The 68,310-nt window shown below is 37.2% G+C and overlaps 1 non-coding gene across 1 annotated transcript; it reads left to right on the top strand.

The window, feature by feature from the left end:
* The first annotated feature begins 29,566 nt into the window (after window positions 1–29,566).
* On the top strand, window positions 29,567–29,672 carry LOC118993258 (U6 spliceosomal RNA). The gene has a single exon (XR_005067814.1). It is a non-coding gene; the product is annotated as a U6 spliceosomal RNA (small nuclear RNA).
* The last annotated feature ends 38,638 nt before the right edge of the window (window positions 29,673–68,310 follow it).

Below are 68,310 nucleotides of genomic sequence, written 5' to 3'. Positions count from 1 at the left end.
AATTATTTTCAAAAAGGTTTGTCCTGATGGATTTTTTAGAACATTTGACCATTCATTGTAGTTAAAGTTAGATGGTAGAAACTCCATATATGTTTAATTAGAAATACGGCATTAATTTTAATGCCCTGAAAAGAAAACTATGCCACCACCCACCCTCTCATTAAGAAATTTAGACTTTTATCTCAGGATAACTCCCAACACAGTACATGACACACCAAATGAAACCACCAGTTTCGATACGAATATAAAATGTTAAAGTGATTTTTCATTTTCTCTTGTTTTTTTATTTTTCTAACATGAAAAAATGTGATAAATAGAACTTCTACTTCTAGTCATAATAGAGTTAACAGGAACTAGATTTCCTCTCCTGCCCGGAATAATAACAAAACTCGATAAACTACATGAAAACAACTTCAGACTTCAGAAAGAAGCTAGCATGAGACAATGGCTCCTGAGAGCAGAGAACTGCAAGATGAGCCCCCCAACTGCCTCAGCTTAGGGTCTGGATGGAGCACAGGGAGAAGAGGGGGTGCTTGAACCCACGGCAGAGCCTACTGAGGAACCTGCAAATTTACCAGAGAGGGCAGCACCTGGAGTTGGGGTGGGGAGGGTGGGAAGTTCATGCTGCTTAATCGTCACCCTGTATTCAAACACAGTGAAGGCCTGTTCTTTAATGCCCCATCTTTGGCCCAGTAATAATTCTATCTTGAAAATTTCCTTCCCTAGAGTTGTACAATCCTGCCTCTGACTTTTTCTGAATGGTGCCCTTTTTTTGTATCTGCTTTTAACATTTTTGTGAAAGTTTGTATGAAGAAAAATACAGAAACGCCTTTTAAAGCTCTCATAAAAACCTGTTATTTAGACCAAAATATGTCTTCAGATAGTTTCTGGGCTAGAGTGTCTATTAACTATTTGGTTGATTCTATGTGATGGTCTAAATATAAAAAAGCAAATAATAGTGAGTCATAATGTAATTTGATTTCATGTTCACCAAAAATGTCAATCTTGTATAAGATTATACATTTATATGTTCCCTTCCTGTTATCATCAAGAAAAAGCAATTGGTGATCCAGAGAACTGATTTGTGAAAAACAAATTGATCCAAAGAAATAGAACAATCTGGATTTACTCCTTCATACTTTTATTAAAATGGACATTTGCAGTATAATTTTACTTTCTATTATTTCATCAATTGAGTAACCATATTTTTAGCTTTAAGAAAATAGTTTGATAAGAATAAATGAGAAAATCTAAGTAAATAGATCTATTTCTCACATTAAATAATGCAAGATTTTCTGTTTATAGAATGCTATAGGTAATGCAACATTAAATCAAAATGAGGAAATATTTTAGATTATATGAATGAGAAGAAATAGGAAAATAAGCTTCGTTGAATTCTATAGAAGAAATGGCAGCATTTGAAATAAAGTCTACTGTTCAAGGATAATTTAAAAACTTAGTTTGTTATTTTAGTAATTCTCGCTGAGGACTTTGACCTCAGTGCCCCGACAGGGCAGGAAAAAAGCCCAGGTTTCCATCAGTCTATGGGAGTTCATGTTGTGGTGTGAGCCAGGCTATGGAACTGACAAATGAAACTGAACAAAAGATCAAGGTGATAGTAGGGAAGTCTGGTTTTCCCAGTCAATGGCTTTGTCCCTGTGGAACTCGTAGATAAGTAAAGTAGAATCATAGTTTGGTACCTTATTCAGTGGCACTTTCTGGTGGGTACCACACAGCCATATCTAACAGAAGCCATGATCCTCATGGTCAAAATGTCCCTGAATTTGGGCAGATGATTCTCCTTACTGGTGGGTATGGACTTGGAGCAGGAAATACGGTAGTTCCAAAGTTATCTCTAACTTATTAAAACCTAGAATTCGGATTGAAGCAACAAAATAAGTGGCACTGATGTTCACTAAGATTCTTACTCTACCTTTCTGAGAGAAGAGATCATGGCTAAGATTCTTTAGAAAATTTAAAAGATACGCATCTGGGAGTTCGGAACAGAAAAGGAAGCTCAGCGTTGCCTCCAAAGGAGGACCTGTGGGATCTGTTGTTCTCTTAAAATTCCAATTTTAACCTATACTAAATACCAATTTATGTCCTGCCATTTTTTGACCTAACCTTTCAGAAACAATATTTTTATATGTTATTGCATTCTGCATTTGTTTCAACAAAAAACGTGAAGGGACGGTTGATGGTTCAGTGGTTGGCATCTCCCTAAAAGAGAGACAGATTAAAACAGTGCTATGATTTGACTGAGCGTCAATCAGGGAAAGTAAGTGGCCAGATAACAAAGGTGAACTGCAAAACTATGGTAGTCAAAAGGACAGAATTGTTTTCACAAACATATAAACCTTGACATATTTATTGAACTACTGTGTCTTAGAAACTGTGTTGGGCTCTGCAGATGGAAAAAGCGAGGCATAATCCTGATTTCAGGAGCTTACATTTTGGGGGGTAAAATACACATTAGGAAATATTTATCCCCATCAGGAAAAAAAAGATTAAAATCTATCATGAAACATTCTCAAGCACAGGAGTGCAGAGTTTGTCACTGGGAGATGTAACAGGGGCACTGAGCTCACACTCTATGGGAAGAGGAGAGTCCCAATTAGCAAGCAGAACTGAATTGAAGAAGATTATGGGGTAGAAAAGGGTTTTCTGTGTGGACAGAAAGACAAAATCAAAATATGATAGTGACAGAAACTATAAAATGTTTAAGAAATTGCAAATAACTGTATGGAAGAAACGAGGATGACAGGAGAAAATAGGTACACGAATATTTTTTATAATTTTGCCTTGAGAAAAACTTTCCAATTCTGATATCAGAATAGCATCTTACACAATAAAAATGGATGGGAAGTACATAGATGTTTGGGCCCAACTGCATTGGTTCATATCTTAACTAACAGAAGTGACCTGAGAGAAATAACTCTCCAGGCCGATATCACTTCAGTTTCCTCATGTGGAAATTGGGAATACAACATGTTATTTTCCCCTTCAGGCAATGTTGTTTTGAATGTCAAATGAATGTCTTTTAAAGCATCGGTTGTAAAAAAGGGCCTGATACATAATAAGCATTCAGTAAATATGAGCTATTACTAATATTAACAAAATCAGAAAACAGATGTTGATAGTGTAATTGTATATAGTACAAAAATATACTGTGTCGGGACAGTTGTGCTAAAGTGTGTCAATTATTGGGTAGGAGAATTAAAAGGACTCACAGACTTCCCAGGGTGCGCTGAGTCGTGTAAGGCTGTTATCAAAGGCAAAGGACGGGCTGAGGAGGAGAAAAAGAGTGAAGGCAGCACCAGTAGGTGAGGGACTTTCGGGTGTGGCCCTTTCTGGGGCACAGAGGACTCGATTCACCATCGGAGTATGAAACACTGGACACGCCTTAGGAATCTTAGCCTCAGGAGAGCCTGGACAAAAAAATCCCCCTGGTCACACAGCCAGGCCAGGCTGCAAAACTGGTAAAACCAGGTGTAAGTCATCATTTCATATATCTTAACACAGTGCCAAAAGGCTAGTCCCTGGTGCCCCAAGGGTTGTGTTGAATAGCACATCATTGAGTTGAAACAACACATCACCAATCACCAGTTAGAGCATCTTGTCCTAACCTTGCCCTGGGCTTAGCACCAGGACTATAGGTTTCTCTAAAAATAAGCACCGTAGCTGTCCCAATACAGCATTAGGACAATGTATCCACTCCCCACTTCTGATCATGTTCAAACTTTTAAAATTACAAACTCTTGGTTAGCATACTTTCTATATATTTTCCCCCTTTCCTCAAATAGAAAAGGCAAAGAACAAGCAAAACATTAATTACTTGTATTATTCACTGAAGTGTGGTGTTGCTTCAGAGAAACATTTCCATTTCCAATATTTCAACCCAAACTTGTCTGTAACCTTCCAAAATTTGACAATGTTTTACCTCCTCTCACCATCAAAATTTGAACTTTGGCAATGGTACCAACAGATTGAATAAGTAATAATTATTTAAGCATTCACTAAACCCACCTGCTCCTTTAGTGAACTAGCGTCCAACAGAACATCCTGCAGAGGGTTCATTTCAATTTTCCATGACATCTTATCACTGATATCAACATTATCAATCCAATTTCATTGTACTGACTACATCAGTATTATGGTAAAAAAGCAGTTGCATTATGATTTAGAGTAATATTATCAGAAAATCCGTTTTAAACATAATATCATTTAATCAGCCTTTCCAACAAAAGCAGCCCTTGTCCATATTAGAAATGTCATGGATTAGGATATAAATCAAAAAACGAAATTTCAGCTAATTCTGAATTCCAAATCCCTGTACGGACATAACCATATATCTTTTTTCCATGCTATAAAGTTGCTAATATCAGTTCCAAATGAGGCTTAACTTTAAGTAATGCCCATTTTTCTTTACTGGTAAAATCCTAGACAAGTCTGATAGATTTCCAGTTCCAATGAACTGCACTATTGACTATAAATGTATAATACCTGGACCTCGGCAGTTGGAGAGCACCTATGCAAATCACATTGTCCAGTGATGAATTCTTACAGGTTAGAGGACCGTAAGTCTCTCATAAAATTATTCTGTGTGCGCTTGCTGCTATACCCTCAGGCCATTGACCTTGGGGGGATGAGGCAACATTACAATTCTTTCGAGTGTTCCTTCACGAGGTGTTGTTGAGTGTTACTGGCAGATGAAGATAGATGACTCCAGGCTGAATGACTCTTAAATCATCTGGGGCCCACACTGGATCTTCAGCCCAGAACAAATCAGGTGGTTTTGTAGGCAATTAGCTTCATCTCAGTGGGCATCAGGAAGTATAGCTAAGAGATCGTATCATTCTCTATTTTTCAGCCTCTCTCAAGACACCAAGTTAATGTAGGTATCTCCTTTTTGAATGATCATGAATTGGTTTCCTTTCCAAGTGCAGTCACTTTCTGCTTATCATTACTTTTTCCCCTGAGGAATACAGGGAAGAAATAAAATTAGCAACTACAATCAAGCTGCTGATTTACTAAAATCAAGCAGTTTGAGGAATGAGAAAGCTATTGTAATCTTGTTTTAATTAGCCTGTTTTAAGTTGAACCTTTCAACTTTCCAGTCCTGTGTGAACGCCTAGATGTATGTCAAACCTCTGGATAACCCCCGATCACCCCATGAAGGGCCAGGGAGCGAATGTTTACTTATCCAGCTCCTCTGACCTCTACTGTTTAGACTACAGTAGAGTCTAAACAATAGACTGGAGGATGACCATCACTGTCATGGACCAATCCAGAGGCTAAAAATGCAAGACTGAGTGTTCTCAGGAACGTACCTTTTACTATGAGAGCTCTTAGCTTTTCTTTCCTCTTTGGAACACTGGGTATTGCCTAGTGTTTCTGATTTGCAATCCATAAGTCCCATGAATAATTCTTCATTATTTATTTTTAACCAAAGCCTCCTGGCTCTTTTTCAGGGTGTTCAACAACCCAGAGCCTCTGGGCAAGGCCATCAAGTTCCATCAGAGGGCTGACCTACAGAGTCGGCAGCAATGTGAGTCTGGTTAACCTGGACTAAGTACAGCTTTATAGCACTATCCCATCTCCTGCAGAGGACAGAGGCAGAAAGCGTTGATCTTCGTTCCATCCAAGTTTGGGCAATTATAAATAATAAGTTATTAAACATATTAAATAATTTATTACAATTATATAAACTCTAGTCACTAGACACATTATTGCATATTTGTTATATATTTCATAAGCTATCCATAAGTATATGTGTGTGTATATATATATATGTATTTGGCAATTGTTAAAGTAAAAATACACATACATATCTACATGTGTATATATATATCTATATGTTTGTATGTGCATATACATTTATCAACATGCAACCTTTTTATGCCATATTGTTAAGGGGAAAAAAGCCTAGTTATAAAAGTGTATTCTCAGCCATTATGATTTTGTAGCTATATAGCTAGACAGAGAGAGAGAGCGTAGTTAGATAAGTAGATGTTATCTCAAATTATGTTCATCTAAATGTTAATAGTATTTGCCTCTTGGTGGTAGATTTAGAATGATTTTTAACTTTCTTCCTTTATTTGTGGCATGAACTTTCAGCACCAATATTACCCTTTACATTTTGAAACAAAATATGCCACCTTTATTTTAAACATTAAAACATAAAACATAAATTAAAGAAAGAGAGCCGGGATGATTCTTAAGTGGACAGAAAATAAAGACCAAAATAATATCCTTAAACTATAAATTGATTGTGAAATGTGGAAAGAGAATACAACTCCTAGACAACACAAATTTTATACAGAACATATAATAATATATGAAAGTAATAGAAACTCTAATATGAAATTAAATTTCTTGCAGTAGGTCTTTCTGCGAAAGAGGGAAAATCTGAAGGCGATGCGAGCTGACTCGAGGGGGATCCCAACTGCCAGATCCAAAGTTGCTGGCCCTGCCAACCCCTACACTGAACATTTTCAATATGTGATTAAAAAACAAAACCAAACGAAACCCTGAGAATCAATGTTAGTGGACTCTGAGGCCAAAGCTTCATGCACCTCCTCTGTCACCGATAAGAGAAGTTTGACAAGTTTTAGTTAGCAAATGAATCTTCATAATTCATGGAGATAAGGAAGGCAGTATGTTAAAATAGACATAACCGCAAGACCAGATAGAGGGTGATGGAGTGAAATAACGTGAACGGTAGAAGCTGAACTTCTCACAGAGTAAACTGTTCACATCCCAATTCTATTCCAACAAAGGTTCTTTCCATATGGAACCACTGAGAAATCACTGGGTTAGCAGGAATTTGTTTCTATTTTTCTATTGAGAAAATACAATGGAAAGGAATGTGCAATATATGTAAAAACAGCACAATCTATTACTAATTTAAGAAAAATCAGCCCTGGCTGGTGTGGCTCAGTGGATTGAGTGTGGGCCTGCGAACCACGCGATCGCGGTTTGATTCCCAGTCAGGGCACATGCCTGGGTTGCAGGCCAGTTCCCAGCAGGGGACTCTTGAGAAGCAATCATACATTGATGTTTCTCTCCTTCTCTCCTTCCCTTCCTCTCTAAAGATAAATGAATTTAAAAAAAAAAGAAAAATCAGTTGATGTTAAAATTAGAACTTTGTGAAAAGCTCAAGTTATGGGTTGAGTTGTGCACTCCCCCCAATTCACGTGACTAACTCTTGAGTAACCCAGTAGTAACCCAGCATGTGACCTGACTTAGCAGTGGGATATTTACAGAGGTTAATCAAGCTAGAACATCACTAGGGTGGGCTCTGATCAAGTATGCCTGGCGATCATACTAAAGGGGACATTTGGAGATAGAAATGGGAAGACAGTGTGACAAGACACAGGCAGCAGGCAGCCGTGCACAAGCCAAGGACCTGAAGCAGATTCCCCCTCACAGCCCTCAGACGGAACCAACCCTGTGCACGCCCCGACTGCAGACTTCTAACCTCTAGCACTTGAGACAATAAATTCTGTTGTTTAAGCCACCCAGTCTGTGGTCCATTGTCACTTCAAGCCTGGTAAACTAAAACAGCCAATATAAACCTTCCCTGAAGGTTTTATGTGATCCATTGTTTTTATTAAGGAACTTTTCACCGGTTTTCAGACATAAACACTTTTCAAAATGAAGCTACTAAATATTTGAATACCTTCGAAATATATTATTTTACTACTTATGTCTTTAAAATATAAGGCCAGTATTCAAAAACACATTTGGAAACATGGTCACCCAGGGAGATACAGAGCACCCTTGACTAACTTCTTATAAATACATAAGTAAGCAAATCATTTTGAGGGGAAAAAAATACCATAGCATTTCATAAGGTAAAGATTACACAGAGGAAAAAAAAAAAACATAACCAAGGGCAACTAAATTCAAAATGTAACATTCTCCTGAGGAAACCAGGAACACTACTTTCATTTTATAATCTTAGCACATTATGTGCTACTGAGTATTTCGTCCGCTCGCCCTCGGGATGTAGCTCTTCAATCAACCGTCGCAGAGAACAGTAGAGGTGCACTAGCGGTCTTCGGCAGGCTGCTTTGCATTTCGAAAGTTAGGGAATGACATTTCAAATATACCTGAGTTGCAGCCTAAATGTTTTTTTTAAATATTTACATAAATGTATATATAAATAACAAACACTACCTCGAGTGATATCTAAAAAAGCATTTAACACCTGAAGACAAAGACCAAACAAAACAAAAGAAACTACAAGGGAAAGAAAAAAAAACAAAACAGATCCCCATATTCAGAGTAACATGAGAAAAGCAGAGCTGAAATCATTTAACGGAGCGAAATGTCATTACCTGAAATTGTGGAAGTCACAGCATACATTCGTAAAAGGCCTCCTTCATCTTGCCCCACTGTGGCAACGTCAACGCTACCTTATTTATTCAGCAAGTGCAATGGCTGAGTCCATTGCACAGGTTCTTTTCTCTGAAATTAGAAAAAGGTAGGTGTAGAAGAAACCACAATGAATTTACGTACAATTATTGTAAATCAGTCATATACTGATACGTATGTATAATCACTATGCAGAACATAGGATATGCTACTGAGAGAACAAGGGTGCTAAGGTGAGGCTGGAGAGCCACCTGTGAAAGATGTGCATTATGTCTCTGAGGAGGTGGCTTTATGGCTGAGACCTGGGGCTGTGTGACAGTTTGGGAGAAAAGCCCTCCAGCCAGGAAGCCTCACATGCAGAGGTCCTGGGGGGAAGAACAGGCTTGATGTAGGAAAGGGGAGGAAGACCAGGGTGTCTGGGGAATGGTGAAAAAATGGTAACACGTGCAGCAGAGATTGAAAAAAAAAACGGAAATCAGGAAGGGCCTAGATAACTTAGGCCAAGAGCCAGGAATAGCACAGTAGAAAACCAGTGGAGGGCCTAAATACAGGAACGGCTTTTCCTGCTTTATGTTTTATTTATTTCACTTATCTATTTTAGAGAGAGGAAGGGAAAAGGAGAGGGACGGAGACATCGATGTGAGAGAGAAACACAGATCGATTGCCTCTTGTATGCACCCCGACGGGGACTGAACCCACAACCCTGGCATGTGTCCTGACCAGGAATCAAACCAGTGACCTTTTGCTTTGCAGGGCGATGACCAACCAACTGAGCCACACCAGTCAGGGCCCCAATTTATGTTTTTAAAATCTCATCGTGGCTGTTCTGAAAGAATGGATTGTAAGGAGGAAGAATGTGATGACAGAAATCACTAGAAAACTGCCCAGCTCACTGCTGTTTTCTCAGTATCTTTCCAGCACATGATAGGTGCTCAGTGTCTGTTGAAGGAAGAAATGAGTGAATTCCTAGGTTACAAAGGACAGGCAACAGGAGTCTGTGGGATTGTGTTTCAAAATGCACAGTTTTTAAAGGTATGTACCTTTAAAATGTATAGCTTCAAGTACCTCTGTGGGTTGCATGAGTGGTGAACATTTCTGGAGACATGAAATTGTGCTTTGAGCAACCTCACTTAACTCATATTGATAAAATACCCAAAAGGAAAGAAACATGAAAAAAAGTGAGAAAATGACCCAACTATACCATTAATTTCCAAGTCGTGTGAATCAGCAGTAGCAGCATATGAATTTTTAATTGACTATTACACTTCTCTGAAATTATACATCTGGTACGGATGTGTCCCTGAGGATAACGCAGCTTCTCCGTTAATGATGATTAAAATAGAAAACATATTTTACCTCATTAAAATTCACTTAACAAACAATCGTTCAGCCCCTAACTTTTCCGGGGACTGGGAAAAGCTGAATCAAGCCCAGTCCTTGTGCCGCCTAGCTGAGAGCAGCGCCCCCGTCAGGCATCTCGTGAATACGCCCACCCTGTACCTCTCACTTTAGAGCCGCATCTTCTATACTGAAACCCAGGACATTCTTCCCACTGGATTTGGCCTCATGAGAAAGTGACATGAGAGTTCAGCAACCTATTGTGCCAGGAGAATATGCAGTGAGCCAAAGTGTACTGCTCCGCACCCCCCTCCCCCAAAAGAGGTGGAGCACTGAGTACAGGGAAATGAGGATATACAATACCTGGTGGGGGGCGGGGCATGGTGTTGCGCTTGGCTCAGAAAAAGACTGTTCTTACAGATGGCCCCCCCAAAATCACCCAAAGCAATGTCCAAGCAGACCAGATCAGTTCTGCAAATTACCATGCTCCTCCGTCCTCTCCACCCAAGGGGAGGCATTTAGCTTTGCCTGGAAGAATGCTCACTTGTTCAAAAAGGGGGATTTCTGGGAGGGAAAATGACCCACCATCCCCTGGCCCACCACGCCGTTCAAGCAGATCAGGTCCTGGGTGCCTGCCCCAGCCCTGCCCCAGCACATGGTGGGTAACCCTGGGCTCACAGGTGGCAGGGCTGCCGGGAAGGGTGGAACTCACCTCCTTGAGCTTTAGCTTGGAGGTGACGAGGGTGATGCTGGCTAAGCTGAGTGCAGGGCTCTGAGCTGAAACCTAGGCTGGACGTTGGGGATCATTTAGAGCTTTAAACAAATACGCAGGCCTCTTTGCCCTCACTCATGTTAAGTGAGCCTACTGAGGGGAGCAGAAAGACAAGCACAATGAAACAGGAGAGGGAAGAACTGCAGGATGGAGGCTGAGGGGAGTGTGGTGTCAGTCACTGCTGGTGGGGAGCCAGGGCTCCTCCCCCACAGAGCTCTGTTCGGGATATAAGCATTCCTTGCCCTGGTGAGTCTGGATGGCTTGCACGGTGAGATGGTAGACACTATCTTCTCCACACGGTGTGGGCTGAGCATCGATGCCAGCACGAAGCTGGCGCCAGCCCTCCTGGCATGGTGCTCTAGGCAGATGATGCCATTACCCTAGGTTTGGGTGCTAGAGAAACGGGAGGGGAGAGATTCTCCATGTCCCAGGGGCTCTCGGATTTGGAAGGCCTCGAAGATGGGGGCCTTTATATGGTCTGAAAAATACAGGCTCATGAGAGAAATAAAATGAGCTACAATGTGATGCATGCAAAGTGTAAGTGAGTGAATTTAGAGTTGACTGTGGGAATAGTGGTGGAGGACAGACAACTATTCTGTGAAATGGCATTTTTATGATATACAATGTATTGAACATTAAGCAGTTTTCCCTAGTGGTAACTGGATATTATTAATTTGCTTAAATGTTAGCAATGCCTTGATTGGAAAAAATGTTTTAGAAAGATAATTCCCACTTCAGGTGACTTCTCCTAAAATAATCACTTCCAGTCAGTCATTTCTTAATGGTAAAGCCATCACGGAACAGTCCTGAAGAGGTGCATTCCCAGGAGCAAAGGGGAGATGCCAATGGTCCCAAGTGGGACTAGAACAATGATTTCCAAGTAAAATCCAAGGGTGCTTGTAGGGTGTGGAGGCTGAGTGTGATGTTCACGGTTTCCCTTCTGTTTACGGTGATGTTCACAATGTATTTCCACACAACTGTGTTGTAGTCCCTGCATCAATGTTTACAACAATACAAATAAAATAGTAAAAACACAGAAAAGTTCTGTTACCCTACCTGCCCGGATATGTAAATAGCTGAACATCTGAAGTTGCCGAAAGCAAGTAGGTGGCGTGGTTCCTGGAAAATTTCAGTTGGATTGTACTTCTGAGGTTTTCAAACGCTCTCGGTTTTAATGCCTAGAGTTTTGTTCTCTTTCACTGCTCTGGTGGAAGCAAGCTGCTAAAGGCTCCATTTGCTCTTCCTTCTCGGATTCCACTTTAAACAGTTACCGCCCTAGTGACCAGGAATGAAGGAAAGCAGGAGGAGCAGAGCAGAGAAGAAAGAATACTTCGTACTTCAGTGCTTCGATGTTCACGACCCAGCAGTTTTGAGTAAGTTATTGTCTATAAAATAGGCCCCCTCGTCTGTTTCTGAGCAGCGGCTGTCAGACAGCAAATATGAATAACAAATTTCTAGTCAATTTCATCACAACTTTATTGCCTTGTGTGGCACTTTTCTGGGCATCTTATTGCTTTTTCACTTTTTTCCTGAGCTAATAAAAGAGTCTGATATCTCTTTCCTATCTAAACAATTCAGCGGCAACTGTGAGGGTAATAAAAAGATGATTTATAATTCGTCTGAATAATTTCTGGAAGCAGGTTTAGCGCTGTCTCATAAGTCTCAACCTAATATGAAGGAATACAATTCATAAAATCCTAACACTGGAGAAGCATGGAGAAGGAGGCCTAGTACAAAGTATCGTGTTACCTCCAGGGGAGGTGACGCCTAAACTCGCCTCATCGAGAGTATTCTCTATCTTCTGCAAAACAGAATGAAGTGAAAATACACTGGTGTTGCAATGTTCTCAGAAAGATTTCAGAAAGTCTTGCCCATATGGAAACTGATCAAAGAAAGGCCAGAGAATTTATTACCCAACGTGAGAAATCTGAATAATTTTTCTGGGACACCACGGATAAAAGCAGAATGATCCCTAACAAACCAGGACTTATTGTCACCATGATAACTCTTTCCCAGACACGTGACTATAGTACTCTTTTCCTCGTCTGTGCCTTTGGAGTCCCTTCTGCACATGTCCTCTCCCTCCTTAACATTCTTTTTCTTAAATATTTTATTTATTTATTTTTAGAGAGAGAGGAAGGGAAGGAGAAAGAGTGGGAGAGAAACATCAATGTGTGGTTGCCTCTCACGTGTCCCCTACTGGGGACCTGGCCCGCAACCCAGGCATGTGCCCTGACTGGGAATCTAACCAGCAACCCTTTGCTTCACAGGCCCATGCTCAATCCACTGAGCTACACCAGCCAGGGCAACATTCTTCAGTAGTATCTCACCGCAATGAGAACACGTTCCTAATTTTTTGAGAGGTCTGTAAAACCTACAAATCCATTCTGTCTGTGCCTCTTACCTTGACTGTCATCATTAAGACTGCTCTGGCCAGGCGGCCTTTTACCAGTCTTTGAACCGGTTCAGCTAATTCTGGCCACATCTCTTTATATTCCTTCTATCTCACTTGTTGTTCTCACCCATCTTTGCTTCACTGATTCCTTTTCCTCACTCAAGTCCACCTTGAGTGGGGAATCTTTGACAACACAGCCAGAAGAGGCCTCCTCTCCTTTGTTTAAAATGCTATATAAAATTTTACTTTACATTTCCCCAGTCACTACTCTTCCCAAATAGTACAGTGACATCCAAGTCACTGAAGCCAGTATCATTTTGCTGTTTCTGTCACATTTAATACAACAGTTGATATAATTGATCTTTCTACACTTTTTGACACAATCCCCACATAGGGTATCATATCACCTGGATATTCTCCTACCTTTTTGGTTATTCCTCTTCAGACCCCTTTGCTACCTGATTCTCAAGTGTTAACCTCACAACTCAGTGTAACCCCGGTGGTCTCATGTACTGACCTTCTTTCTTTTTTATCTAAACTCGCTCTACAGGTGATCTCATCCACTCTCACTGCTTCAGGTACCACACAGAACCTGATCACGCCTCCACGTATATCTCCAACCATTATGCCTTCCCTGAACTCCAGGCCCATGTATCCAATAATAGTCTAATGGATGTCCAAGGAGCACCTTCAATTTAACAAAGTTTCCTCTCCCGATATATCCTATTCATTTCCAGACTGCTCTTCTCTCAACCACCCACACCTTACTTAATGGCCACAATTCTTCTCATTTCTGATGCTAAAAACCTTTTGTTTACCTCGACTTTCCCCCACTCAAACGCTTCCCAGTTTCATCAGCAAACCCTGTCAGCTGTACCTTAAAAATAGAGAATTTCATCCTTTCTTACTAACCAGCAGGCACTGTTCTGCCCCGAGCACCATGTTCTCTCCTCCGTTATTGAAACAGGTTCCTGGCTGATCGCCCCACTTCTGTCCTCGCCTCTGGAGAAGAGTCCCAACACCACGGTCACGGTGACCCTGTTAAAATGTAAGGCTTGGCGAGTCACTCCTCCAGTGTCTTCCTACTTTGTAGTTAAAGACAAACGCTGCCCTGTGACTCACTGGAATGCTGAAATGTGCATACTCTGTGTCTTGTTGTCTCTTTAATCTTCCCTTTTCTCCTCCCTGTCAGCCTCTTTTCTGTGGGTGGAACACATCAGACACTCTCCCTCCCTAATGACTTTGTACTTGAATTTCCTTCTGACTATGGTGCTCTTCTCCTACATTCACAGGTAGCTAGCTAGCTCCCTTACTTCCTCCAGGTCTTCGCTGCAAAGCCACATTCTCGGTGGGGCATTTCTCCATCTCAGCTGTCATTTCACTTTGCCCTTGTCTGATTCTGTCCTTCCTTTTTCTCATTGGTACCTATCACTGGGTAACGCGTTACATGTTTCACTCAACTACCTAGTTTATTTTCTGTCTCCCACCACCTGAACAGAAGCTCCATAAGAAGACAGGCTTTCTCTGTCTTATATTCCCATTACCTACCTAGAAAGGGGACTGAAACACAGAAGACAGCTAATTAATATTCGTTGACCATATTGATGAAAGGAAAAGCTCTTCTTAACTCTGTATTGTTCGCTGTCACACGCCTATTTTTGTCCTTTCACTAAGATCCAGATCCCTTGGCAGAGTTGGAGATACAGGCACGTTTTCTACTTTCCTACCCTCGTTTCACTCTGCCGCCAACTCCTATCCAGCATTCACCCTCCACATTCACCGAAATATCCCCTAATGTCCACATGCCCCACATCCAGCCACTCTCTCTCTAGTCAAACACTCCAGTCATGACTCTGTTTGTAATTTTAGAATATGTCACACACTTTACTACTTCTAACCCTTTTGTTGACTTCTGTGACCCTATATTCTCATCAGCAATTTTGCCACAATTTTACCAGTCTCCTTTGTCAATTCACCCGTTACCTCCTGCCTCATTATCAAGTTCCCCGATGCATGTGACTTATCACCTATTTTCACGGCACTAAGTTCCATCCATACGATAAAACATGCACTTAACATCTGCAGGCGATGAGCTCCTCGGGGGTGAAAGAGGAAAGTGTACTTTGGCCTTCCCAGCACCATACTTGTTTTGGTCTCCCCATGGCCATCATCACCATTTTGTAACAAACAAGCAATTGGAAGAAATATGAATTTGGTGGCAGGTACCACCTTTTCCAAGGAAAGAAATGAACCTGTATTATATGCCCAGCTGTCTTTAAACTGTACAGTTTAAATACTGGAAAACTTTTGAGACAGGAATGCTTATATACTTCCTGTGTGGTAGATGTTGTCTTAAAAGAACACACATTTATTCAAAGCAGGTTCTCTACTTTTCATTAATACAACACTATGTTATGAATTGCTACCAAAATGCATAATTTTTATTTCCTTCATGTTCTGAGAGGTATTTAATTATTTATTTTATCCTTAGATAGATTTAACTAATGTCCCATTCATTATCATTTCTCAGAGAAATATGACATGTATCTATTTATTTTACCAAGATATGATGCATGTTGCAAAACGAATGTCCTCAGAACTTTGAAAAATTAAAAAGGAGAAGGAGGATTCTGAAAATCTCAACAGAGGATTATAAATAATTGCTTTTTCTCTTAGGTAATTGTCAGGGAGGCTGATTTTTTCATTGTATTAGTTGTCTTTTTTTCTGCCACAGGGTCACAAATAAATAGAAAAATAGAAAAAATAACATCAGTATGTGTGTAATTGAACATAAAATAAATATGACATTCTTATTAAATGTAACTTTAATTTTCTCAACTAGGTACATGAGAAATCTAGAGACATCCCTTCATCCTTGCCTTAATGGGCTATTCCTTCTATCCTGATTGGATCGGGGCATAATCCAAACAAAGGTTCCAGTATTTCTCCACTCCAACAATAAATAGATAGCCCGTACTTTCTTGGGAAGGTAAAGTACTTCGTGTGAACGACCAGGTGATATTGTGATATTATGCCAATGTCAGCACATCCAGATTCTGCCACAGCCCTTTTGGAAACTTAATTCCAAGGTGGACTAGTGGAACTGTGCCAAATAGAAATATCAATTTAACATGATTATTGCAAGAACTAATCTCTACTAATCTACAATCTGTTGTCATGACTTGCACAGTCTCCACTACAAGGAAACCTAGGTGGGTGGAGCAAAGAGAAAGAGGGAACCAGGACAGAAAAGGCATGAAGAAGTGGGTCCCGCTTTTTCAGTGACTTCACGGAGGGTCAGTGTCCAGTGGCTGAGAGGGGACATGGAGATTTAAGTCCAATGTGTGTGTTATTACAGAAGGATTTTGCTATCAAGTAGAGAACCAAATTGGTAAGAAAAATCTCCAAAGACCTCCTCTGAAGATAAATAAAATAGGAAACAAACGGTGCGCCCAAATTGGATTGCTAGTGGTCACTAACAGAGAAGCTAGAGAACTCAGATAGCCTGATGACAAATGCTACTGACAATGCCCCACCCCAAACACTGAGCCTTGTGCAGTAGTCAGAAGTGGGAACTTGGTCTAAAAGCCCACACTATGCAGAGGTGCTTGAAGAAAATAAGGTGCTACCATTATCCTCCTGAAAAAGTCTGACTTGAAGTACCCAACTTCTAGAGAAAGTTGGACATAAAATTTCTCTGGAAGAGAGTATTTCCAATACAGCTACTTTCCTCATCATTCACACAGACTGAGTACAAGCAAATAAGAGTTCAAAAGTATCACCAAGAACACAGGGAGGCAAGTCACCAAGAGCCAGCATCAGCACAGACATTAAACAACTAATTAGGCCCACAAAGGAATTTTGAGAATGAAAGTGTCAGAGAATGCAGAACGGCTAAGGAGAAAATGACTAAAGAGATGTGAGGTGGCATATATGAAAAGAATCAGATAAAGCTTCTAGAAATAAAAAAACCGTAATTGTTGAAATTAAAAATGAAGCCTCAATAAATGAGTTAAACAGAAGATAATACACAGTTGAACAAAAAAATATTGAACAGAAAGATTTATGGAACAGAAAGATTTATCTGAAGTATTTAAGGAGAATTCAGTATAGGGATGGATCGGAAAGGCAGTGAAACTTACCCAGAGGTACTGAGAATAAAACATCTAACAACCATTTTACTGGAGTTCAGAAGAAAGAGACAACATTGGAAAAAAAATGGGTGAGAGTTTTCCCTTGAATTTCCCCCAAATTACTCTTGATCATATTGTTTGAACTAATTTCATTTCAAAATCTGAAACATAAATCTATTGGACCAAAGACATGAAAAAAAATTTTTAAATTATTTATCAATAATTATCAATCTAAGCATGGGATTATTCTTGTTATCTCAATTATTTACCCAAAGTATAAAGACTAATATATAGGTCAATAAACAAATGATGGTAGCAAGGAAGATTAGTGTGTTTCAAATAATATTTGCATGTTAATCTTAACAAACATGATTCTGCAGAAATTAATATCTAGCATTTCATTTTTATTATAATGAAGAAAAGGTATGTATTACAGTAAGATTGTTAGAATGATTTTTTTTGTCCACAAGAAAGCATTTATCTTTACTCATTAAAAATGTTCTCTATATTTTATAATTTCTGTGTTGTTGTACTCTTTGCTTCCACATCACTATCCACATTTGATTCAATATGAATGACCAAAACCTTTGATACAGTCAGGAGAGCTGGGATTTGTAAACAAATTTGAAAGCTCCACTATATTCTGGTGTATTGTAAAGCTACCCTCCATTCAAATTCATTCACATCTGGTACATTCTTTGCTTCCAACCAAATAAATCAGAATAATGTAAGCTTAGAATATTTTTATCCATGTGCTTTGTCAAAACAATAATACTTTAATTGAGAAGTAATTTGATTTAAAGGCTGCTGATGTCTTTGATGATCACACACATTTTCAACAATCCTTTAACTTCTTCTAAAGATAACAATTGTTGCTGATGTGATCAGTGTAACATTTATTTAAAGAGGCGTTATCAAGATTATAGACCACTGTATAGCTACAGTTGAGCAGATGACAGTAAAAATACATCTGACCGTAAAGATATGCAGAGAGCTAATACAATTTGAAGAAAAATCTGTATCTAAACTTTAATTCATCATGGCACTCAAACATGGCTACTGAATAAATGCACGAATGAAAAGTAATTAATTAAACTTAAAATGTATTAGTTAGAAAAAAATCATGGTGACTTGTGTTCTCCTTTAGACATTTGAAAGATAATGACATCATTATAAAATGCCAAACCATTAAAATAGCTATTTATTCCACGTGCCAGAAATGTCATAAGCACATTAAACATATTAACTTATTTGAATCTTAAATCTCAGAAGAAAATATTACTATTACATACATTTTAAAGAAGAGAAAACTTAGGTATAGAAAAATGAAACACGTGGTTTCCATTAATAATTTTATTTGTATTTTTAACAACACAAAGGGGACTTAGCACTCTGTACATAGGTTGGTGCCACATGCTTACCAATTTTTATGACTCCTGGGAGGGTACTTACATGTTCTAATCGTGAATTTTTTTCATCATTCCTCTCTCACCTTTTCTTTTTTTTTTTAGGAAATAGAAAATTTCATGAGGTGATTCTGGTAAAGCCCTCAGCGTCTTAGCTCGGTGTCTGCCAAAACCAAAAAGTGACTGCGCTATTATGTCTATGATGTTGCTCTTGATGCAAAAATTAGGATAACGCAGAAGTCCTCTGTAAGTTCTAAGCAAAGTTCTCATAATTTTAAGTCTTGGGTAGGTTCCTTCCAAATGTATTCCTGGAATACAGCCTTTCTATTAGCAGTAAAGTCACTTTTTATTCCTTTGAAATATAGAACTGCACTAAATGTGGGGAGGATGGAGGACCAACGGATGCACAGGCAGCTGCTCTCCTGCAGGTAAAATGAAATTACTCTAGACGGGGTGGGTGTGAGTAGCCTCAGAAGGCTGTAAGGCAAGATACAGAGTCAGCTTTCATAAGAAGCCATGTTTAATGGATGCAAAGAAGCTGGGGCAGAATAGTAGCAGACAGAGAAGCACATAACTCTCAGAGAACTTGGCAGCTTGCAAGGGGTAAAGCTTGGAGAGGAAGAAAACAAAAGGAAACTCTAAGTACTTGTTTGATAACCGAACAAAATCAGTCTTCATTTGTCTGCCACGGCAAACAACTGCAGGTCATCCTCAGCAGGCCTTTTTACGCAGACCTGCACATATCGATAGTGATGTTTTCTGTAGCATGCTACCTGTTAACAAAGGACGATGCTAAACAGGTATTAATCCTTCTACCTTTAGCCCATTGCCTTGGACTTTTTTCCAAAAGAATTCTTTTTTTTAAAACTATTTTGCTATAACCAGGCCTGGTTCTTTTTTTCCCTTTTTTAAAATACTTTATTTATTTATCTTTAGAGGGGAAGGGAAGGAGAGAGGAAGAGAAACATCAATGTATGGTTGCTTCTCGTGCATCCCCTACTGGGAACTGGCCTGCAGGGAACTGGCCTGCAACCCAGGCATGTGCCCTGACTGGGAATCGAACCGCGATTGTCTGGTTCGCAGGCCCAAGCTCAATCCACTGAGCTACACCAGCTAGGGCCAAAAGAATTCTTAAATTGAAAAATATTCTTCAGGTGCCCAAGAGATAAGTGAAGTCACTACAGCTTTCATGACCCTGGAAAGATACATACTTATCCTGATTATATGAGAACAGAGTTCAATGGTAGACAAGACACTTGCCGTTTAAGGCATAGACGAATTATATTTGGATTGTGCCTATGTTCATCCCATAATATAACATGCTGTCTCAGTTTACTCAAAGTTTTTGTTGTGCTTGTAAACAACTGTTAAAATCAACTCACTTCTATGCAAATGTAAAAAATCACATCCTGACAGAGACTGTTTCTCCTTGAACTTGGAAACAATATTCCTACTAAACCCTTGTGAGGAAAGAAGACTACATAATGCAAATGACTATGACTCAGGGGAGGTGATAGAATCTACTTCAACGTTTTAAGCATCAAAGGAAAAGACACACCCTTCCATAGAAGAATCTCTAAGTCATGCTGAGCATTAAGTTACTGGCAGGCTGCACATCCATCCAACATCATCTACTTGCTTTGTGATAAATTTTATGAGGGAGGAGAAAACAAAATTGAATGATCTGGGTAATACAACAATTACACTTATTTGTTTTCTGACTTTTTTTCTCTTCAAGGAGAAATGTCTTCATTTATATGATAGAGTAGGTCTCTTTTCTCTGCCTGGAGGGCTTGACCAATTCTCTCCTCAAGTGCTTTTAACTCCTGATTAATTGGCAATTGGGTAAAATTATATTGTCAATTGAACTTGAGGCTCTATATATTCAATTTAGGATGAACTGCCTTCAAAACAAATAAAACATTAGTTGAAAGTAAAAAAAAAGTGCTTTATGTGATCTAACAGGTCTTTTTCTCAGTAAATGTAACAATTGCATTAACCATAAAACGAAAACACAAAAGCAGAATAATTTGTCTTGTGGAGGTCTGTTGAAAATACTGTGGAGAAGCCAGAAGAAAAAACTGTCTGCAGCGCAAGGTCCTGGGAGGCACCGGCGTGTTTCACTATGACACTCGCTGGCAGCTCCTCGGCTGTGCTGAGGAGCGATGGTGTCCCAGCAAGCCAAGCAAATTTGTTGCCTTTTCCGGCTTTTTGGTTCTGTCCCCTCTGGCCATGCATCTCTCTTTCCCTAAATTTAATGTAAGTAGTAATTCTTCACATTTTTGTAACAGCCTCAGACTAACAAAAACTAAAAATAAGTACCTTAAGATTTTTCTTGATTATCAATGATTGCTTTAAATATTTTTAAACAAAATATATAGAAGTAAATGTTTATGATCTATTGGTAGTTGGCAGTGACCTGTATGGGACTATGGGCCAAAGACTTTCTAGGATTCAATTCTTTACAGGTAGAACTGGAGGGAGGTATTATGATAATACAGCTAAATATAACCCTGTCTGTAAAAAAGAGCCCTGCGCTATCGTTCTCTTAATTTTTTTACGATATAGGCAAATATATTTTCTATAGTGATACGTTAGAAATGTTGAAGCAAATGATTCCATTCACAATAGCAATGACAATAAAACACTGTTTTTAAAAACTGATAAAATTGCAAGAAATATTCTAGAAAAGATTTTGAAAACTCACAAAACTTATTCAAAGAGGCATTGAATTATTAGACAAGTATTCCACATACTCAGATGAAAAGATTAAATAGCACAAGGTATTTCTATTCCAAATATACCAGCCACATAGAGACCATCTATCTTATAAACTTGTTTTTTTTAATTCTGTTTTGCTTTTTTGCAAAACTTTTCATATTCTGTTGTCTTCATTTAGACTATTTTTTAAATATATCATGGAATGAATTTCTCAATATTTTAATATTTTCAGAAAAAACTTTATAGTGAGATGAGGTAAATGTGCTTCAGACATTTTGTTTAGTTACTGTTTTGTTTTGTTTGATCATATATCATAGACTGTGTTCCCTCCAAGTGATATTTGGTTTGAATTAATTCATACCTGTTTATTAGGTTCAAGCAGCCCTGGTTGATATCTGTATTTTGTCACAGAAGTGAATTTTTCAGTTATATATATGTGTGTGTGTGTATGTATATATATATATATATATATATATATACATACACACACACACATTACTAATTTTCTACAAAGCCTTCTTAAAAACCAGTCTAGTCTAATCCCAACCATGCAAACTAAATCCTGCCAAGTTTACCTTTAAATTTAAGTAAGGGTCCTAGGGTGCATTACCAAGTTGCCTTGTAGGGTTCCAATTCCATTTCAAGTCTCAGTTTTGGTAACGGAGATGCTGAAATATCTTCCTATTTTAGTCGTTGAAAATTTCAACTTTTTGTGTGGGGATTTTGGTTTGATTTTGCAAATTTGAGTCCACCCGATGGACTCCACTCCTTTTCTTTCTGCTATCAACTAAAATTTGTCTTGCCCCGGATTTTCTACTTGTCACAGATATATTCCCACCGAGCTCTTGGTGGCCTACTAGATTCCTGTTAGGGTACCCATCATTCATTCTGAACCTACTCCCTGAAACTTTTCCTCGGGCTTTGTAGCATGCACCTTTGGCCAGCAGGTACACTTTTAGCATTCTTATCAAAAATGAGAATGAGGATTTCAGACTGAATCATTTCAGAGATTTCACTAGTTATGAACTAGAGATTTCACTAGTTATGAACATCTCTCATAGATTGGTTATCGACTCATGTGCCTATGGCATCATGTCCTAAGTATCACAGGAACTTTTTTCCCCGAAACTAACACTACATCCAGTTCCACTCAGTGCCTATGCATCTCAAATGGACCATCCGAATTTGGGTTATACCTTCTCCTACTCTCACCTGTCCTGTTGCATTTAAAAACATCATGACTGATAACTCTCAACCATGACAGCAAAAGTACAAATCCAAGTCAATCTGTTACTTTAATAAGAATATGTGTCCTACAATTTAAAATGTGGAGCCATTTTACATCAAATTCTGCCATTAAGGTATAATAGTTATGGTTGGTTAAAAGATTAAGAATAATAAATAAATACTGCATCTCAATCTTCAGAAGTACACCTACATGAGCACCAAAGACAAACACTGGGAACACATCTCCTACAGGAGAAGATACCTTCGCAGTAAGAATCTGGGTATTTATGGGCTGAACTGCAAGGCTGTCTTCAGTATAGCAATGAATACGGATATAATCCCTTTCAACTGTATCCTGGCCTGTTAGAAATATCATTCCCACTGTTGAACAGGGGATCTGATTACCTTAGATAGCATTCATCATTTGATCCATCTAACTTGTTTTGTTCTACATCTGTGCTCCTCCAGGGATTTATCTAACCTACTGGTACAGATCAAATGTGCTGATCATGCTGATTCAATCGTTTTAATCTCTGTGACAATTGCATTTTTCATTACGAATTAGTGAAGTGTTTTTTATTGTTAAACAAATAAAACTGTCAGCGTAAATATCGCAAATTGTGTCAACACTCTGTGTCTAATTGTTATCTTCCCTTAAAACCAATGACTAATAATGTGTTTGTACAAACGTTTTAAAGATTTAATGAAATCATTTGCTGTCAATAAGGTTTCAAAACATTTTGCATTCCAAAGCAGAAATAAGATAAATAAGTACTTAAATAAGATAAATGAGTAATGCTTAAACCCTCTGGGTGTAGGATTCTTAGCTGCAATAGTTAGGTATGATTCACCATGTACATTGGTGGATAATAGTACAGAATAGTAACATTTCAAAGCTTTACAATGGTAATAATAAGAGAATCAAGCCTACTGAATATGTAGCTTTGCTACAGAACACAATGATATAGTCTGCAGTAATGGCAGTTTTACTTCTTTCTTTCCTATCTTTATATCACATTTTTTTCCTGCTTCACTGCATTTCTGAAGATTTCTGATACAATAAAGAATAGAAGCGGTGAGAACCTGCAGCATTATTGTTTTGTTCACGGGCTCAGAGGTGAGCTTTCGGTATTTCACCATTAAACGTGGCATTTGTTGCAGAGGTTTTCATTCATACTACTTACTGTTTTAATAATGTCCCATTTTTATTTCTATTTTGCTAAGAGGTATTGTTAAAAGCATTGCTATGAATGGATGTTAAATTTTATCAGATGTTTTTCTCCATTTCAGAGATGATCCTATGGGTTTTCTCCTTCACTCTTTAATATGGCAAATTATACTGATTGGTTTTCAAATGTTATACCAACCTTATAGTCCTGCAATAAACCGTAGTTGGTATTGGCATGTTACTATTTTTAATAAATTGCTGGATTGAATAAGCCAATAGTTTGCAAAGGAATTTTGCATCTGCATTCATGGATATGACCAATTTTCCAATTTTCTTGTGGTAGCTTTGTCATTTTTAGTTTCAAATTTCTGCTTGCCTCACAAATGAGTCATGGAATAGTGGCTACTTTCTGTTCTCTGAAAGAGTTTATGTGGAGTTATGTATCTCTAATGTGACTAGAATTCATAAGTGAATTATCTAGAACCGAAGTGTTTTGCATGTGTATGAGAAGATTCTAAGCTCAGATTCATTCTTTAATAGCTATGAAATTATTCACTTAATCAATTTTGGGTTTTGTCAGCATGAAGAACTTATTTTTTTAAAAGAATTTCTCTATTTTATTCAACTTTTCTTAATGACACACCAATACACATGTGAGAAGTGATGGGAAACAATATAATTTTTTATACACTCAGAGGGCCACTTTGGATTGGTACAAGCACTTTGGAAAACAGTTTAATATTTTCCATTACAATTGAACAAGTTTATGACCTTTGGCCCAGTAACTTTACTTCTTGGATTACACCTAACAGCAATGCATGGATATGCGAACCAAGAGAGATGCACCCAAATGCTCAGAGCAGCAGCATTTACAATAGTTCCCAGACTGGACACAACCCACATCTGCATTAGCACTGGCAGGAAAAGGAACAAATTGTGATATAACCATGGGACACTATATAACAACAAAAAGAATGGCCCACACCTGTCAAGGACATGAATGAATCTCAGTAATTTAATTCACAAGCTTCTAAGAACATCTGCAATTATTGTTAGTTCGTTTGGTTAATTGTAGTTTTATTACCTGCATAACTAATGATGACAGGTGTCTCAACTCCTTACCCTTGTCTATCATTTGCTACTCTCAACTGGGCAATGTGGATACTCCCTTTACAGCTGGCTACTGGGTCTCTTAGCAGCATATTCTTTCAAACCTAGAGTTATGCCAGCATTTTACATGTCTCATCTTCACTTTTAGAAATGTCGTACCATCTTTAGCGCTCTCCCCCTTCCCCCAGTGCAGAGTTGGTCTGTGGTTTGGAGTGGAAAGACGGCCATAGTCTCAGCAGGCACTTCTCTACCTTTGCTGCTCTGAGGGACTTGGTCTGCAGAAAGCCAGTAAGAGGGAACATGCCTCTAGCCAGAACACGCTTGCCCTCACCAGCGAGTTCTGCTTGGCTGCAGCTGGGGCGGCTAGCAGGCAACAATTTCGCCTGCACTTTTTGGGCCAAGCACATAAGCAGCCAGAAGGAACAACACTCAGTTACGGATAGGTGGTTAATTTAGGGACTCAGAGGTGGCATACTTGTGACTTGGTCTTTTTATCCCTTTTTTATCTGGAAGGAAAAGTTTTGTCTGTTCTCATTTATATTGCATTTAGTTTACCATTACCATATCTTACCAGCCACTAAATGACTTCTTATACATAACATCTACCATGAATCTTGTCTATGTTCACATGCTAGGCATTTACTTACCTAATTAGAATTCAGTTACTATTTTTAACATTTTATATCTATCTCAGTTTGTTTTCAAGTTGTTTTTTTTTTCTAACAGAATTGCAATTGCTTAAATAACACAAAAATTCACACTGGTCTGTGAGACAAAAAAAAAAAAAAAGAAGAGCATGGATCCAATTTATAATTCAATATTATTGTGTCCAATTACAGTATTAGACAGTACTTTTGAAGCTCAATTCTTTCCTACCAGGAAGGCAGAAGGGAGATAGGGGTTTTCTATTGTAATGAAGTACAACGTTCAGAGAAGGCAGTTCATTCATTCAGTGTCAGGTGGCTGTCATATTCTGGAGCCCGGATATGATCAAAATCTCTCTGGCATCAAAACCCATACAAGCCTGCCTGAAGCACTAGTCATTAAGTGGAGATTTTTGTTTGTATTTATTTATTTACTTATTTTTGCCTAAAATAAAACACGATGTTGCTTCAGGTGCTGCATAGGACATTTAATATATTTATAATTGGTGCATTATATTTCATGGCCTTTTATAAAGTTATATATATTTTAGCCCTTGGTTTCTGGTCCATGCCATTTTGGATATATTGATCTCTAATAACTTTTGCTATCTTCTGAGAAATTCTCACATGAAATATATTTTGAAATTGAAATATCTTAATAAGTTGCAAACAGTAAGCTGATTCAAGGGGTAAACACTTCATTTGCTTCGGAATATTATGTTCTATTACATACCCTGAGCTAATTACTATACATTTAAAATAGGGTGGAATTTAACTTGAATCTTTTGCGTTAAGGCAACATTTGGTTAAATGTTTCTCCAATCAATTTAATTACCATCATGAAAATATAATGGCAGTTGACAACTATATCTTTGGAAATACAACTTTAGCTACAATTTACTGTGGTGCCTCTTTACAAAGAAACCAGAAATAAAATTATTTTACACACTGTTTTCACTATTGTATCAGGCATTATATAAATTCTGAACAAAATGGATATTCCTATACACTTCAATGACAAAGCTCAATCAAATTTATAAGAATGATAAAATTTGATTTTATTATACTGGAAATGGAAGTGGGTTAATAAATATTCTTACTTATTTATAAAAAAGCAACTTTTGATTTATTGATAGTTTTCTCCTAGTTTTCTTTCAATATAGCCATGCTGGGAAAAGAGGGAACTTAATGGCCCATCACTGGCTCTGGCAATTCGTAACTTAGTCTTTTGGGTACAGCATGATCCAGATTTTTCCTGAGGCATAAGCTATAACTGGGGAGTAAATGAGTCAGTTTTAGAAGCTATTTTAACTCTTTCAAAGGCTAGAGCATCATGAGTGCGCTGGTGCAGAGTTTACGAACTGACAATGATATGCTTGAAAAATCAAGCTCAATGATTAATTTGGAAAACATTCTGAAGCAATGTTCTAGGCCTGTACCTATCACTTGGTGAAAACTATTTTTGTAACTTCCAAATATTTCCTGTCTTTTCTTTAAGACAGATGCTAACCTATCTATAGTAAACTAACTTATGAAATCTTACATAATATAAAAATGAATGCTCACACTTCATTTTCATGCACTATGTCTGATACAGTACAGACTAGAACATCCTAAATACACGTTTTACTTGGAGAACTATTGGTAGAATTCAATGTGTTTTCTAGCATAATGGTTTAAAGTAAAATGAGAACAGCACTTGATTAAACTGAACGTCAACCTAACAGTGAAGGGTATGTATAATTTTGTAACATTGAGAACTCTTCACATAGTTCATGAGGACTAGAAATTTTATCCTGTGAAATAATTTGCATATCTACTTCATAGTAGGTTGCCCCGCTTCACAGCTGATAGAGACAAAGCAAGAAATCTGAAGGGACATGGAATCACTTACATTCAAGGTCCCAATTTCATAGAAAATCTCTAGTGTCTAGGAAATCACAAAGCAGAAATCACGGAAAATTATTTTGTATAATTTCATATGGTCCATTTTTCCCAATTCTGACTTACAATATGCTTAAATAAATTATAGTTAAATCATTTTCAAATAGTTATAAGTGATTTTTTAAATAAAATTAAACATTTGTGCTTTTGACAAGTAAAGAAAAGAGATTCCAGTTACATAAAATGATTGCTTTGGTGGATTTAACTAAGAACTATGATTTGTCAAACTGGGTTTCAAAACATTTCAATTGTATGTAAATAGCATGTAAATAGAACNTCTTCACATAGTTCATGAGGACTAGAAATTTTATCCTGTGAAATAATTTGCATATCTACTTCATAGTAGGTTGCCCCACTTCACAGTTGATAGAGACAAAGCAAGAAATCTGAAGGGACATGGAATCACTTACATTCAAGGTCCCAATTTCATAGAAAATCACGTCTAGGAAATCACAAAGCAGAAATCACGGAAAATTATTTTGTACAATTTCATATGGTCCATTTTTCCCAATTCTGACTTACAATATGCTTAAATAAATTATAGTTAAATCATTTTCAAATAGTTATAAGTGATTTTTTAAATAAAATTAAACATTTGTGCTTTTGACAAGTAAAGAAAAGAGATTCCAGTTACATAAAATGATTGCTTTGGTGGATTTAACTAAGAACTATGATTTGTCAAACTGGGTTTCAAAACATTTCAATTGTATGTAAATAGCATGTAAATAGAATCATTTAATAGTCTCACAGTGAACAGATGAAACTGGCTTTTCTAAATAAATTTAGTTTTATTGTAAATTCACCCAGAAGACAAGACACCCAGTACATCTCTCTGTTCTCTTTCTCTACTTTTCACAGTTTTCAAACATATTTTTTATGTTACTGTTAAGCGTGGGGGCACTTTTCCAGTAAATATGCAACTGTTGGTGGTTAGAATTTAATTCCTACTCTTCCTTCCACATTTATATTCTCTTGTCAATGTAATGACTGTGACATATGTGCTATTCCTTGGTTTCTCTTTGGCTTAGGCTTTTGTGACTTAATTAATGTAGTATTCTTGGAAGTTAAAGTCTTGTAATTTCAAGATTATTTTCTTTGCTTTGAATTTCAAGAATTTGTTTTGGTACTCAAAGACAAGAAGAATATTATTTATCATCAGACTGTTTCAATTTCAAGGTCTATTTCAGTGGAAGGGGCAGGAACACAAAAATGAAAAATCAGGGATTACAATTAATCCATTAATATATCAATGTTACAATATTAAAAATTTACTGAAAAAAGTGAAAGTACTTATGTATGGGGTAAGAAAAAGATGAAAAATTAAAAGTGAAATTGTTATTGGGAAAATATGTCTGTACTCTTTCTGTGAGTTTCAACTACTTGACTGATCTAACTAATCAATTAAAAGACAATTTTAAAAAATTGCCATTGGCATTGCCTCACAGATTTATAAAGTAAATAGACTCACCTATAACTTATTTTATGAACTATCATTGTTGATGAGGGAAAATATAAATTCTCCAGCCTATGAAGGAAACTTATTCAAGTTTCATCATTTCTCTTGTCAGCGTAAGAGGCGTCCAAACCTAGAAGAATTTTTATGAGTTTATCTGAGCCAAGCTAACGACAATTGCCGGAAAGCAAAGCCCTGAAGAGTAGAGAAAATGCTCTGGGGAATGGTAGTTCTGTACCTTATTTTACACATTACAATCAAAAGAGGAGGTGTAAGGGGTTTACATGAAATCTACTGGTGACAGATTAGGGAGGTGGGAGAATGCAAAAGTTGGGGGAACCCTTGGGGTTGGATAAAAAAGTAAAATGATAGACAATTTTACACAGGTTGGTTGAGGATCATTAACTGCCAACAATTAACATGATAACAATAGCAAAATCAATGAGGAGATTTGTGGTCCCCCCCTGGTGCACAGCCTGGGCTTTGAGGGATCCTGGAGAAGGAAATCTGGCATTCCAAAGGCACGTTATCTTAGATGCAAAAAGACCACAGACAGTTCAGTAAAGGGAAAGATCGGCCTTCGTTAGGGAAAAACACTGGCCTAAGACACGACGACCAGCCACAACCTGCTCTTAGTTAGAAAGTTCTAATTTCAGCCCTGGCTGGTGTGGCTCAGTGGATTGAGTGCCAGCCTGTGAACTAAAGGGTCGCCAGTTCAATTCCCAGTCAGGGCACATGCCTGGGTTGTGGACCGGGTCGCTAGGATGGAGGATGGGAAAGGCAACCACACATTGCTGTTTCTCTTCCTCTCTTTCTCCTTCCTTTTCCCTCTCTCTAAAAATAAATCAATAAAATCTTTTAAAAAAGAAAGAAAGAGTGCTCACTTCAGCAGCACATACACTAAAATTGGAACGATACAGAGAAGATTAGCATGGACTCCGTGCAAGGATGACACGCAAATCGTGCAGTGTTCTGTATTAAAAAAAAAAAAAAGGAAAGAAAGTTCTTAATTTCAGACCATCCTAGGTGGTTTCTTTAGGTCTCTTGAGGCCACCACACAGGTCTCCCCTGAGCTTGTCAGGTTTAGTGTGGGGTCCCTTTCCTTCCAGACACGTACATTTGTTATTGTAAATAATTTGCCTTGTAAGTTTTCCAAATGATATCAAACTGAGAGAAAATTCTTTTGATGAATTGAAGAAATAGCGTGACCTTCCCTGAGATATCGCTTTTGTCTGCCTTTTTTTTTTTTCATTTTAGATTGACGCTGTTGAGGCACCTGAGTTACCAACTGGAGTTCACATTTCTCAGGTGTATCTTTGATCAGCCATTTAGTTACTCTTAAACTTCTTAAGCGGAAGTAACTTCATGCAAGAAATCCTTTTACCAAATATTTTCTGTTCTCAAAAAAACAGCATCGATTTTCAAAATCTCTATTTCTAGTTTTTTCTTTTCATTAAAACCAAGAAAATTAGAAACATGCTTTAATAAAAGTTGAAAGTTGAGTACTGAATTGCTGCCAGAGAATTCATAATACATGTCTTTCAAGTGTCTCAATAATCCATCCTCTGAAACAGAAAGAGATGAGCAGTAAGTGGATGTGAGTATCTATTCCACATTCATTTATGTTTGGGAGGAAGTATGAGAAGTATTATTTGATAAGTTTACTGTTTGGGAGAAAGGGGTGGAGGAGCACATTGCTTTGAGAACATATGGGGGGATGGTGGAGCTTGGGTAGACTGTTTATAACATTGATATTTCAGTGAACATTATGTAAGGCACTTGTTTAAAATAAAAACGTAAATAGTCACAGCTACTTCCTACGTATTGAAACATTCATAAACTTTTGCATATTTTATTACAAAAGGGAAATTACACAATATAATAAACCATATAGAAAAATATCTATATCTATATTATAGGTAAGCATATCTCTATATCTATATATCTATATAAATGTACATATATCATGATCCCAATCTCCTTTAGAAATAATGTTAGAAAAATGGATTCCACTACACACAAATCAAACACAACATAATGTTTAAAATGTTTTTAACACTATAAAAGCATTTAATATATTATACATAGAATTTGACAAATGAATTCGTAGAAAAGTGTCTGGCAATTTATGAACCGAAACATTAAAAACATTAAAAGTTATTTTCAGGGCAGAAGCAGTGCTTATGATTTTTTTTATGTATCTAATAATTCTATAATAAAAGAACATTCAAATTGACTACCTGCAAGACTGGGTGGCTGAAAGATAATCTGTGTTTCAAAGGACAAAGAGGTTGCCATTATATGTCCACAAAGAAGTGAGTCTGGCCATAGAAATAAATAATAGAGCTAGACCAAGAAAAAACTAATAAAAAATATGAATGACACCCGGCTGGCGTGGCTCAGTAGATTGAGTGCTGGCCTTGTGAACCAGAGGGTCGTTGCTTTGATTCCCAGTCAGGGCACACGCCTGGGTTGTGGGCCAGGTCCCCAGTAGGGGATACATAAGAGGTAACTGCACATTAATGTTTCTTTCTCTCTCTTTCTCCCTCCCTTCTCCTCTGTCTAAAAATAAATAAATAAAATCTTTTAAAGATACATGAATGAGACTCCAATGGATGGTCAAGGAGGAAAGAGTCATAGTCAGGCCTTTGTTCCTGACGTGAGTAGTAGAAAATGTCCAGAGTGGTTAAATGGGATCAAGGTGGGTAAACGGCAATGGATGGAAAATAATCCAAATTAAAAATAAGCATCCACAGTTACACCACATAGGAGTAAGACAAAAAACAGATCTCAGATAATCACAATATTTTTGCATTTATGACATGTCATCTTTTTCATGAAAAATGTGAAACTATTGTATATCCTGACTATTTAAGAAAACACTTCCCCTGAGAACTTTTAATTAGTTGTGAGAGCACATGGTTTGTTCCTTGGCTTTAAAAAATGGCTTGCTGATCTTCCTTTTAGTCTCAAATCCTGTACATAATATCTTGCTGTTGTTCATGATTTATTAATTCTGTTGTTTTCCTTGTTGTTCATGCTCATCACTTTGCTCATTTGAAATTAGAACGGGTTAGAAAGGTTGAAAACTTTTTTTTCAATGTGTGTCCTGAAAACAAACAGCCAAGGAGATAAAGCTCAACACCTGAGCATTTGATGTATTACATCTCAGCGGTACCTGACAACTCTTCCTCCCTGGAGATGCAATTTTTTTCTAATAATTTAGTCTCAGTCTATTAAAAGACAATTACAGATAATGCACACAGCAAGTGGTGAAGAATGCCCAGAACAGCTTTTGTAGAGAGGTTATCAAAACACAATTCACCAAAAGGATTTTGCATTGATTTAAAACACATTGCCAAAACAGACAGTTACACAGGTTTTTAAAGGATGAAATATAACAAAAAAAGATGCAAAAGGTTTTCTTTTTACTACTTCATATGCTTTTAAAGCCATAAGATAAACGTTTTAATAGCTATTCGCTGCCTTGTTTGTTATAACTAAATACTTATTTTTATTGTTGGATGCAGTTTTGAAAAATGACTACACCAGTGTGATTTGACCCCTGTCCTGCCATCCCCTTATTTGGATCAGATCCCCCTTGACCGCTGAAGTAGGGGGCGCTGTTGGCCATGGCAGGAATCTCTACCAGTGGTTTGCACTGCTGTGTCACAACATTGTACAGCAAGATAAGCCTCTTGGGACATTCGGAGTATATCTAGCTGAAACTATTGTATTCATTCAGCAGCCTACTTTTCAGCCCACTAAAAGACTTCAAATATACTAATATTCATGATAAACAGCAGTGATCATATAGAATATATGAGAAATACACTCATTCTTGAAATCTCGTTTGGCATCTACTTTGTACATGAGATGTAGGTGCTCTCTTTGCTGTACTGACTGGAGAGCTGTAGTACATGGAATCACCACACAAAAGTCTGTCCAGAAGGTCTCCAGCTATGTAATGTGAAAAATAGAGACATTTACTGAAGAGGATACAAGATACAAGAAACACTGTACATAAGACAGTGATGCCTCAGTCCCCTCCAAAGTGGGCACCTTGCAACCTCACACAGTTCCCCCAACAGCCATCAGCTGCCTCATCATATTTTCCTAAATCTCATCTACAATCTGAAATCTTTTCACTTTCAAAGGTGATTCTGGTTTGAGGAAAACCCAGAAGTCACAGGGCGTCAATTCTGGGCTATAGAGGGGCTGGGTCATCTGGGTGATTTAATATTTCACCAACAATCTCTGCACAAAATGTGGTATATTAGCAGGCATTGCCTTGATGAAGCTGCCAATTACTAGTTGCCCATAGCTGTGGCCTTCTGAATCCTCAGAACAGTTTCCGTGGAAGAATATTCAAACAACACAAAATTGGATGCAGATTCATTGCTCTGCTCACTCAGTCATTTTGAATGTGATGGCCACATGGTACACAAGCTCACTCAACAGTGTCTACCACCCCCACTAACTAGTACAGTGTGAAGTTGTCTTTGTTCACACATGTGCATTCCAGTCCACTCTTCTCGGCTGCCATGTTACACTGACGTCATGCAAACCGTCCTCATTATTTTAACAATGGCTGGACCTTTTCTGGACAGATCTCATATAACATGTCCAGATTTATATAAAATAGATTTACCTCTTATTACCTCACAGCCTACACTCCCCCACAAGGGGCTGCTTACCTCGTAATGTTCTTCCAAGTTGCATTTGACTGTTTTTAGAGAAAAGGACTGGGCATGGTAGGACCGGGCCAGACTTACTTTTCTGATTTCAGAAAAATCATAAGCCCCTTTTCCTGACTTACTGTAGATCAAATTTGCATTACAGCCCATTAAAGCAAACTTACTGGAGTAGCTGGGGCATGCGGTATTTTAAGGACACTGTCTAGGTGATAAGAACAGGTGATACTGTTGCAGATCTCGATGGGATTCAGACACCCTGGCCTCCTGCGTCCTCTGCCAGCCATGTGGTCTCTCTAAACACCTTCTCGCCCCCTTTTTACCATGAAGAGGACAGAGAGAGGGTCTCTAAGGGACACTGTCTACACTCCAAACAAGACAGCCATCAAACAACCATCCTGTCTGTACGTGCAGCAATAGGAAGAATAGCAACCACTGCATCTTTAGTCTGGGCAGCGACATAAATTCTGCGCATCTCAGTCTGCTCATCTGTGAACTAAAGGGATGGAACAAAAATGGTAATTTTCAAATGTTTTTTTAGCAAAAGCCTTTTTGCTCACAAGAAAATCATTATAGAGAAACCTGGGATGTAAACTCTAACAGGGAAGCCGAGTGGGAGGAAGGTGGTTTGGCACTGGCAGAGCTGGACCTGTGTCTGCCTCCAGCTTGTTCCTGCCTCAAACCCGCGAATGCGCGTGGAAAAGCAGGTGTTCGGATACTCTTCACAAAATTTCAAGATGGTCAAATAGTTTGCAGCATTTTTGGACTTATTTGGGCGAGGGCAAAGAGTTCAAGAAGGTTAAAGAAGTCCTCAACTTGCCTTCGATGAGGACAGTGTTAGAGTCATAGGTCAGCTTCTTCAACTCACCTAGTGGTGCAGGGCTGTAGGGACATTTCCATGTTCGCGTGAATAAAACATGAATATGTAAATTTGGAATGACATAAAAGTGCCTTTCCATTCCCCTTCCCACTATGCTGTAGTAAGTCTGGCCCAGTCCTACCATGCCCAGTCCTTTTTTCATATCACAGATTGTACAGCCTAATACTCTGGCCATCCTTCCAAATGAGGGAAAGACTGTCCTTGCAGACTACATAATAAAATGGGGTTCGTAGCAGCATGAAAACTTTTACCCATAACACAGATTATACTCAGGGGCCAATCTGAATATAGGAGCGTCAACAAAAATTTCAAATGGCGTTGTAGAAATTCAAAGTAATGTGGTTGGGAGTATAAGAGATTTCGGAAATCCTCATTTGAAGTTCATTTAACCTATAATTACCCTAAATAGAAGGTCATATAATATCAACACAAAGAAGAGACTCTCTCCCTTGAGCAACTTGATAAAACTGAATAATTAGTTCTTTTAACTCGCCTTAGCTGAAGTGTCCCAACATATTGCTTATTGTTTTATTGCAATAAAATGTTACTTATATTAGATTTGTGTGTCAGAGTACTCATGTTGACAAACCTCAAATATAATAATTTAGGGATATAGTTTAGCAAAGGATTCCATCTCAAGAGGGAATTCAGCTATCGTTGGCAACTGGAGGGCGTGGGTGGAGCACTGCTTCATACACTGGCGGGCCCAGGCCTGCTGAGGCTTCTCCAGGCAAAGTGCACTCGCTCTTTTTCCTTTGCAGAAATGAGAGCATGCCTTGTATACTCTCACATAACCTTTTCTCAAAAAAAACCCACAAAAACCCTTAGGTTTTAGATCTTCCTACAGCTGAGCTTACATATCTATTAAATGGATTTTGTGGCTGCAGTGTAGGGGAGTGATTTTTTTCAACAAATGATGCTAAAATGAGCTGTGTTAGCAAATACTTCTGGTACACACTTAAAACAATTGTCTAAGTTAACCTCTTTGAATTGGAGTGTTAGCCTGAAAGATATGCTCAGCTTTGTTTTAAGCAGGCTGCCCTTGACCGAGGGGTCTCCAACTCACAGTCTTCCCAACTAGATTACCATCTCCAATTAGCTGCTCTGACAGGCAAAACATACATCATTGCAGTTCTAATTTGTATTTTCCCGAGTCAAAGTGAAGGTAATAACTTTTTTATGTGTTTAATGAGCATTTTTTCTCATTTGCCAAATTTCCTATTGGATCATTTGCCCTTTTATTTTTCTTTTTGCCTTGTTAGAGAGTCTTTGTGTCCATTCAATGTTCTGCAAATATACTCTTCCTGTATTACTCATTTATTAACTTCATGGTGCTTTTTACCATTATGAAAGTCTTCTTTCAAAATATATTTTATCTAGTCAAATGTATCAGTCTTTTCCTGCATGGCATCAAAATTTGTTGGCTGTCTTAAGAAAACTTTCCCGCACTTAAATGTATTTAAAAAGTTATTTCCAATTACCTCTAACACTTTAACATTATTTGGGGGGAACGCTCACCCCCTACTTGAGACTTCTCCTTTCGAGTAGAGGGCTCTCATTTAGCACAACACACCTGCCACCCCCCTGCCCCTCACTCTCTCGTTACCAGGGGAGGAAAGGAAATTATCTTCCCAGTGAGTTTGGGAGAAACACTGAACCTGTGTAGAGTCACACAGCAAACCCTCACTCTGATCTTCTCCTCCTGACTCTAAGTTTCCCAGTGACTGCCTCTGACCAGCCAGGGGTAGGTTCGCTTTAATCAAATACTATTACCTAGAGCACAGGGCCAAGTGCTTTGAGACACAGATAGGAAAGAGCTTTTTAAAAAGCAAAAATTTTGAGGCAGGTGTAAGTTGAAAAGGGTGTTTTATTTTTAGATTTTTAATAGAAGTATTTCGGGCATTGGTGGGTATTTGTTAGTTTTAAACTGCAGTTTTACTTTAATGGCCAATGGCAGACCGAGGTAAGCAGGACTACATTGGATAGTGGAGAACCCAGTCTGCATTCTCCAGGGAAGAACTGTGGAGGAGATGATAAAATTTATTTCACTTTTCAAAAGCTCAAGAACTGGAAATGGAAATAACCTCAAGAACTTTTTGGTTACTTTCAGGATGCTATAGTTATTATAGGCACTTGAGAAAGATAATTTGTGGAATCAGGACTCTAAGGGAAGGTGGGTCAATAGAAAGCATGTTCAAAAAGAGTCAGAAATCACAAAGTATATTTACATAAGATCTGATTTCAGTGGCAGTCTGGTGGGAAGATATCCCTGGGGGTAGGATTATGATTCAAACAGATAAAGAAAAAAGAAGACTTCTTTGAATGGTATTTAATGCTTTGGGAGACTCAAAACTAATAAACTGGGAGACAATTATAAGTTGGGAGGAAAAAGAAAGAATGTCTACAACAGAGAGCAAAGAGGAAGCAAAAAGAGAGAAAGTAAACAGATTCAGTACATTCTCTTTATCAAGAGGGAGTGTCAGCTGACTGATAAGATCATGGCTTTTGTTGAAAGACGGCAAACTGCCACAGCAAAAAATATGTTCTTTTTACCATTCTTGATAAACACCAGGATCCCAGAAATACTGGGCTTAAGAAGGACAATGAAATTAAGTGGTTTACATTATTTGAGTAGGAAAGAATTTTATCTCACATAAGACCAGTGGAACATAGCTGTCACCAATGAAAATTTAAAGTTTGGCCATGGGACAGCAATGTCGGCAAAAGATGACATTTTACATAGGAAAATGTTTACCTCATACATATTATAAAACTGTACTCTAATTAAATTTTGTAAATATTTTTTATGTATTTCTAGAGAGGGGAAGAGAGGAAGAAAGGGAGAGAAACATCGATGTGTTTTTGCCTCTCACACACCCCCTGCTGGGGACCTGGCCTGCAGCCCAGGCATGTGCCCTGACTGGAAACTGAATCAGCTACCCTTTGATCCCATGACCAGCGCTCAATCCACTGAACCAACACCAGCCAGGGCTAAAATTAAATTTTTGAAGGAGTACTTTCCCAAATTAGTTACATAAATGTGAGTATTGGACAGTTGGTATAATTGAACAGCATCCATACAAGTCTACAAACAGGCACATTTTAGCTGCTGATTTAGAAATTACTAAGTCTCAGCTATGCTGTTTGGAAACAATATGTTTATTAGGTTAAGTACTGAATTGTGGGAACAAACACTTTCCTGCAATAACTCATCGAGGTCCTAAATTTTGGTGAGTGCATTGGTCAGCTATCACCACAATAAAGCAGAATAACTAACAATATCCTAATCTCTGGTGCAAAGCACAGACGTTTGTTTTTCCTTCCCAAGTTTATGGGTCAGCTACAGATTCAGCTACAGATTCAACTTGGCTCAGCTCAGATTCAGGCCCGAGTCAGGTGGCACTTGGGTTCAAGTCCGCTCCAAGATTCTCATGGCTCAGGATCCAGCCTAAGGGAGCAAGAGCTACCTGGGGAATGTTCTTTGTAAGACAGTGGGCAAAAGTCCCAAAAGGGCAACCAAGAACATGTAATACATTCTAAAGTCTTCTCATCCTGGTACATTGCTGCTTCCACGAGCTTTGCTGAGAATAAAGCAATTCATTTGGTGAACCCAGAGTCAATGAAATTGGGAGATATAATCTCCACAAGGACCTGCCAGGGGCAGAGAGAGATAAAATAGTCCACAAATAATAATCTATCATCCAAGATGGGTGTCAGCACTGTGATAACTTTGTGTTTCCCGTATTTTTCAATTCTTTAAAAGATAAGGAAATCAGAGCCCTAACATTGAACTAATAAAAACTTTCATGCCCATTCTAATGAGGGACAGTTCAATGAAATCTACAGCAACAACAAAATAACACAAAAGCAAAACCCAAAACCTAAACTAAATCCATCCAGATATTGTGAACTCTACCTTAGAATGAGCCAAATAATAAATTGGAGAAAATAAAATCTCAAACCTCAGTTTCTTAGAAGTTTAACTCATTAGGGCTAACAGAATTAAATTTGAGGGTAGTATTTAATACATTTGAATTTTGATTTTTTTTTTATTTTAAATGTTGGGATAATGCAGATCTTTTGCCAGAAATTTCTGATGCATGTATTTTTTATTTCATATTGTTTCTACTAAATATATCATGAATCTAGGTGTTTAAAAGCAACATGAGAGTTTATAATGGAATAGTGTTATTTCAATATACATATAATCATAGGTGATTATATGAGACTGGATACAACAATATATGTTTTACTAATATCATTGGAGCTAACCTTTCACTTGTGTTAGTCCTTTTTAAGTCGTTCTTGGATTATTGATTTTCCTTTTTTTAAATCTTTTTTTAATCCTCTGGCGACTTGATAATTCATTATTTTTGCTCATTCTGAAACCAGAAAATCGATGCTCATGCTGCCTGTGACTACCAGAACTAATAAGTAGAGACAGAGATTGAATCTTTACGGACACTTTATAGAGATATTGGGAATCTAAGAAGATGGTGGGTTATGTACTACCCTAAAAACCATCTGAATATCTTATTTTCAGTTAACCTTTTTATAAGGAGAAGAAAATGGTAGGTAAGGAGTTTGGAAAACAGGTCAATCAGGGAAGAGTTGCGGTCTGGCAGTCATTTTACTGGTGTTTCTTTATCTCCCAGTCAACGATTTTTATCTGTATCAAGGACTCCCTCCCGGAAACTCCAGGGCCCCTGGCAGACCCTCTGGGGCACAAAGGCTGGGTTGCTTGCCCACCCCCTGGAGGTGCCTAGGTCCTGTATTCCAGTTCCTGTGATCAATGCAGTTTTTCACAGGCATTAATCATGGAAGCCTATCAACTATAACTAAAGCTAAAATCTTTAACTCTCTAGCTTACCTCTCAATTCTACAATGTTGGTTTGGCAGGAGATAAGATGCCATAACTTTTTTAAAAAGATTTTATTTATCTATTTTTAGAGAGAAGGGAAAGGAGAGAAAGAGAGGAAGAGAAACATCAACATGTGGCTGCCTCTCATGTACCCCCAACCGAAGACCCAGCCTGCAACCCAGGCATGTGTCCTGACTGGGAACCAAACCGGTGACCCTTTGCTTGGTAGCCCAGCACTCAATCCATTGAACCACACCAACTAGGGCAGATGCCATAACTTTTGAATATTTTCTTTCCCAACCTTAAAAGCACTGCTTCATGCTTAGTGATCTCCATGCATGGGCTAAAAAGGGGGACTGTATGGAAAGTAAGCCCACAGGGTGATCTGATCACGAAGTCCTAACTGGGGGAGGTCTTGGTGGGTCACCATGCCCCGGGCACACAACTTCTTTAGTACACGGCTTATCTTAACCAAGCCCTGTCCATTGTTTCTGTGAGTCTAGGCTAATAAACCTTTAAAATCCCTCTCAGACCCTCCCTTCTAAAGCATGACCACCCTTAAAAGAATGCATCATTTTGTTAACTATCCTGGGCCCAATTCCCACCTTGCTTTCTCCCACCTCCATGTAATCTTCTTAATATTCCCTCCTTAATTTCTAATACATATAAGAAGCTACAAACTGCTATTCTGGGAAGCATTAATTTTTCTCATTCTGCAGTATACTCAGCAGAATATACATATTCTCAGATGTATCCTTTGGACAAAATAAAATGTTATAAAAATTCTTTATAGATTTGGAGCCTCTTGCATTCACACATTGAGGTGTTTAATTCTCTTTCTTTTTATTTAGCAAAGAGCTCATTGGTATATGTTGGTTTGGGGGTCTGAAAGTTTTTAGGGTCTTCTTACCTTTAACCAGCAACTTTTCCCTTTGCGGGATGATGCCAAACCAACTGAGCCACACTGGTCAGGACTCTTTAGAAATCTTAAATTTCACTATCATTTGTCTGGTGTAGACCCTTTCCCTCCTAGCCATTTCAGTCCTCAGCATGCCCTCACGATCTGGAGGCTTGGTTTCTTTTCAGATTTCTGTTCATACTGGGTTTTATTGTTTTTTACCCATGGGTATGTGTTTTAGATAAATATCTTCACTAAATTGTCCAGTTCAAGAAGCTCCCCTTCAACCAACTAACTGTGTTTATTTGCTTGAATAAGTGTGAGTAGGTCTTTCTCTGGCACTTATGTTGTTTAAACGGTAAAAGCTTAAATGTCTGATGAGCTCATTTTCATGCTTGAGGAACTTTATGTTTCTGATTGAGGATGAAATTTCCGCTCCCGATGAAGGTGTGCAATGGGCTGGCTGTTAAACCAGCCGTGGCAGTCCCTCGTCTCTCCCACTAGAAGTTCCCTATTCCCTTTCCTTAAGGAAATCTCCACTTGAGGAGAAGATAGATAATAGGGTTCTACCTTTCTGGCCTCGGGGTCTAGAGACACTGGATTAACTGTGGGGAAACATATCATCACTCTCAACTGCCTAACGTAAAATGTGACAAGACAGAAGCGGGCCACCCAGAAGCTGTGGGGCAGCTCCAGATTGCTCAGAGGCCCCCCTTGCTTTGTGGCTGCTGATTCTACACCTGGGGTGCCTCCAGAATGGGGCCCTCCTTCAGCCCACACTGGTTTGTATTTTGCATGGATATGTTACTCCACCTGTTATAAACAGCCTGTTTCCCCCTTTTTTTTTCAGAAATTTCAAATTCATGATTTGCTCATGGGAGTCATTTTATGTAGCCGTGTGCGCATAAAAATGTCTTTGCTATTATTTCAAAATCTCTCAGAGTGGGAAAGGAGGCCGCTGTAGTTTTTCTGGAGCAGGATTAGGACTTGGATGGCCTTTCTGACTCATTTCTTATTCACCACCGAGCGCTTTCTTCCACATCTGTCCACACTGGGCACAAACAGTTGCCTAGTCATCAGCGCACACCTCCACTTCTCTCACCTACTAGCTTTGGTGCATTGGTGTGTGGTAAACACCCACGTCCACCCTGAAACAGTCAGGCCTCAAAAGGGAGGGCAGTTTGTGGCAAACACTTCTAGCTTGTTGCATCCACAATCAGTTCTTTTTTTAATTACCTTTTTATTAAGTTTTATAAATAATATCTGAGAAGCACAAAATAGTTATGTAATGTGAATTATTAAACATAATAGAATTCACACCTGTGAAACCAATACTTCACCCAGTCATTGAAACTTCACAAATCACATGGATCCGCTATTCCACTGTCCTGTCTCCTCCTGTAAGTATGTGAATTTTGTGTTTATCAATTTCCTTGGTCTATATTTTAATTTACTCAAATATGTGTATAAATTTAAACACCAAATTTTTTAGTTTTCCTTGTTTGGCACTTAAAAAATGACATACTGTAAGCTGGGTCTGACTTTCATCAAACAAAACAATATGCATCCGATGTATCTAAGGTACGACATATAGCTCCAATTCCTTTTTGTTCTAGATGTATTATATCCTATTTAATAATACACCACTGGTTATTTATTTTCCTGTGGAGGACACTGCATTGTCGCTAGATTTTTGCTCTATGCACTGCACTACCTTAAATATTCTTGCACACCTGGCCCGGTACACATGTGCCATCGACTCTCAATGGTGAGAGATTGTTAGATACTAGAGAAAATTATTACAAGCTAAATCACTACCACAAATAGGCACAAAATACAACAGCTCAAAATATAATAGAGTTTTTTTATGAGGAACTGAGAACATGAATTCAGTTGCCAAGTAGATTTGCTCTATCTTCCATCACATAGTTCCTCTAACTTGTAATGTCTTGTCATCAACATGCATTTCACAGATGTAATAAATGATCCTGCCTTAAAAGCTGTAACTCAGATTAATGCACATCAGTTGTAACCACATTCCATTGCCTAGAGTTGAAATGTGTTGCCAAAATTAAGTGCAAGGGAAGCTGGGGAAAGTAGCCTATCTATGTGCGTAGGAAAGGAAGGATGCGTTTGGTTGCCAGCCAGCAGTCCTTGCCGCCATGTGCTCCCTGGCCTCCCAATGCCTGCCTGCCTCCTTCCCACCCGTGGAACACACTCTCCCCTAGGAAAAGCCACCCCGGAGCCCAGTGGAGACACGGCTCTCCACTCAATGTCCAAGTCCTCTGGGTGATGTTCAGTTCTCTCCACCGGGTCGGAAAGTGGATTTTGTTATGGCTCATCAATCTAGTAAATTAAAATAAAACTATTTACTGCTGTATAAGACCAACACAGAATAGTGTCATTAATAACAATATAAACTTTCAGGTAGAAACGGGAAAATGTGAAACAAACAGGAACAACTGAATCATACAATAATAGAATACTGCTGGGCAGGTATGAGGAAGACATTCTTCCCCATCAGTAGAAAAAGTACCTCAAACAATGAAAAGAGATCACCTATCACTCTTCTTGGCTCTGACTTCACCTCATGAGATGTCCTTTACTTATCCATAACCTTCTAATACCACGACATAATGGACACAGGAGAACATGCCCTTTGGGGAAAATAAAAATCCTTTATAGCCTACTTTCAAATAGTGTAGGTTTGGGATCCAAAGAATTATATTGTGTCAATTAAGCATAGACATTTTAGGCCAAGATTGAAGTTTCACCAGTAATGTGATTCTCTGAAAAATAGAATAGTTTTCTGAAGAAATTTGATCACAGTGAGATTTATGTGCCAGCAGTCACAGTGAAATCTTTTCTAGACATCATACTTACTCCTGGTGTATTTATTTACTTCTCTCTCTCTCTCTCTCTCTCTCTCACACACACACACACACACACACACACACACACACACACGTATACCATCAGGCTACTTGAAACACTAGTCAGGAGGAAATACAATTGCATTTAGCTTTCCAGTTCTCAAGGCCTTGAAATTACGAACTCTTTCCATTGCTTCCTTGTGATGCATCCAGTTATTCCTAAACTCACCTGTATCTTCATAATGCCTTGCTAGACTCTTCAAGGAATCACTGATACAGACTGACATTCTGATAATATACAAATATTTCTTCTAGAACTGCAAATGTATCCAAGTTACCAGAGCTGATGATTTCAGAAAACATTTTCTGCGACATAGACAGGTAGGTAGCCATCCAGCCTGCAACGCCTGTACACGTGTTACAAGCCGCCTGACAATGAACCCACTGCGGTACATTTTGACTTACATACCACACTGTTTCCAGGAAGGCTTTTTGTTTGTGTTGGTCAAAAACAGACCAAATCTCTATAAAAACAGTCTACACACTGACTCAACTTGGAGTAACAGGGACTGAATTTATATTCTCATGTGAAACAAGCAATAAAAAAGACAAAAAATTAAGCATTGGCAATGAGAACACTGATCACTGGGCAAGAAAAACAAAGGGGGCCTCATGAGGGACCGAAGTTAAAGGAGGTGGCCTCTATGAAAGCCCATCTTTCTTTCAGAAGACTGTTCAGATCACACACAGGGAGGATTAGGGTCGGGAAGGTGACAAAGCCAAGCTGCTGTTGAAGAAAGCGCTGCAGGGCAAGGGACCTCCTGATAGGTGCAGGGTCCCGGTGTAGTGCTCAGTTGCATGCTGAGGAATCAGCACAGACAGGAGGACACTGTTTGAACCGTGGGCGGGGTGAGGGGAAGTGCCCAAAGATTATAGGAAATGGGACTCGCATCACTCAGATTCGGGGCTAATGCAGCCTCCCAAGGCAAAGTAGGGAATTTTACAACTTAAGAACCATCTGTTCTTATCTAATATTGCAACAGCATTTAATAATAATACATGACTGTTAAAAAGGGATCTTCCCTCAACAAGGGGTAAAATGTATCCCTAGAATAAACACTGCTCTGAGGTGGCCTAGCCAATTTGAAAGCACAACTTGAAAGAATCAAACTGAATTCATGTGATTTCATTGCCTCATACAGTGAAGCTCAAAATATCTTTAAGAAAACAAAAATATTCTGTACCATTGGGCATCTAATCAAAATTATCAGGTATAATATAAAGCAGAAGATACAATCCATAATAAGGAGAAAAAGAAACAATTAGAAACTGACCTAAAAATGACATGTAATAGAATTAATAGTTAATAGCATTAAAACAGGTATTATTTAGTGCAACATAGTTGAAGAAACTAAAGGAAAAATTTGAGCAAGTTATGTATAGGCATGGAAGATAGAAAAGAAAAAAGCCAAATCTAACTTGTACAGGTGAAAGCCACAATGTCCAAGATTTTAAAAAGATACTGGATAGCCCTGGCTGGTGTAGCTCAGTGGATTGAGTGTGGGCCTGCGAACCACATGATCACAGTTCGATTCCCAGTCAGGGCACATGCCTGGGTTGCAGGCCAGTTCCCAGCAGGGGACGCACGAGACGCAACCATACATTGATATTTCTCTCCTTCCCTTCCTCTCTAAAGATAAATAAATAAAATCTTTAGAAAAAAAAAGATACTGGATATGTTTAACATCAAACTAGATAGTTCAGAAGAAAGAATCAGTGAACTTTAGCACATTGAAATAGAAAATATCCCAAACAAAGTGCAGGAGGGAAAGTGCATGAAAAAACTAATGGCAATAGACACAGACCATCAGTGAGCTGAGAGGCAACTTAAAGTAGTTAATTATACACATAAGTGGAATCCCCAAAGGGGAGGAGATGGGGGGATGAATAAAAAATATATGAATAATGATGGCTAAAAATATAAATATCCAAGTGCCTTAGTACTGCATACTTATAGTTCCTCTCATCCCTTACTGATTAGCAATATTGTCTATTTCATATATTTCTGTTGCTGCATTAAGAAGTGTGCCCTGTGGTATGCTCTAATGGTCACTCCTATCTCTGTCCACCAGCATAATATTCTAATTAAAATCTATTAATTAGATTAAAATTTACGCTATTGATATTTCAATGGGAAAGTCCCTATTTGATCTGCCTTATAAATTTCATAATGGTAAATACTTCATATTTGCACTGTATAGAATGAGACTATTTTATAACATCTATACATATTCAGAATTTTATCTTCCAGGTGAATTGAAACATTTATTATAACATGGTCACCTTTTTATTCATAACATTGATTTTTTTTCTGTAGTCTGTTTTGTCTGATACCCATTTACCTTCCCTAGGAATCTTTGGATTGGATTTTCCTGGTATGTCCTTTTCTATTTTAATTTTTAATATCTTTATGATTTAAACATTTATTCAAAATACTATCTATCTAAATTTTGTTTTACCTTTTTTATTCCAATGTGATAGTCTATTCTTTTATGAATCAACTTTAAATAATTTACATTTATGTAACTATTGATATATTTGAATTTGCTTTGCTATCTTCCATTTTACATTTCCTCTGTTTTGCATTTTCTCTACCAATTTTTATTCTTTGTTCCTTTTCCTAGATCAATTTAAGTTTTTCCCCTATTTTATTTTTTACTGGTTTGGAAGTTAAAGCCTTTGTATCTATCTTTTAATAACTTCCCTTGAAATATTGTCATGTATACTTAATCAATTTCAGCATGCATATCTTACCTCACCTTACATTAACTCTAATTATACCCTCCTAACATTAAGCTAATGTTCCCCAACATATTTTTATAATTGTGATAATTTTTATCATTATATATATATATATGATGTAGATATACATGTATATATATACATACATATATTTATGTAAAGGCATAAAACATAAAATATACCATTTTCAAATGTACTTTCACATTGTCATGAAACCATCACCACCATCTACAGAATTTTTTATCTTTCCAAACTAAAACCTTGCCCCACACATTAAACAGTAACTCTCTACCCCTTTTCACTCCCCGTACATGGAAACCACCATTGTACTTTCCAGATCTATGATTTGAGCATGTTAGACCTCATGTCAGTGGAATTATACAGTATTTGTTCTTTTATGAGTGGCCTATATTACTTAGCATAGTGTCTAAAGTCCCTGATTTAAAATGTCAGTTTCTGTCATTTGAATGTTGAATAATATTCTGTTGTATGTATGTAATGTATTTTGTTTATCCATTCACATGAAGATGAACGATTTGGTTGCTTCCATCTTTTGGTTATTAGGAATAATGTTGACAAAAACATAGGTGCACATCTGTCTGTTGAGGTCTCTGTTTTTATTTTTTTAAAGATTCCATTCATTTATTTTTAGCGGGTAAGGGAGGAAGAAAGAGAGGGGTAAAAATATCAGTGTGTGGTTATCTCTTGCATGCCCCCTACTGGGGACCTTGCCCACAACCCAGGCATGTGCCCTGACTGGGAATCAAACCAGTGACCCCTTGCTTCACAGGCTGGCATTCAATCCACTGAGCCACATCAGCCAGGGCTGGGTCTCTGTTTTTAAAAGAGTTGGGATATAGAGCCAGATTTCAATTTCTGGATCATATGGTACCTCTATTTTTAATTTTCTGAGGAACATCTACACTATTTTTCATATCAGCTTCACCATTTTATACACCCATCAGCAATTTCCCAGAAAAAAAATGTGTGTACAAATGAGCAGCAGTATAGAACATGATAGATCTTTCAAAAGTGTAAATAAAGTTTAAGAAATATAGAACCAGGTTTTCTAAGTGTGGGCCGTCTGTCATCTGAATACTCATGTAAACGCATTTTCCTTCCATACCTCGGACTGAAAATGAATTTCTGAGACAGGATCTAGTAATGTGCATTTTACGTATGTCGACATCTGAGAAGTGCTCATCAAAAAAGGGGATGTTATTTTCGATCTCACGTTTAAAAGCAGGTTTTATAGAATTGAGCTTGTCCATAGTCAAAATATCCAGTGGAGAAAGAACAATTGAATATTTAAGAGAATGAGTTTTCTGGGGAGGAAGAAATGGAAAGTGCCCTAAATATAAGTGGTAGACTTTCCTTGAAGTGCAATATGCCTACTTAGCCTTTCTTTCCTTTCCTATGATTAATTTTTTGTAGAAAAGTTATGATTGCAATGGGTACTGAAAGGAGCAGAAATAACTTGCAGAATGATGAGCTACTTAACGTGTATGCGGAATGATGGTGGGAAGTAGGCCATACATACTGGACAACAACAACAAAATAGAAGGTTTTCATGACTATACCAACGAAAATGTATTTGAAGTAAATTACACGGTGGTTATTCATTCAAAATAATAAGATTGCTTTAAGAAAAGGGGAATTGCAGTAAATACAGTGAACAAGTCTGAATTTTTCACTATATTTAATGCCATCTTCAAATAAAAAATGCGAACTGTAGTAATGTGTTTTTGCTATATTTATTTCCTCTCTTGCCTACCATGTAACTGGTATTTGACTCATATTTATGTTTTCTAACATCTTCATAAGATGTTCTGCATGATTTCACAAACCTCTGGGTAAGAACGAACCTAAGTCCTATTCAAAACCGTACCTACTTCATTAAAGAGCACATAGTAACTGGACTTCAAAGAAAAACACCTACCATAGTGGCAAGAGCATGTTGATTAGTTTTGGAAGCGTATAAATAACACAGATGTGAATTCTTTACTTAGGTTTTGGAATATACAACATGTGCTATTTTTTGAAATCTCTATGCTGTCAGAGCAGCTGCACCGTGATGAAAGTGATCACATCATGTCAGGCTTCATCAGAACAGCTCCTGAGACAGTAATGGAGTCGACACGCTCAGAGAAACAGCTGGCCTTGTTTGTTTGCATTGTAACTCCCAACAGTATGGGTGAAACACAGCCACTGATTATTCTAATTATGTATCAAGCTATGGTTTTATTTTTTCTGAAATAGTTGAACATAAAGTGTACAAGGTTGTTCTTGTTTAATTTTTTAGCATATTAAAGACATATACTTCCTGCAGAATGTTATTTTATATATGAAATTATACAGACACTGATTTAGGATGTGGTGTAGCTGCCCCAGCTGCATACAGCCTCTGAGTGGCACAGTGTTAAATTCTGACCTTGTCAGGGAGAGACAGCTGAATTATGATTCAGCTCATGTGAAAAATGATACGTCTCCAATATTAGATTAATTTCCTGTAAACTTTACTACTCGGCCTTACCAAACCTTGTAAATGGCATCTTTATCCATCATCTTGAGGTATTTTGATGTTGCTTGTAGAGTAATTTTGATTTCAATTTCAGTTTTTCTAAAGAGACAGTTATTTCCCTATTAAATCATACTCTACATTTTTATTACAAATTTCATCAAAAGATCTATAATATCCCTTGGAAAATTAATAATGTCAGTTTCCATATAAATCAGGGGACAGAGGGATAGGTAAGCTGGAGAGTCAGAGAATAAATACTGTACTTAAATTAGTATATTTTTATACATTATAGAAACAAACCACTACTAACTTATGGTCAATTCATTCCAGGAAGGTGTTGTTTCCATAAAATTTGAAATGACTAAATGTTCAAATTCATAATGATTTCATTAGAGGGTAAACACCACACAGGATTAAAAGACCTGATATTCTAGTCCTCGCTCAACTAGGTCGCTGTATTATCATGAATAAGATATTTAGTTTCAAGACACTTTTCTTTACTGGTTTATCAAAAAAACGTAATTGAAGTATCCATTCCAAAAGCCACTTCCAATTCAAGTGTTTCATAATGCTATAAGTTTTTCACATTTAGTGGACAAAGGATTTTTATGTTTTCATATCTACATTTTACGCATAAAATGAAAATTCAAAATAAACATGTCGATTCAATATTTATTTGCTGAATCCTTATTAAATGAAAAGAACTATGCATATTATGGAATGTAATAATACCCCTACATGTGAAAATGTGGCAAAAATGGTCACAACACTTTGCCACTCGACATCAGTCCCAACCATGATACCAGACCAGTTCTGACACCAGGCCTCCAGAAGCTTTGCGCTTTCACTCTTGTTCTCTGGGATACCTGACCTGCCAAACCAGGTAACAGCCTAGTCAACTGTCAACGAACCAAAGTTCGTCTGCTAGATTTTCGGAGATAGTCAGCCAAGCCTAAAAGTAACCTATAGATGCATGGAGAAGCCTAGTGGGGACACAGACGAAAAATCCAGTGATCCCACTCTGAACTGTCAACTCACATCATTTCAAGCTTGATAAGTGTTGCTTGTTTTAAGCCACAAACCTTTGGACCCATTCATTGTACAGCAATAAATAACCAATATTAGCAACAAATATCCAGTGATCTGTATATCAGGCATTAGTTCAGGCATATTACATATGTTATTTCATTATTACCCTCACTCTGATCTCTGAAATAGTGATACAGTTTACACCCAGTTCACAGTTAATAATACCTTCTGCAGCCACGATGTTGGCCTTGTTATTTTGACTCCAAGGACTGAAGTTACAGCCAATTCATTCTTTACTCTCAAATAGTTGTTACTCCACAGAGCAACTGTTTTCTTGTGTTTCTCAGTCTGTAATGACATAGTTGAACATCTGCATATGCATGAATTTATGTTATGACCACCTATCTTTGTAGAAGAATCTGCCCAAGTATTCTCTTAAAATATTGGCAAATTTAATTCCAATACTTAAAGTACTCTGATTTAGAAGTTAGCCATTTTGTTCTCAGAGGATTTTTTTTTGAATTCTTAGTTACATGACTACCTGAAACTGTCTGCCACTGCTGTCAGAGCTCTGAAGTCAGCTTATTTGTCACTCTCTAACCCCAGTGAAGAAAAGAAATTTATTTTTCATTTTACGAGTTGTATATCAAGGTACAAATCAATAATAGCATCAATTTCTGGCCACTTAGTGCATGCAAACGGTACCAGTTGAACTAGGTGTTAATGAAGGATGAATTAATTACTCTTGTGAGATATGACCTTGAATCACTTGTTCTTTCTATGTGAAAATATACTTTGAATGATTTACAATAGACTCACCAATCATCTCTGGAAGCTGTTTCAAATGTTACTGACTTCCTATGCATAAGCACATATGCATATACAATTATACATGTATAAATATGTATGTATAATCATATATATGTTTACATACTATATGTATAAATGGCTTTTAATTTTAAATGTCCACTTCTAATGAAATAAAATCTCAAGGACAACAAGTAGCAAAATTTTAATACATTTAAAAATTTCATTAAAAGAAAGATTTTTATAATTACATTGGCAATATTCTTCTTAAAAAAGTTTCAGACAAAGGTGATTTCTCACCAAAAATGGGGGGAAATCAAGGGTAATTATAAGAAATGCATTATTTTGCTTCTTAAACAATAGATGATTATATAATTTATCTATTTAATCAATTTTTGTTATTGTGCAGCAATATATAATTTAAAACCACTTAAATAGACAAAGTACATAGTAAACCTATGGAAAAATGCATAAAATCAACCCATTTTTAATCATAATCTTAGACAATGGAAGTAGTAGACAAAAAATACTTTGGTCGGTATAATTGAACTGACCAACTAGTTTCATCAAGGGAGATTTAGTTTTTACTTTACTCAAAACTAACTACATTAACTAAATAATCGAATGGCATTGCACTAAATTAGTTGCCCAATTTTTAGAACTCTTCATGTTTCATTTGCATTATATTGAAATTCATAAAGCATGGGTGCATACTTGGCCAAGAATTATCCTTTTACTATAGCAAACGCATTTTGCAAAAACAAATTTCCTAAGACAAAAGAGTATTGGATGATATAAACCTAAGTATTTGGAGCCACTTAAAATGAAATCCAGAAATTGTAATTTGGCCAAAAAGTCCCCTGGCAAAATAATTCAATTTGTCTTTATCTGAATTGATTGGATAGCCTTCCAGACAAAGTACAATTCAACAGACCATTTATAACTCATGATGCCATTACCAGCTCTTATGTCAGTGTTTGGCTTTTGAGAAGCCATTCGGAGACAAAACACCTCAGATCTAAATGAGATTAAGATATCTAATTTTTTTTTGCAAAATTCCATAGGGGAACTCTAAATGTTGACATAAAGTTAGCATATGGGCATCTATTCCATTCTAATTGCCTTCTCATCTCCTCTCCCACAAAAAAAGAATTTTCAGGATGAGGTCAAGCTATCTTTCCATTAACCATGGAAAACTTATTTGGAATGAGGAAATAACAAATTAAAAGGGTGGAAATCCGTCCAATCTCTACCTGACAGAGGATGACTATGTACTAATTAAACGTGGGGTTTTGCAGCCGATGACTCAACAAGGGTCACTCAACCTCTGGGGACGCTCATATCTCCCAGTCCCAGAGCAGGGACTCCTCCACCCACTTCTGACACCTGACTGCCACTGCACAACTGACTCCAAAAGAGCACCACTCAGGAAAGCCCTTTCTGAATCCCTGACCCACAAAGAGCTTTAAATCACTAAATTTTAGAATAATTTTTACACAGAAAATGGCTTGCTATATTCTTGCCATAAGACATAGTTCATCCTGGCTCCATTCCAATGAAAATACTAGAGATTATGAGTTTTTAATTATATAATATACTACCCACTTATTAGTGGGTAATTAGGCTGGCTATAAACACTTCTTCATTTTAATGATAACTGTATATTTATTATGTCTTTATAACATCTTAATATTTGAATGCAGTAATAGTCTGAGCTCTTTCTGAATGTAGAATTTCATATTTGAATATACATGAAGATTCTTAAATACAATTTGTTGTGTGATCCCCAAGTTCTGAAAAAAGCGAATTAATCATCACCAAAATGGGAGGGGGGATGGGTAACACTAGGAAATTCATAGACTAGAGCATGAAGTCAATTTCATATCACCATTTATGAACTTGGGATATTTATTAAATATATCTGCATGTAAAGATTATAGAACTGTAATCTTTAGTTAGACTAAAGATTAGTTAGACTAATCTTTAGTTAGACTAATTTAGTTAGACTAATCTGTAGACTACAGAACTGAAAGAATAAATTTGAACATGTTTATACCTTATGTATATGATCACAAATTTCCCCAAGATGGTATGTGAAGAAAAAGTCTAGTTCCAGTCTAGTCCCTGACACAAACTCACCCCTTTGGCTTAAAAAAGTCTTCCCTCAGTTAGTTCATTTTTTTATCTTAATGAACAGAAAACTCAAATAAATCTCACTTAAAGCAAATTCATTAACTAATACAATCTCCCTGACTCCAGGCAAGATTGGATGCAGTGCTTTAAAGATGTTGTTATAAAGTAATGATGCTCTATTTTAGCTTGTCTTCTAAAATCCATGTTGATGCGGCAGTAGGCAGAGTACTACCTACTGTGTAGACTGTACGGTGGCCCCCATGATCTTCGCCCCAGGGTGTACAAACCCTGTGTAGTCCCTTTCCATGAAGTGTCAGCAGGACTAATGAAAATGATGGGACATAGGTTTCCAACGAGTTGACTCTGAAAATAAAAAAGGGAGATTCTTCCAAATGGGACTGACTGTCTTAGTCCAGGTTTTCCAGACTTCTTTCTCCACCTGCTCTTTCTAGCCCCGTCTTTCTAGCACGGCTCCAGAAATCAATGTGCAAAAAATAGCAGTTGTTTTTTAACTCCGCAATCTCACAAGAAGATGAGGGAGCACCAAATATCTAGGCCATGTTTTCAGCTCATGCAATTGAGAAAAAATGACTTAAATTGAAAAATTAGCCAACCGTGGTAATAGGATTTAATGCCTTTTGACTTCACTACGCTTTACTTCATGTGACCCACCCAGCTACATAACGGAGTAGATGTCATTTTACAGGTAGTCATACATCAAAATGTTCAAACATAAAATGGAGCAGGTTTTATATTCACACTGTCACTGAGGGGCAGCTCCATAAGCCACAGTGCTCAGAAAAAACACACACAGCCTTGTACAAATGCTCAGGGCCAATGCAACGACTATGAGGTGGGGACACTGTGGTAGTCGGTGTTTTCTTTATAGGATTAAAATCTTCTTTGTAAGATTGCATGAACATAAATATTTCAGATGCTTCAAGAAAAGTAAGTATCTTTTGTTCATTTGAATTAAGAAATATTGAAAAAGGTGTGGGTAAAGGAATTTTACCTTCATCGAACTATGGGTATGTTTGGAGTGACCAAATTTTCCTAATTCACTTGATTTTATTGGACTTTTTTTTTTCCCAGTGTAGCACTCAAAGTCCTGTGTCCTAGGAAACTGTTCATTCCGAGGCAAACCAGCACCACTGGTCACCCCATGTGAGCTGGTCACTACCCTAGGCCCATATATAGTTATCCTAGAATCATGTCTGTTAATGAAATATGAACTGAGATCCAGAAGCAAAGAAGGAGGCTTCATGGGCAATTCAAATCTATGAGTAGAAAAGAAAATGACTTGGAACATGGTGAATGTGTAGAGATGTCAAGTTAGGAAATTCTAATAAGAGCAGATCCCGCTAATCCTAATGATGAGTGACATAGAATTCAAAGAATGAGGAGGGGCTTAGGAACCTCCAAGACATCTTTAAACATTCCAACATTCAAATGACAGGGTACTAGAAGGGAAAGGGGAACAGCAACTAGTGGAAACCTTATTTGAACAAATAATAAAGGAGAGCTTCCTCAATCTGGCAAAGGAAATAGACTTCCAATAAGTCCAGAAAGCTCAAAGAGTCCCAAAGAAGTTGGATCCGAGGAGGAACACACCAAAGCACATCATAATTACATTGGCCAAGATTAAAATGAAGGATAGAATTCTAGAAGGAGCAAGAGATAAGGGGACAGTCACCTACAAAGGAGTTCCCATCAGACTGTCAGCTGTTTTCTCAAAAGAGACCTTACAGGCAAGAAGGGGCTGGAAAGAAGTATTCCAAGTCATGAAAGGCAAGGACCTACATCCAAGATTACTCTATCCAGCAAAGCTTTCATTTAGAATGGAAGGGCAGATAAAGTGCTACTCAGATAAGGTCAAGCTCAAGGAATTCATCATCGCCAAACCTTTATTTTATAAAATGTTGAAGGAACTTCTCTAAGAAAAAGAAGATAAAAAACATGTACAGGAAAATGACAGCAAACTCACAATTATTAACAACCACACCTAAAATCAAAACAAAAGCAAACAACTAGAACAGGAACAGAACCACAGAAATGGAGATCACATGGAGGGTTACCAACAGGGAAGTGGGAAGAGGAGAGAGGGGGGAAGGTACCGAGAATAAGTAGCATAGATGGTAGGTAGAAAATAGATGGAGAGGGCAAGAATACTATGGGAAATGTAGAAGCTAAAGAATGTAATACACATGGACATGAACTAAAGGGAGGAATGTGGGTGAGAGGGGGTGTGAAGGGTGGAGGGGAATGAAGGGGGGAAATGGGACAACTGTAACAGCATAATTAATAAAACATATTCAAAAGAGAGTGACATCAGGAATGAACAACACAGTATTAATTAGGTATTCACTGTATTTTACAGTTCTGAGAGACAGCAACACTCCACAGAATTACACTGAAGTACATCAACAAGAGCTGAATAACTGGTGCTTTTAAGAATATTGCAATACCCAACCATTGCAGAACATTTGAGACAATATAGTAGTTGTACAGTATGGGGCCAAAATAGATGTACAGGTTTTCATATGGAAAATAATACAATAATTAACAAACAATACTAATATAAAGATAAACTCTGTGTTTCCCTTACTTATTATCATAAACCTACTTTTGCTCCACCCTGTATAAAACAGAAGCACAGTGACAAACAGGTTTAATTTCCTTTAATTGCAGAGTTATTTTTAGCCCATAGGATTTGGAAGCCATGTCAGTCTCACATTTGTCTCTTCCGTTATGGCTACTGGAAGATAACAAGATTTTCAGCAGCAGCATCTTTGAATAAAACAACAAATGTATTTTACGGTTCATTAACCATGCTAATACATACACATTTTGCCAGTCAATTTGAATAACAGATTACATCTCACTGTGCATTTTCAGCAGGATTTACTGATTGAAGTTACCTTTAAATAATCTGATCAGGAAATAGAAGCAAGTTTTGATGATAGTAGTCAACCCCAGAACAAACGCATCTCTTTAGTCATTGCACGTTTTTTTAATACCGCAGACTGCTTTTAATTCTTCTTAGGTGTTTTCCTTCTCACGGGAAACCTTTTTTTCTTAATTTCTATAGTTCCATACTGATCAAGATGATTTATGTCAATGTTATGATAATTACTTACAAATAAAACACTTTATAAATCTGCAAAGTAATTTCTCTTTGTAATCCAAATTATTACTTCAAACAATTTTTCCTCAAGTATCACTGATTGCCTACTTGATTTTTTTTGTTTTAAATTGCTCTATTTTCCTTTAGATCTAGCAACTAATAAAAAAGAAGAAGAAATAGATAAAGCAATCAAGACTTCAGGTAGTTGCCCTAACTCAGGTAACTAAGTGGGTCGGTGTCCTACTACAAACCAAAACAAAGGTCGTGGGTTCAATTCCCAGTCAAGGTGCATGCCTGGGTTGCTAGGCCAAGTCCCTGTTAGGGAACTTGAGAGAAACGACTGATCAATGTTTCTCTCACCTACTGAGAAATGCCCTCTCTTTCTCCCTCTCTTCTCCTCTCTGTAAAAAAAAAAATGAATAAGTTTAAATCTAAATCTTTAAAACTAAAAAAAGTAAAAAGAATTCAGGAAGTCAAATAAACCAAAGTATTAGCTAAAGGAAAACTTCCTCCAAGCACCACTAAAAGTAATTTTTAGGAAAAGACTAACAAACAGGCATGAACAACTTCCTTACTTTTCACACATCTACATTCATCCGCAGGCAGCTTTTGGAATTCTGTTTTGGTGTAGCAGTAAGGTAGGGAGTGGAAGATGACCATATTCTAGAGAGAAGGCAATCTATCCAGAGGAAAGTGGACTGACAGCAGAATTATCCTGACGAAGAGAAAACACACAATTCCACTTTCTTCTGTCTACTTGCACAGAGGGCTCATCTCATTATTTCTTTGAATTTCCTAGCAGTTTCCATTTCCTTCCTCAGCCGGCATTGGGTTCGTTCCCAGGCAGCTCGGCAGCAATGCCCACAAGGGCACCGAGACAGCAGTGACTGCAGCATCCTGGCTCCCCCCCCACTCTCCCTTTCTCAAGGTGCATCTCTGGGGGCTTTTAACGTGTAGTTGTCTGAACAACATAGTGATTGTTTGTTCAGCAGATTTGTCAACAAGAGAGTGAGTCAGGGAACAAACCACACAATTCTACACTGTGATTTAAGCAGGGCAGTGGAGCTACCAGTAAATTCCTAAAGCAAGAAGGTCCCTTCTGTATTTGCAACAGATTTTCTCTCTCCAATGGCAAATGTTTGAGTAGGTATGCATGTAAAATGGTGGGTACGACATAGCCCAAACCATTAAATTTACCCTGGAAATCGACTGGGTAACAGATGACCCTATGCATGCTGGTTTCAGCTATTGCAGCCATATCTTCCACCAAACTCCTATTCTTCATGAACCCCATGGAATTCAGGGCACGTATTCCTAGAGACACTTAGCCTACTTGCCCTATGCACACTTCCACCCCCGTTCTTCTCTTCCCTTAGTCTGAAATGCTTCCCCGCACCCCTCCAATGGTTGAAATCCTCCTGGTTCTTTAATGCCCAGTGAACATTTATACTTTCAACTGTCTGACTTGCAATCATGCCTTGTATGTAATGATACGAAACCCCACATAATCATGGTCCCTCTAGTCTACAGGGCATATTTACCAAACTGTCAAATTAATAAGCTTAGTGCTCCTTAGAAGCTCTATGTATAATTATTCACTGCCTCTTCTATCATGTCTTTCAATTATGAATATTTTCTTTTTTCACTAAATTTTACAGTTGTAAAAAAATGATAACTAATATTTCTGGTGTGCTTATTACACAACCAGATGCTGTGCTAAATTCTTAGAACACATTATAACAGTCACAGCCATGTGGGCCCACATTTCCACTTATAAGTTAGGATGAGACACCTGGAAGGACTGAGTTAATTACCAAATTTTCAACTCTGGGCCTGAGAACTAACACTCTCTAACTTCAAATCCATGTTGTCTACCACCTCATTATCTACAGTCCGGCAATAGTAACGCCTGTGTGAGTATGGTTGGTAGGGTAATAATATGGATATAATAATTTGAACATTTCACCTAAAATATCATAGGATGTGCTTGAGTGCGATATTGTTATCTTACAGAATTACACGCTTAGGATTTTGTAACAAAAAGGGTTATTATATGTGCTGGACCCTGTATGTCAAATAAAACATTAGTTAGAAAAATGTTAAACACATACAAAACAACTTTCTCATGATCATTTTTAATGGAACTGTACCTTCTAAGAGAAATTATCTACTGACAAATACTATCTCATCAATAAAGCCAAGTTTTGATAATGCAGAAAAAGAAAAAAGAAAAATTATGATGCAGTCGGCCACCCTCTAACAACTCGGAGACAAACGGAAATATCTAAACACTTCTGGAGAAAACACCCCGCAGCAAAAGCACTAAACATCTCCTTCATCCTCGCTTCCTTTGCTTTTGTTGTTTTTATGAGCCTATGTTTTATATTCTTCACATTTACTGTAGATTTTGGCAATTCACAAATAGAACTGATGTTCAATAAAAGCAACTTTATAAAAGGAACCTCCAAAATTCACTAGAAAGTATTTTTTAGGTTCATTGAAACTCAGTGTGCACAGCAGAGGACAATTTGACACCAACAATAAAGCTCTTATTCCACCTCGTGGCAGTAATGATAAGGGGGAAATGCCAGAACAAGCTTCATCGAAAGATGGGGACGGAAGGGAGGGGAGAGGGAGGGGAACTGTTCTGATTCTGTTCCACTTTGTGAAACCCTTTGTCATAGCCACATAAAACGTAAAATAATTCTTTCACTCTAGCAAGATGAGAATATGGTGACTATGGATGGCGCTCATCCAATGCATAGGAGGGGAGCATGGAACCCAGCGTTGGAGGTGCGTTTCCCTCTTGGCATAAGAGGGCATCCTTCTGGGAGGACATCCATTTCCCCAAAGCATTGGCTTTTCCAGGTTTTACTACAAACAATAGCTTTTGAAATAGACTTCTCAACATTTATAGACCTTTTAAATGTTTTGATGTGTAAAAGAGTAGTTTTAAATAATCATGTCTTATGAATGAGATTTCATTATAACCATTTTAATTTTTCTTCCCTCTGAAAATTTTCTTTATAGAGTGATTTTATTAGCTAAATGCATATTCACAATTTTAGCAAGGGTATATTATAGTAAAGAAGACAAGTGTCCTGTAAATATTAATAAGAGAGCATAAAATAGTTAACCTCCAAAATCAAGTATTACAAGTATTTTATGAAGTTTGGAGAAATGAAATAAAGCTAGTATTATTTTTAAAATATATCTCTATATCATGAAACATGTATCTTTTCCTCTGTAAATCTCAAGAAAATGGTCATGGGCTTTTGCCAAACATGATTATTTCTATATGAATGTCTAATTTAAGCAATCTATCTTGTATGCATAAACAGTAGGCTGTTAAGCAGAATATTAACTGTTGTTTTTAGCAAAAGATGTTCATACTTCTTTTTATTTCACAAAACTGCATATTATAAAATTTGATAAATACACCTTGTTTTGAGCAGTCTTTAATCATGTCTGTAATTTAATATCTGAGGAAATAATATTTCAACATAAACACATATCCTGGCAAATCCTATTTACTTCTTGCTGTTCACAATTTACCAGATAATACATACAATGGTGTGAATATAACTTTTGGGATTTAACATTGAATTGTAAACTTTTATTTATTTAATGCATGAGTCTTACCAGTGTACCGTTTTCAAGAGATTACTAAAATCTTATGACAATATAATTAAAATGAGAACAAAGAAATAACTATTATCAGCATTTGCTATTTATCCTGAGCCATAGAACTTACCCAAATTTGTGATCAGCCATCAGCAAAAATACTTTAGGTGTTTCTTTTGAAGGGAAAGTTAATTTAGTACGAACCACACTACCTTTCTCCAAGAAGCACAATGGTCAATACAATTCTCCATCATGCTGTTCAGCGCATGAAAGTGTCTGTTTTATATGATTACAAGGAATGAGGCTCTGCTTGTTCATGGGTCCAGGAACGCTTAAGGACTCTTCTGAACAGGCTTGGCAGGCGTGAATATCTGGGGAAAGCTTAACAAAAACATTCAAGTAAAAAAAGATGCAGAACCAAGTCTTTATGATGATTCAAAGACCTCTGCACCTGCTGAGAGTTTACAGGGAGAAATATTTATTCCTTGGGACTCACGAGGGCTGGCTTGGACCAGCGTTATAGCAATAATAAAGTCACGTGTCACCCAACACTTAAGTCTGGTTTACTACTATAATCTGGGAGGAAATTAGCAGACATAGTTAAAGTTTTTATGTTCTTTTAAAAGTCGCACATTTCAAAGTCTTTATGACTTACTTACAAGCCCCATGTGGTGGCATCCCGCCATAAGGGAAAGAAAAAAAAATCAGGCAGTGTTTTACCCAGTCTTTGAAAGATAAAGCCCTAATGACTTCACCAAAGTGTGGGATATTTCTCTTCATCCTTGCTTGAAAAAAACAAAATAAGCTACAGGCAGCAGAGATGATCAGCAAGAAGATATCAGTGAATTTAAATTTACTTACATTTATTATGCTACTCAAATTTCCCAGCTCTGTTTAGCAATACATAAAACAACAATTTGCCACGGTTACTGAAATTTGCATTTTTACACTCCATCATCAAAATTGGTGCATTGAGGCTAAATTTTAAACACAGTTTCAAAATCCTTCACCTTTTTAGTAAGAGTCCATGACTCCTGGAACTTCAATACTCTCTTAGGACCCCTTCTGGTAACTGGTGGAGGGGCTGATGGGATCAAAAGGAGGTTGAAAGAGCTACTGCTCTCAGTAGACACTCACGAGAGGATGGTGCTTGTCCCTCTTATGCTTGGCTTGCTGATGTCCTTAGGTGAATTCTTATAACTCTTTACAACTATCACAGACTGAAGTAGTTTTAGCCTATTTTTTTCCTTTCTCCACAAGTACTTTTTTGTTCAAAATAAAGAACAAAGCGTCCCATTCTCTGAGAGACTTTGTAAAGACTCCAATAGGAAGTATAAATTTTCCGAGGGATAATTCTAGGCATAGCATGGGGAACACTCTAAAATTAGGTACACATTTCTATCTCTAAATTCCTATGATTTGCTGCTTCTGATCCGTGGCTCTGCCTGGTGCCTGTGATTCGAATGTATTCCCCCCTCATTTTATTGCCAAGCACATGGAACTTCTAATATGACTACTCTTCCTTTGGGGGGGGGGTTGTTTTTATTATTTAATATTTTAAACATGAAAAACAGTATGTAGCACATATCTAAAGTATAGAGAATAATTACATAGAAGCCTATGGACCTACTCCTCAGATTCATCAATTAAATACTTAAAACCACCTTGAAGCCTCTTTGTACCCCTCCCTAATAATATTATTTCCCCCCATAGAAAAATTAATATGACTTAAACATAGTGCTACACATTCTCATGTTTTCACTATTGAGTTACTACATACACATTTTAGCTTTGTAGATTTATACATTTCGCATAAGTGATAACATGCCTTATGTATGGCTCTAACATATCATGTTCTGTGATGTAGCTATGCTGACTAGTAAAGGGCTAATACCTTATTTTTTACCCTCATCTAGTATTCCTTTAGATGTCATAAGCCAGGGCATTGACTCCTTTTCCTAGTGATAGTCATTTAGATCATTTCTAGATTTTTTTTCCTATTAAATAAAAAATTGCAATGAACATTATTGATGATGTCATTTGGCATAAATGACAACAGTTTCTCTAAGGTTTTGTAGGGGCAAAGGGTATATTATCTTAATTCACACTGAGCTTTCAAAGTTCATGGTCAAAGGTACATAGCCACTAGCAGTACATAAGTGTCCCTCCGGGTTGACAGCCTCGTCACCATGATTACCTTGGCAAGCTCCATAAAGACTCCTGTTAGAATTTGAATTGAAGATCATTGAATATTTAACAAATGTAAGAACAGAGATTTTTACGATAGTGGGTCTTCTTGTTCCTGGGTATGACTTGTCTGTATTTGGATCTAATTTAATTTCTATAAGCATAGCTTGGTAGTAAATGTCTATCAAGATTTTTTAGGCTATTGGCATGGAGAAATACAAATGGCTTTTGTATATTGATTTTAAATGCAGACACTTGGTGAATTATCTGATGCATTATAATAATTTATTTTTCAAAGTTCTTTTTGGTATCCTCTATAGGTGATTACTTCATTTGTAACTAATAGTGTTTTCATAAGTTACACATCTTATATTTTAAAATTTCTTTTTCTGTCCAACAAATATAATTTTGAACAGAAGCCATGAAAATAGACATTTTTCTAAAGTCAGATCATTAATTTGATATTAGTCATGATATTTTATTCAATATAATTTAGTATGTTAAGAACCCGTTCATTTCTAGTTTAAAAACTATTCAAATGAAGTGGTAATGCAGTTTTTCAAATGCTTTTTCTGCATCTGTTGATAGGGTGCTGTGGTGTTCTTACTTTAACTTACGATGTGGGAAATCAGGTAAGGAAAATTTCCCTAAAATTGAATTGGCATTCCTTTCTTTCAAAACTCTATTCAAGCTGCTTATGAGTCCATTTTGGAAGCGATATATTTTTCTTGAGAATGATATTTTTCCCAAGTTTAAAACATCTTCACCACATAGTGTTTAACGTTTTATATTCTCTTCACAATCTCTCCTCTGTCATTTATTATTAGTAGTATCTTTGTTCTTTTTTCATCATAACCTTTTATGGAAATTGTAAAAAATAGACTTTTTATTTAATTGACATGGAACTACACAGAGCCAGGTTTATTAATTATTCTACATATATGTTAAATATACTTATATGTTGAATAATAAATACAATTTGAAATTACAGTATAAACAATTTAATTATAGAATTTTATTCAAAATTATGTAGACTGTCCAGCATATAATAAATTTTATCATGTGGACTTTTTCAAGATGGTTGGGATACTTTCAAAAAAAGAGAAAAGACAAAAGAACTTTTATATAAAGTATATTATTAAAGTTAATGAGAAAATATTTTTTAAACAATCATTTCTAGATTTCCTTCTGTTTCAGAATGACTTCCAGGCTAGGTTAATGAAGTTAAGGGCAGCCTGCTTTACCCAGCACCAGCTCACCCACACATCTCCACTTAGTCAAGAACTCTGGATTTAGACATTGAATAATGGAGAAGGATTTACTAACTGAGTGTAGTGAACAAATAAAAATATTTACACTATTTACCCATCATCACACCTCTGATGTCAAGGTAGTTTACACTTACTAATCAGATTTCACCAGTTACTCAAACTCTCTGTGCTAGTTTTGTGTTTATAAAGTGGTGTGGAGGAGGAACCAATAGAACTGATTTTTAGTGTTCGAAGGTGTTCATTCAGTTATCATGTGTACATCTTATAGAACAACTTCCTACATAATATAAATGCAGAGTAAGCACTGCCATTGTCACCAATGTTGTTGGCAGAGAGATGAGTCCTTGAAGATCTAATACGAGCTTTCTGAATTACAGCAAATGTGTATTGACCACTTCGAAAACTCTTATTGATGAACAGTGAGAAGAGAAGGTCTGCAGGTTCAGGGTAGCATTCAAACAGATGGAAATGGAAATAACTAACAAAGACACAGCCTCACTGTACCCAGGTGGCCTACCTCAGTAATCACCCCTTCTCCCCTCCCACATATACAGGTCACTACTATCTAATCTATGTAACAATTAAAGCTAATTTTGATGCTATCTAAACATTCATCACACGAACTGTGCTGCTTCAGGGAAGAAAATTTTAATATTACCCTAAAAGAAAATCCCAGCTTCAAGGACCTAGAATAGTTCCTGGCATTTATTGAATGAATAAAGGAATAAATGGAAGTCCGGCTAAATGGAAAACACCTATTAAACGGTTTTACCAAACACAGAAAGTTTGCAGAGGGAGCTCCACACTGTCAAATAATGTAAAAAAAAAAAGGTAAAACCATATTGATTCTGATATTAATAGGAATTCCTACTTCTTAATTTATAATCCTTATGTCTTTTCTCTCTTTGCCTTATTGCACTAAACATCTCTGGTAAATGTTCAATGGAAATGGTAGAGTAGGCATCTAATTTTTTTTAATATTTTTCTAATCTTAGGGAGAAGACTTCAGCATTTTGGTGTTAGGTGTGATAGTAACTGAAGCTTTTTTTTTAAGATTCCTTTTGTTAGGTTAAGGAATTGTTAATTTTATGAGATTTTTGAGATTTTTAAAAATCATGATTGATTGTTTAATACTATCAAATGTTTTTTCTTCATCTATTGAGATGACTATCTAGTTTTTCTTCTTTACTTTATCAAAATGATAAAAGTCTCTGATTAACATTTGAATATTAACCTAATTTGCATTTGTGAGATAAATCACATAGCCATAGGTGGCATGATTTTTATATATTGTTGAAATCAACTTGCTGTTTAATTAATAATTTGTATTTCTTTTTATAAAATATTTTTTATTTATTTTTAGAGAGAGGGGAAAGGGGAAAAGGAGAGGGAGAGAAATATTGATGTGAGAGAGAAATGTCAATCTGTCGCCTCTTGTGTGCTTTTAGACTGAGGACTGAACCTGCAACCCAGACATGTGCCCTGAACAGGAATTGAACCTGCAATTTTTTGCTTTGTGGGATGATGTCTAACCAACTGAGCCTCACTCATCAGGGCTATTTTTGCTTTTATGAGGGATATTAGTACGTGTTTACTTTCCTTATAATGTTTTCCGATTTTGGTATCAGAATAATATTGGTAATAAGTTACTAAGTGTTTTCTCTTTATTTTCTGAAAAAGTCTGCATAGAACCAGTATTATTTCTTCCTTAAATGTTTTGTGTCATTAGGAAAGCAGCTTCAGGCCTGAAGCTTTCCCTATGGAACTGTTTTCAATTAAAATTCAAGTTCTTTAATATAATTTAGGTTTTTTTATTTCTTTGTCAGTTTTAGTAGTTCTTGTCTTTCAAGGAATTTGTCTATTTTATTTAATTTGTAGAACAAGGAACCCTTATTACACACCTTACCCCTGAAATAAATGATAAAAGATATCTAAAAAAGCTTCAGTTACTATCACACCTAACACCAAAATGCTGAAGTCTTCTCCCTAAGATTAGAAAAACCTTACCCCTGACTTCAAATTTTAAGTCTAACAAGATTGACATGCATTGTGATCTCCCAATGACGGACTCATGTCTCCCTAATATGTGCCTTTATGTAACATCGACATTCTTTTGGGTTCTCTGTGGCTCTCTTCCTTATCTATCTTATTCCTAGGCATCTTTCAAGACCAGTCTCAATTTTCACCTTCTTGTTAAAGATTCTCTGGCTCCACCCATTCCCAGAATTCCCAGTAATGGTGTCACTACCCCCTCACGTCTCATTTCTTCTTTCAATTATTTATTTAAAATTAGTGAGTATTATATGCCAAGCACTATGCTCAATGTTGAGGGTGCAGTAAGATATCAAATAGATTAGGTCCACTCCGTTTAACTTTAGCAACCAACCAATAAACTAGACACTGAGCAAATGAACAACAGATTTGCTGCAGAGAAGAAATTTGTACTGAGAATTTGAAGTAACATCAGATCTGAAAATACCAAGTTGGATGACTATTTCAGTGAAGGGACAGTACGTACAAAGCATGGATTTGTGCATACTGTCCTTGCCCTTAAATGTGGGAGAAGAAAACTGTGGAGAAGAATTAAAAATGAAGTTGGGAAGTTAAGCAGGACACTGTCTGAGTAAGGTATTAATATTACTTGCTGACTGGACTTTGGTTTATCTATTTGAAGAATTGGGAAATGATATATTAGGTAAGCTATATAAAACTTTTCATATGCTACATATGTCACAAAGCAAGAATGTGACATTAATCATGACAACATAAAAACATAAAAGCAAGAAGTACAATTTTAGATAGACGCCCATTTCAGACTAATTTAAAAATAGTCAGTTTACCTAAAGTATCCCCACATCATGGTAAAAGAGAATTATTCCAAGATAATATTTCTTTTATAATCTCTTTTGGATGATTTGATTTCTATCTAATATAACTACCAGATATATATAGTCACATGGCTGTCCCTAAAGCTAGTGTTTCAAATCTTTAGAGGATTTAGGAATTAAAAAATTGAATAAAGAAAACATAAAGAAATAAAGAAATCTGGACTTACATATCACATAGACATGTTAAATAACATATGGCAAGGAGATCATAACAACTATGGTAATTCATACAGAACATTATAGTGTAATAAAACTGTGAGGTGTTGAGTGATTTTGACATAGTTATTCTTTCTCCATGGTCTTCTTATAGGCACACTGTTCACTAAAATAAAATCTTCACCAAATGACTAAATCAATCTCTTATTGTCAAATAGATGTGTCTTGGAAATAGGTATGTCTTAAGTCCCACAAGGAATTAAAATAGTGAAAAGTTATTTAACATATCCTATACATCACCTTATAATTCAACTTCTGACATAAAACTGGGGGGGGAGGGGCAATGTGAAATTGAACATGATATTACATTCTCTCTTTTTAATTTATTACGATGTGACTATGTTAGCTCAGTTTAGGTGACTGCTTCCTTTCCAGTCAGAGACCGCATTTTGCTCATTTCCACACACATATTATGAGTAATTTCTGACCCCGTTATCCTCATAAAAGATTTTTAAGTCTTTTTAAATTTTTAGATTTTTTTAGATCTTTTTAGATTTTTAAGTCTAAAAATGTGGATGAACTAAACATGTGAAATACTGCTATTACTCACTCATGTTGATCTTTTCTCCACTCTAGGTAAGCAGACCATGCTGTTTCTGAACTTTAATTTATCCAGGACCCTATATCTGGTTCTTCCCAACAGTTAGCAAGTATTTGTGAAATGTGTTGCTTCTGGGCCTATGCAATTAATTCCAGAGCACCTGTCTCTTCTGTCTCAGGTTTACGCCAGAGCAACAGAGGTGGTGTAATCCTGATGGTGTAGGACTCAGATTCCGCTCCTTTGAGTCCCCAAAGGTCTATGGGGAGCAGAGCCCCATGCAAACCTTCACGTGATGTATAGCGGAACAAAACATTTTTTTAATTATCTTAAGCCACAGAGATTTGGGATGTGTTTCATTGCAAGAAAGCCAATTTTATCATGACGAATTTATACCTTTCTTCTTAAGAGGCGAAATACTAGTATTTGTATAAATCTACTGTTCATTCCTCGTTGCTTTTTCTTACTGGGAAGCTATGCAAATGGGAAAAAATGAAGAGACTTAGTTGTAAATAAATACCATTGATTTGTTCTCCAAAGTGCACACTGCCCTATGCAGAATGGATACTAAAAAGTGATTTGGCTACAGCAAATACTGAAAAAAATTTGGAGAAAGAGCATTTGTATATGACAGATACTCAATACTTTTTTCTTAATTAGTAGAAACTGCATATCACTAGTGTTTTGCAAATGTCCTGAAGTCCACAGACACATGAACTTGTAACCATCTTGAACCACGTATGTATTGCCCTCACATATTTCTGTCCAGATTTAGACAAAGCCTTTAAGATTCTGCCAGAGATTTTTAAATCAATCACTTCAAAGACCATAAAATAAACATATCATAACACGCTCCCTCTCAGCTTCTCATATGCCTTTAAATTGACCCTGTAGTGGGTTTCTGGCTAGTTTGTATTATAGGTGTTTCCCTGCTTCAAATCAGAAGGATCCCTCCGTGAACAAGTGGTGTGAGGGGAGACTACAGTGGGCGTGTCCTTTCCATTCTCATTCCTTTCCATTCACATTCCACCACGTGCTCACTCTGTTTGGCAAAACATTTCTGTCCCGATCTTATTCCTTTTTAACCTCATAAGGCTGTGTCTTAAAACAGTTGAGGAAAAATGAATAAAAATCATGGAAACATAAAAAATTGTTTCCCTGATACTTCAGCCTTCAGATTCATTATTCAAATGAGGCTAGATTCCTGTGAGCACTTCGTATTTTTCAGACTGCTCCAGCAATTGTCTGCTTTTGTCTTTCTTTCTAAAGGCTCTCATTTCTTAAGTGTATTCCTTCTACGAATTTGAGGGAGGACAGTATGAGTTGCAGCTCAACCCTCAACTATTCCCTCGTACAGAAAACAAAGAGCTTATCACGTACAATATAACAAGACCAATAAGTAGAATTTGCAGAGTTGCAGTTTTTAAGACAGTTGTCACCGTTTACATAGTGGTTTCATTGTATATTCTCAATTCCTTTTCATAAGTACTTCTTGGTTTTCACTCATGTCTTTTGTCCTTAAAGCCAGACTTTATTCCTCTCTCAGGTCAGTGGGCTCCTTATTCAACACGGCTTCAGCAGTTCTGAAGGTACAATTACGAAGGAACGTGAAACTCACAAAGCGGCATTTCACATGCCAGGGAAAAATTCCAGACCAGATGGGTGGTTCACATCACATTCTCTTTTTGCTCCTCATGGAACAGACTACTTAGGACACATATTTCCAGTATTTACAAAATTCACTGTGACAGGACACCTTGAACTATGATAAGGGGCATACCAAAAGGTAATTGAAAAACAGTTATACTTTTAAAATACATTGATGGAGAAAGTGCTTAGTAATATAAAGTACATTCTAAAAGCAACTAATAGTTATTTTTTTGTGAGGAGTACTTGATTGACTACATTAAAAGGAAACAACTTTAGGAAAACAAGTAAAGATGTACGAAAGTTCATGTTTTAAAGAAATTGTCTATGTAGCATCTATATTTGTTACGGAGTATTAAGTATTTGATCACGATTGTGAATTTAAAATAATTTTTGTTTTGCTTTGCTTTTGTGTGCTCTATTTAAATTGTTTTCCAGACAAAATATTCTCATTGAAGAGACACTCTAAATAAACAAATCTGTAAGGAATGCTCATTGTAAGCCAAACCCCGTGTTAGAATATCTTGTATCTGGCCATCACCAAAATTGAACAACTGATCTAGTCACAGCTTCTCCCACTGTCCGCAGTGTTTCCGTGTTGCATTTCTAGTCTGTGCTGGCCTGGGA

Source organism: Sturnira hondurensis, unplaced genomic scaffold (assembly GCF_014824575.4).
Source record: "Sturnira hondurensis isolate 20B ecotype Veracruz unplaced genomic scaffold, ASM1482457v3 Scaffold0008640, whole genome shotgun sequence".
In the NCBI taxonomy this organism is placed as follows: domain Eukaryota; kingdom Metazoa; phylum Chordata; class Mammalia; order Chiroptera; family Phyllostomidae; genus Sturnira; species Sturnira hondurensis.
The sequence above is the reverse complement of the archived record's forward strand: the minus strand, read 5'-3'. Positions and strand labels throughout refer to the sequence as shown.